This window comes from Xenopus laevis, chromosome 1S, assembly GCF_017654675.1.
Source record: "Xenopus laevis strain J_2021 chromosome 1S, Xenopus_laevis_v10.1, whole genome shotgun sequence".
Taxonomy (NCBI): Eukaryota; Metazoa; Chordata; class Amphibia; order Anura; family Pipidae; genus Xenopus; species Xenopus laevis.
Window position 1 is genome coordinate 132,101,295 of NC_054372.1, and position 72,089 is coordinate 132,173,383.

At 37.2% G+C, this 72,089-nt stretch overlaps 4 protein-coding genes across 4 annotated transcripts; all 4 read left to right on the forward strand.

Moving 5' to 3' along the window:
- Positions 1–21,988: 21,988 nt before the first annotated feature.
- On the forward strand, positions 21,989–22,948 carry or6s1.S (olfactory receptor family 6 subfamily S member 1 S homeolog). Its single transcript, XM_018241749.1, has one exon. It carries the CDS (start codon positions 21,989–21,991, stop codon positions 22,946–22,948), a length of 960 nt encoding a protein of 319 aa, XP_018097238.1.
- A 5,643-nt stretch (positions 22,949–28,591) lies between these two features.
- LOC108705005 (olfactory receptor 6B1) lies at positions 28,592–37,410 on the forward strand. Its single transcript, XM_018241760.2, has 4 exons — positions 28,592–29,895; positions 31,721–31,834; positions 32,673–32,781; positions 37,316–37,410. Exons 1-4 carry the CDS (start codon positions 28,921–28,923, stop codon positions 37,408–37,410), a joined length of 1,293 nt encoding a protein of 430 aa, XP_018097249.2. The 5' UTR covers positions 28,592–28,920.
- A 3,010-nt stretch (positions 37,411–40,420) lies between these two features.
- LOC121399027 (olfactory receptor 6Y1-like) lies at positions 40,421–41,466 on the forward strand. Its single transcript, XM_041578799.1, has one exon. It carries the CDS (start codon positions 40,421–40,423, stop codon positions 41,354–41,356), a length of 936 nt encoding a protein of 311 aa, XP_041434733.1. The 3' UTR covers positions 41,357–41,466.
- Positions 41,467–63,961: 22,495 nt separating this feature from the next.
- LOC108705007 (olfactory receptor 10A7) lies at positions 63,962–64,936 on the forward strand. Its single transcript, XM_018241776.2, has one exon. It carries the CDS (start codon positions 63,962–63,964, stop codon positions 64,901–64,903), a length of 942 nt encoding a protein of 313 aa, XP_018097265.1. The 3' UTR covers positions 64,904–64,936.
- Positions 64,937–72,089: the final 7,153 nt, after the last annotated feature.

Genomic DNA, 72,089 nt, shown 5'->3' on the forward strand with positions numbered 1-72,089 from the left:
AAATATATATATACATTTGTTGACTTTTGACCAAAAATTTTACTATTTTTTCCAAAAACAATTTGGTCTGAATACTCTTACACAGATTTTAACACCCTGACAACATAGATCTCATTATATGTTCCTATTAAATGCTTTTAACTGACCTTTTATGCAAAGCTTATGTAAAGAATAGCTTTAGTAGCATTAGCCTGGCAGGAAGCTCCCCTTCCAAATTATATACTATTGTTTTTTTTTGCAAACTATCACTAATGGGATTCCTTCTCATCTTCATATGAACTTCACATATAGAAGCTCCCAAACGAGATAGTTGAAGCAAAGTTTACATTTTCAAACTTCCCTGTCATTTGGGCCAGGGCATGCACAGCATTGGCTATGCTACTCTTAGCCTGAGTTTTTTTTTTGGCAGGATGAGAGCAGCAGATGAGAGGTGGGTTAACTCCTCTAATAAGCTTATTTCTTTCACAGCTCTGAGCCATTCCTCAAATGACGGTGATTTTTCAGATTTCCAATTCCTAGGAATTAGAGATTTCACGGTCTGGACTAACTGAAAGTTAAGAGGGTCTTCAAGCATAGTTTGTTTGTCTTTATTTATGTTAAATAGTATCAATGTACTATCCCCCCTCTGGATTCTTATACCAGTGATTTTATATATACTTTCCAATATCTGACTCCAGAAGTCATCCAGTAGTGGGCACTATACCCATATATGTATATGATTCCCCACCCCTTCTTTACATCTCCAGCATCTGTCAGATGTTTGTGGGAACATTTTATTAAGTTTACTTGGAGTGTAATGCCATTTTGTTATCAGTTTATATATAGCTTCTTGCGTTTTTGATACCTTAGTCATCCTTTTATTATACTTAAGTATCTTAACCCACTCAAATCTTCCCAAATCTTCCTGTGTGTCTCTGCCCTTATTTCTCCCTGGGCAGCTGTATGTCTCCTTAATAAGTAATGAAACTGCCAACAATGTCATGGCATACAGCAGGCAAGAAAACAAGGGACATAAAAGATAAAATAAAATTTAATTTATCTTTCACCACCCAAGAGCCTTATATCATTACTAATAACATAAACATATTTTGATCTTCAGGTAGGAAGCTCTTGGGACGTAACCAGATCTGGACAAGATTTAAAATAGGCCCTGCTATTCAAGTACACATAGGCTTAACAGCCCCCACAGAACCAATAAATAGTGACTGTCTGTGGCATCTTCCAGCAGCCCCTCTGGCATTTGGCAGAATCTACAAATTGCGAGTTGGGGCCTGGATATCTAAAGATATGATTCCAAACTCACTGATGCTATTGTTCACTGAATTAGGATAGCAATTGCTTTGTGAGACAATGTGACTTGTAGCCTTTAGTCTACAAATTAAGTTTAAGTTGGTCTGATCAAGCCACTATAGTGTACAGTCATGTTGGAAACGAAAAAGCTTCCAGACAGTTTAACTTCTCTAGTTTTACATTAATTAAACAATAAGCATTTAAGACTTTGCTCATGGTAGAAGTTTTGACTTTCTTGCTGTGAAAAAGTAAACAGATTTCTAATCTGCACAAGGTGTTTCTTTGTCTTTAAACGCCTTAGTAAACAGAACTACAGCCTTCACAAATCACCTTCAAAGCCCAGATTAGATTCCCCCACTAGATATGCCTACCTTGAAATGGGCATTGTTTGCGGAGCTGGAGAGGACTCCCAATGGACTTTGTTTGTCCGAATAGAATTCAACAGAACATTCATTTCCAGACATAAGCTAAAAGCATTTAAATTGGTCTTCCCGCCTCTAATCACAGAGCTTACCAATTTCCTTTTACTTTACAACTGCCTATGTTTGAATAATGTTGTGCAGTATTTAGAAAGACATGTTTTTCATGTTATCAAAGTGCTCTTTGTATTAGTTTTGTCTTTAGTGGCCACTAACATATTGGTTGTTTCACTAGCCAACACTTTTAGTTCTCCTTTAATCAGTAAAGTGGAAAACCAGAGAGCACCTGAGCGGAAACAATGCAAGCAGGAATCGCAGAGGGGTAGTGATTTCTCTGCCTGCATTTTTCCACCATCGTCTGGCCCTGGCCTTTGCTTTTAAAGGAAAACTATACCCCCTGAAAATTGTAGGTCTCTATAAAAATAAATTGCATAAAACAGCTCACTTGTAAAACCCTGCTTCATGTAAATAAACCATTTTCATAATAATATACTTGTTTTTACTAGTATGTGCCATTGAATAAGCATAAATCGAAAGTTGCAATTTTAAAAAACAAGGGCCGCCCACTCGGATCCTATGTTTTACTGTGCACACAAACAGACCATACTATACATGTTTGGTCACATGAGCTATGTAATTAACAGACAGTGTTCTGTCTTTTGCTTTCACACTTACATAGTAACATAGTAAGTTAGGTTGGTAAAAGACACACGTCCATCAAGTTCAACCTTTTAACTTTTTTTTTGAACCTGCCTAACTGCTGAAGGCAAATACCCCCATCTGAAGCCTCTCCAATTTGCCTCAGAGGGGGAAAAAATCCTGCCTGACTCCAAAATTCCAATCGAACTAGTCCCTGGATCAACTTGTACTTTGAGCTATCTCCCATAACCCTGTATTCCTTCACTTGCTAAAAAGCAATCCAACCCCTTCTTAAAGCTATCTAATGTATCAGCCTGTACAACTGATTCAGGGAGACAATTCCACATCTTCACAGCTCTCACTGTAAAAAAAATCCCTTCCGAATATTTAGGTGGAGCCTCCTTTCTTCTAATCGGAATGGGTGACCTTGTATCAGCTGGAAAGACCTACTGGTAAATAAAGCATTAGAGAGATTATTATATGATCCCCTTATATATTTATACATAGTTATCATATCACCCCTTAAGCGCCTCTTCTCCAGCGTGAACATCCCCAATTTGGCCAGTCTTTCCTCATAACTAAGATTTTCCATACCTTTCACCAGCTTAGTTGCCCTTCTCTATCCTCTCTCTAATACAATAATGTCCTGTTTGAGTGACGGAGACCAAAACTGTACAGCTTATTCTTGATGGGGCCTTACCAGTGCTCTATACAGTGGAAGAATGACCGCTTCCTGCCGTGAATCAATGCCCCTTTTAATACAGCTCAATATCTTATTTGCCCTTGATGCTGCTGACTGGCATTGCTTGCTACAGCCAAGTTTATCATCTACAAGGACTCCAAGGTCCTTTTCCATAATGGATTTGCCTAGTGCAGTCCCATTAAGGGTATAAGTGGCTTGGATATTTTTACATCCCAGGTGCATGACTTTACATTTATCAACATTGAATCTCATTTGCCACTTAGCTGCCCAGATTGCCAGTTTGTCAAGATCATGTTGCAAGGATGCCACATCCTGGGTGGAATTAATAATTGGGCTGGATAGTTTTGTGACATCTACAAACACTGATACATTACTTACAACACCCTCCCCTAAGTCATTAATGAACAAGTTAAATAAAAGTGGACCCAATACCGAGCCCTGAGGTACCCCACTAAGAACCTTACTCCAAGTAGAGAATGTACCATTAACAACCACCCTCTGTACCTGATCCTGTAGCCAGTTTGCTTTCCATGTGCAAATGACTTCATTAAAGGAACAGTTTAGCGTGAAAATAAAAGCTGACTAAATAGATAGGCTGTGCAAAATACAAAATATTTCTAATCTAGTTAGCTAGGCAAAAATGTAATGTATAAAGGCTGGAGTGACTGGATGTGTAACATAATAGCCAGAACACTGCTTCCTGCTTTTCAGCTCTATAACTCTGAGTCAGTCAGCGACTTGAAAGGGGGCCACATGGTACTTTTCTGTTCAGTGAGTTTGTAATTGATCCTCAGCATTCAGCTCAGATTCAAAAGCAACAGATATGACCCATGTGGCCTCCCCTCAAGTCTCTGATTGATTACTGCCTGGTAACCAGGGTAACCAGTCAGTGTAAACCAAGAGAGCTGAAAAGGAGGAAGTAGGGTTCTGGCTATTAGTCAGCCACTGACTAGATTGAACTGAGCCATCAGTGCAGCTATAAAGTGAGCCTGGGAACTCAGACTCCTCTATTGTATACACTTTGTCCTGTTACAGTTAGAGCTGGAGTATTTCTGGTCAGGTGATCTCTGAGGCAACACAGATACCATAACGAAATGGTGGTTTAAAGCAAGAGATGTAAAATTGCAAAATTTACTTAAATATTTACCAGTTTGGTGAATATTTACCAGTTTGATTCTTTAATATGCCACTTAATTTGATATAAACTATCTGTTGCTTAAGTATTAATATTGGGGCTATAGTTTTCCATTACCAAGATAAAGGGATACTGTGCCACAGTAGTAGATCATTATTAATATGGAAGGTATAAGTATATATCATGCCTGTTAGATTAAATATAAAAGGGGTAGAACTGTAATGATAGGTACTTCATGCTGCGCCAGCTGAATCATAACAACTGAACAGCATATATGGGCCTGACCATGTCCTTTCTGAATGCTGACCCTTACATCACAGGCACAGGTTGCATCTGTTTATGTGTAATGTATTTAACAAAGCATATTTTTGTATGTCTTATACCTGTTGCAAAATTCTGAGCCTGATTGTGGCAGCTGCATTAGTGCTGCCATTCTAGAGAACATGGTAAAAAACATGATGAAATGTGCCACTATTTTAGTACTTTTCACTTCTTTATGCAAATCATTCTCTTAAAGGAACAGTAATGCCATTTTAAAGTAATGAAAATATAATGTAGTGTTGTGCTGCACTGGTACAACTGGTGTATTTGCTTCAGAACCTCTACTATAGTTTATATAAACAAGCTGCTGTGTATCAATAGGGCAGCCATTCAAAGCTGAAAAAGAGAAAAGACACAGGCTACACAGCTCTGTAATATACAATGGGATTCTTCAGAACGTATCTGTTATCTACTATGTATTGTGCTTTAACGGCTGCCCCCATGGCTACACAACAGCTTGTTTATATAAACTATAGTTGGGTTTCTGAAGCAAACACTTCATTTTTACCAGTGCAACTACCTTTTATAATCCTTCTGCTATTGCTGCTATTTGTTCTTTGCCACTGGACTCATAAAGCCCAGGAGTTGGTGTAATCTTTATTTCTGCAGTGATAATGCTAATAATAAAGTACATATCAAAGGCAGTGCTGCATTCAATAGCCATCCTATTCAAAAAGAATTGGAAATGTGTAGTATGTTACTGAAAACACTTTTCCATATTCAGATGACAAATCATTTATGCTAACCGCATGAGTTAACTTAGGAAATCGTATTATTTCCGTTCCTGACTAACTCTTAAATGTAATAGGTTAATTGGGCCAGTGACACCAGCTGCAGGGGAGAAAGATGACATTACATAGAGGCAGAGAAGAATTACACAGGGACTGTATAAAAGAGAGGGAGTTTAAAACATCTGTGTATGCTTTCTAACCTGCACAGCTTTCTGCAAAGAATTTGACACCTAAAAATAAATATAGAAACATACCTCCCAACATTTTGGAAGTAAAAAGAGGGACAAAAAATTTATTTCCGCACGTAGAGCAGCAATTTTTGACCACACCCCTTTCTGTGGCCACACCCCCTAATTACCATGTTTGTTTTACAAAATTTGCCAGGTTATGAAAGTTTGAAAATATTTCTCCTTATCTAAACTGTGTTTTTGTGTCTCAAAATTGTTACAAAGTATCTTATTTGCACCTGTTAGCTGTTCTGGGCCCTCTGCTAAAAGCCAATTAAGTGAGAAACTTTGTTTCTTTTTCTGGCTGTTCAGTGCAGAGAAAAGAGGGACTTTCCAGTACAAATGAGGGACTGCGGGTTGAGCTGTCAAAAGAGGGATTGTCCCTCTGAAAAAGGGACAGTTGGGAGGTATGTAGAAAGGGCCTGCATGTTAGATACTACCTGCAGGTTGGACAACCCTGTGCTTTACATCTGTACTATACTGCTGTGCAGCTTTCTGCCTGCTGCATATACCCCAAGGGGGTGCCCCACACAGTTTGGGAACTACTCAGGACTGACCAGCCCAACAATTTGGGAACATCTGCCTAAAGAACAGAATTTTGTAATAAACTATAGTAATATAAAGGAATTGTAGGAATCACTGCCTGCATATTAATCAATCTGTTGAATTATCATAAACTGACTGACTTTTAGTGCGCACACTTATGTGTTGACTAACGCCTTGAAGAAGTCTTGAACGCCACCCAAAATGTTTTTTAAAGTTTTAAATTACATTTGTCATTGTAATTGAAAGCAGTGTTTGTTTTCCATACTACTGATTCAATGTAACAGAATCCAGATCTCCTCCAGCAAGGCTTTAGTTTGCACAATGTTTGGTTTACATTTTCACAAGTCCTGTTAATCATATATTGTTTCAAGAGTTGGAACACCTGCACAGAGACTAGACTGATACAATATTGCTTTAAATAGCAATTGTATTTTCAAATAAAAACATCCCATGTAAAAATATAAATAAAAGAAAATGCATCTATGTTTCTATTAATGCTTGTAGATTCTGACCATGGAGGCCATTATTGTTCTTTTTCATTGTATGTTCTTCTTCATTCATATCAACCTAGCTTTCAATCTAAATATGCTGTGATAGTTCCGAAAAAATAAAATATCACAGGGTTATGACTATACTAAAGTGATTTTAATTAAATCAGTAAAGTCAAAATAATTGATGCTAATAATAATAATTGTAAGGATACCAACACTGGTATTTTTAAATGTTTAGTTTTACTTTAATAAGAATCTCTAAATCTAACTTTTTTGTTTTCATTTATTTAATCTTGGATTTATCTTTGTCATATACTGTATTTGGTTCTTGTTGCTTTAAGCAACAATGGTTAGGAGGAGTTTCAGCGTGCACCAGTAGCCTTAGTTTATTTGGCCACTGTGTTTATAACATAAACATGTAATAAATACAAGAAAAGGAGAGAAACGTGAATGTACAAAATTAGGACTGCAGTGAATTCAATGGAAAACATAGGAATCGGATTAAAAGTGCTATCAGTTCTTAGCAAAGTATCTGCAAACTCTCCCACTGTTTAACACATAATAGTGAATGTTTCACACATTACTCTTACCTCTCACCAAACATTGCATGTTTTTTATAGATACAAAAGGCTTGTAATGATCCTTTCTGTATCTGAGCTATATCTCCGGAGGGTGGGGGCCTGTCCAGCTGTTTCAGTAAGGGCCAGGACACACAAAGCATTGACTCCTCTGCTCTCAGCCTGCAAAGAAGACCTGCTCCCTTCCCCAGCTCTGTTGATCTGCACTGAAAAGTACAGCTTCCACTTAATAAGAAGCTCAATTAACTTCCAATAAACCGTGCCTCTTTTCAGATATGCATGCTTTATTTTAATATATATAAAAAATCACAAATAACCTATAAGATATTCTTATAAACAGTACCAAGTAAAGGCATTTGTTATGACTTTGCTCATAACTACACCCTTAACAGTAAAAAAAAGCAATATTTCACAATGATACACTTTAATGCCAGAGGTATTTCATTAGCTTATCAGATGGAAGTTGTACAATTTGGCTTCACACGTGGCCAAAACGGATTTATTCAAACTGTAAGTACTTCGTTCAGATCCCAAATAAGAAGCCTGCGCTTATGTATTTGGTTGTTGGCAGATGCATTGTATTCAGTGGTGTAACTAGTTGTTACTGGGCCCCATAGCAAATTCAATTTAGGGCCCCAAAATATTTATAAGTTGGCCTATTTTACCAAGATATATTAAAATTGCTAATTAATTAGGGTCTCACTGGGCCCCCTACACTCCTGGGCCCCCCTGCAACCGCAGGGTCTGCTTCCTCTATAGTTACGCCCCTGATTGTATTTAAAGGGGTACTTCAATTTATATGTGAACTTTGAGTATGTTATAGAATGACCCCATCTAAAAAAACATAAAGTTACAAATTTATTGTTATTGCAAACAATTGCAAATCATCTCAGAATATCTCTGCATCATACTAAACGATAACTCAAAGGTGAACAACCCCTTACACAGTCTTACTTTGGTTAATGTACAGCAGTTTTCTTTTTTAAATCCAGTAATTTAAAGAGATTGTTCACCTTTATGTTTACTTTTAGTATGTTATACAATGGTGAATTCTAACTTTTCTTTTTTTTTTTTAAACTGAAATGTTTTATTGATTTTCCAAAGAAAAGTTTAACACAGCATTGCTTGGATTTTCATAACAAATAAGCATAGATAAGCAAGATGTCATGATAAGTTCAAATTATGGTTTGAATTAGAATAAAATAAAATAAATCAAAGTAAAAAATAAATAAAAAGGTGGTTTGTGGCGGCTGGGCAAAGTACTAAAACAAGTACATACATGTTGGGGCACATTTACTATTGGTCAAATATCGTGGGTTAATTAACCCTCGATATTCGAACCTCGAAGTAAAATCATTCGACTTCGAATATTGAAGTCGAAAGGATTTACCGCATTTCATTCGATCGAAGGAAAAAATCGTTTGATCGAACGATTAAATCCTTCGAATCAAACGTTTTGAAGGATTTTAATCCATTGATCGAACGATTTTCTTTCGATCAAAAAAAGCAAGGAAAGCTTATGGGGACCTTCCCCATAGGCTAACATTGGTGCTCGGTAGGTTTTAGGTTTAGTTCGAATCGTTCGATTTGAAGTCGTAGTCGAAGGTCGAAGTAGCCAATTCGATGCTCGAAGTAGCCAAAAAAAATTTCAAAATTCGAAGTATTTTTTATTCTAATCCTTCTCTCGAGATTAGTAAATGTGCCCCGTGGTGTAGCTAGTTCCAGGACTAAGACTATTCATTTTACCTACCAACAAAGCTGACTAGTTATACATGCAATGCTGAGAAAAGCAAGGGATCATTTTTATAAGCCAGCCAGGGCAACCAAAGAATTCTAACTTTTCAATTGGCATTCATGTTTTATTTTTCATAGTTTTTAAATTATTTGCCTTCTGCTTTTGACTCTTTCAAGCTCTGTAAGACTACAACGTTATTGTTATTGCTTTTTTTATTACTCATCTTACTATCCAGGTGTTACCTTAAGACAAGAGGTAAGGAAGACTTTCCTTTAAACAGATGAAGTTTATTGCTGTGATTCCTTCATAACAGGTAGACAGTGGCACAACCTTTTCTCCTCGCCTCTCCCTAACAAGACTGCTGTCCCTTCCTGTATCACTGCAAGAATGGCCGCCCTATTTCCTTTTTCTGTTTTCTTTTATTCACCCCCTCCCTTTTCCCCAGCAGCCTAACAACAGAACAATGGGAAGGTAACCAGATAACAGCTCACTAACACAAGATAACAGCTCCCTAGTAGATCTAAGAACAACACTCAATAGTAAAAATTCAGGTCCCACTGCAACACATTCAGTTACATTGAGTAGGAGAAACAACAGCCTGCCAGAAAGCAGTTCCATCCTAAAGTGCTGAAGGCACATGACCAGGGAAAATGACCTCAGATGACACACCAATATTACAATTAAAAAAAATACACTTGCTGCTTCAGGAATAAAATTTTATATTGTAGAGTGAATTATCTGCTGTCTAAACAGTGTAATTTAGAAATAAAAACTACACCATAAAAATCATGACAGTATTCCTTTGCCTCCTTACACTGGCCTCTCCTATTCATAGTCTAGCCCATTATTCAAATAAATACATGGTTGCTAGGGTAATTTGGACCTTAGCAACCAGATTGGCAAATTGCAAACTGGAGATCTGCTGAATAAAAAGCCAAATAACTCAAAAACCACAAATAAAAAAAATTAAAACCAATTGCAAATTGTCTCAGAATATCACTCTCTACATCATACTAAAAGTTAACCCAAAGGTGAACAACCCCTTTTTAGTACTCGTTTAAACTGAATTCCCACTGATACATTGTTAAATATCTCACTGGTGTTTTGGGAACATACTGCTCATCAAATTGGACCCAAGAGGGTGAATATGTGATTAAGGAATATTAATGCCCAGAAGTCTGACCTGTTTTCATACAAATCACAGTAATGTGCAATGTTTGTTTGTAGAGTAATATTTTATGCTTGAAACCAATGTGTAATGTTCAATAAAGTAAAGTTTTTTGTAAAATGATTTAATTAATTAATTAGCACAGTGATTAAAACAATGAAGAAAAGCAAGGCACAGAAAACAACTCCATAGGAATTATAACATTTCTTTAATCAAACTGGTTATGTTAAGTAGCAGACCTGTTTTTTATGTTTGATGTATACATTCTTTTTCTGTACAGAGTTGCAATATACTGCATTGCGATTTTATAAACACAGTATCTTATTGATAATAGCAGTAATTCAATGTTCAGTTTATGATATGCTATTAATTGTACTTACACTATATGGAGAATATTACACTGCAGATGCCATTTTAATAAGCCTGGGGAACAGAATGTCCCAGAAGATCCTCAAAAGCCTATAAAACCCTCCAGTGAAACCTGTTTATCAACATAAATCTAAAACACTTAGAAGATCCTGACATCTGCTGGCTGAATGTGTGCACTAGGTACGTCTTCTCTTACAAGACAAAACATCTTCAGACAGGTTTCTCTCTTTTGATGCAAAACACCTTGATGTGCAGTTGTTATTTGTAGTCGTTATTTGTATTGATTTAAGTGCATATATGGACATTTGAAACCACGCTTCTGTACAATTTTTTTGCTGAATATATTTGTTTAAAGGAACAATAACACCAGAGAATGGCATTATTTTAAAGGAATGACAATATAATGTAATGTACTGTTGCCCTGCACTGGTAAAATGGTGCAGAAAACTACTATAGTTTATGTAAACAAGCTGCTGTGTAGCCATAGCGGCAGCCATTCAAGCACAGCATACACTGTATATAACAGATACGTTCTGAGGAATCCCATTGTATACTACAGAGCTTATCTGTTATCTGCTGTGTATTCTGTGACTTTTCTCCTTTTTCAATTTTGAATGGCTGCCCCCATGGCTACACAGCAGCTTTTTTTTTATATATAAACTATAGTAGAGTTTCTGAAGCAAACACACCAACATCAGAAATAACATTTTTGTACAGTTTTCTAGAGCTTTCCAGGTACAGGTAGTGCACCTGTTATACAGAATGCCCTGGACCTGGGTTTTTTGGATAAGGGATCTTTCCATAATTTAAGTCTCCAAAAAAATGTAAAAAAATCATTTAAACGTTAAATAAACCCAATAGAATTGTTTTTTCCCCAATTAGGCTTGATTACATCTTAGTTGGCATAAAGTACAAGGTACTGTTTTAATATTACAGAGAAAAAAGAAAATGATGTAAACATTATTAGCTATTTGATTAAAATGGAGTCTATGGGAGATGGTCTTCCTGTAATTCATGGCTCTCTGGATAATAGGCTTTCTTATAATGGATCTCATACTAATAATACGTTTCTGTATAATAAATTCTTTACCAATACCTATAAATATTACTTCCTTCCTAGCTATGCCTTTTCAAAGTGCTAATTTTATTTTTTGTTCACTTGATGTTTATTTACAATTCCCCCTATCTTTTCATTTATCACCAATCTTAGAGATAATTAACTATTTGAAAAATAGGATAATCCCAAGGACTAAAGGTAAGCCGCTGTAGAGGTTGTATTTGTGTTTGTAGGGCACTGTAAATCAATGCCTGGTGTCTTAAAATAGAAAGTGCAATCGAGCATTACTGTAAATCCATCATTAATAGTATTATATGGAATAATAATGCCATCATATATCAGACTTAAGGACAGAGCTGGACTAAGAGATACTTGTGCATTAGGAAAAGATGCCTGCACATCCAACCTTCCCCCTTGAGTATATCATAATAACACAATGATAGTAATGTCACTATAATAAAAAAAATAACAAAAACACAGTAACTCAATGACTTTATAAATGAAATAATCCTGTTTGTTTCTTGTTGTAGTTTCTTATGTGCCGTGACATTGACCGTTCTATAATATTATTACAATCTGATTTCATCTCAGCGAATGTGTTGTTGGGAACAAAAATGACACATAAAGACACTTTGTGATTAATTCTAAACACTGAGGAGATACGGTTTTTCAAGATGCAACTATATTTGTTTTCTTCTCTCTCTACTACATGACGGAAGGGCAATGCTGGTAAATCAGAGCTTCCTGGCAGACTTTGTTCTGTTAGGATTTTCAGTTTCTGAACAGTTTGAACCCTTTCTTTTTACCTTGTTTCTGTGTATCTACCTTCTTTCCTTAGTCTGCAACTTTCTTATAATGACTGTAGTGTCTAATGACCTAAAGCTCCATAGCCCAATGTACTTGTTTATCAGTGTATTTTCCTTCATAGAAGTCTGCTATACCTCTGTCATCTTCCCTAGACTTCTGCATGACCTGTGCTCAGAGGACAAGAGTATCTCTCTTTCATTTTGTATTGCACAGTTCTACTTCCTCTTTGCCTTTGGTTCCATAGAAAACTTCTTGTTAGCATCCATGGCTTATGACAGATATATGGCTATTTGCAACCCCTTGAGGTATCTAAATATCATGACCCAGAAAATGTGCATGTTCTTAGTTTTAGGGTCTTTCCTAGGTGGCATTTTGGCCCCGCTGGTTCCAGCTGCATATCTCTCAGTGTTATCATTTTGTGGTTCTAACCACATTGATCACTTCTATTGTGACTTCCCACCATTGGTTCACCTTTTCTGTAGACTGGACAAGGTCTTGATAGTTGAATCTTTATTTTTCTTCTTAGCCTGTGTTGTGATACTGGGCAATTTCATCTTCATTGGGATATCCTATGGGCTGGTCATAGCTACAACTGTAAAAATTTCTTCTTCCACAGGAACAATGAAGACACTTTCCACATGCAGCTCCCATCTTACTGTCGTTGGTATATTTTATGGATCTATTATATTCATGTATGTTCGATCAGATATCACATCTCCGACACAGTCAGACAAGCTAGTGTCATTGCTCTACTGTGTTATAACCCCTAGCTTAAACCCTTTAATATATGGTCTCCGAAATGAAGAACTGAAAAAAGCACTAAAAAGAACATGGCAAAGAATACATTTTTCTGAAATCAGAATATGGGTTGGTGATATTGCCAGATGTGATGGTAACTGCTTGAACAGACACACACACAGATACATGTAAATGTATAAACTGGTAAACATGCACATGGCTGCACAATAGCACTGTTGCCTGCAGATAGGGTTGCCACCTTTTCTGGAAAAAAATACTGACCTTACTAAATATATATATATGTTTTTTCCCTATTAATAACATTGGGATCAACCATCATTTTTACCAGCCAGGCCGGTAAAATACCGGGCAGATGGCAACCCTACCTGCAGACCAGTATTTACCTTAATTGTAATATGAAAAGTAGCCTAGTGCTTCTTATATTAATCACCATGGGGGTTATTCATTTTATGTCACGTTAAAAACGTGTGTTTATGGACATATATGCACTTACAGGGAGTAAATTATTGGTAACTAGTGGCAAGTATGCTGATTACTCACATTAACTTTGCAAAGATAAGTAGCACTCAATGTTCCCTCTAATTCCTTTTCGTCTATTTGCGGAAAATGAAATCTTTTGTGCGCACATTTTAAACTTGTGCGCACAGTTTTTAAATCTGTGCACTCAGAATTAATACTACATGTGTTTTTACACAAAATTCTTTGTGCACAAAAAAATTGGTGTGTGCTGGTCTCAAAATTTGTGCTTGCGAGCATACACCTTACATTATATGCACTTTAAGTTTGCATGGTCTCTCTATGGGTACTTTATAAAGTGCAGGGTGCAAAGTGCAAAAATGGACACAACCATCATGATTAACCCTTGCCATTCACTTTTCTGAATTGTTGCAGATCTCTGTGCTGGCAAAATGGAGAGAAGAGACCTGCGTGTGCCCCATGAATACAGTACTGACTACATTTGTCAGTTCTGTATTCATAAGGGGAGAGAAGGGGGAGCCACATAGGCACCCCTATTGCCCTATCTGTCCCTTAATTTGTGTGTCATTCACATTTTCACAGCTATTTATATTACTGAATGTTCATCTCAATGATAAGGATAAACAGAAACACAGTAAAATAAAATAATAATTATTAAAAATTCCTCAGTTCCACTGTGTCTCTGTGGGCTAAGTGTTATTGTACTGCCAGACGTGGATATTTTTTGCCTACATTTAAATCTGCACTACCAAGGACAACAAATCTCTCCCAAATGCTTTCCTACTGGCAATAAAGTACATCTCTGTGTGGGAAAACATACATGGTGCTTTGGATGATGATTTACCTTATTGTTGGTGGGAAAGCATTTTGGGGAGAATAATTGGCTGCTGTAGTACAGATTTAAATTGAAAAAAAACCCATAAGGATAGTATTTTCATGGTCATTTTGGATAATAAATCTATTTTACAAACATTTAAAAGTTTGGTTGACAGAGCAAGAAGCTTAGGCATGAAAAGTAATTACTAAATTAATATGGTGGAGCAATACAATCTAATTAATATACAGCTACATTTTTCATTTCTGCAACCTTAGGCAGAAATAACTTTGTAGGTGTGAGTATATTAAATACCACTAGGTGTCACTATATCCATTTATATATATATTTCATGCAAATACACAGGCAAGAAAAGAATGCAATAATGTTTCCAATTGTAGACTGTGTTTATGGTCAGGGGGTATTTTGATTCATAGGCGGAAGGAGGAGACTTTGTAAATGGCTTAATACCTATAACTACCTATGCCATTATCCTCAGTTATGAGACTGATAATAGTTAATAGTTCTCAAATGAATTAAAATCTAATTTTCTGCACTCCTTGCTCTGGCTCCTGAAACAAAGTAGCAAGACAATTCAGTAAAGCTGATAAACATACCTAGAGGATAGTATTTTCATGGTCATTGTGGATAATAAATCTATTTTACAAAACATTTAAAAGTTTGGTTGACAGAGCAAGAAGCTTAGGCATGAAAAGTAATTACTAAATTAATATGGTGGAGCAATACAATCTAATTAATATACAGCTACATTTTTCATTTCTGCAACCTTAGGCAGAAATAACTTTGTATGTGTGAGTATATTAAATACCACTAGGTGTCACTAGGTGTCACTATATCCATTTATATATATATTTCATGCAAATACACAGGCAAGAAAAGAATGCAATAATGTTTCCAATTGTAGACTGTGTTTATGGTCAGGGGGTATTTTGATTCATAGGCGGAAGGAGGAGACTTTGTAAATGGCTTAATACCTATAACTACCTATGCCATTATCCTCAGTTATGAGACTGATAATAGTTAATAGTTCTCAAATGAATTAAAATCTAATTTTCTGCACTACTTGCTCTGGCTCCTGAAACAAAGTAGCAAGACAATTCAGTAAAGCTGATAAACATACCTAGAGGAGAACTGACTCCTGTAAGGGCAGTGGCTGACAGGGAAATGTGTGCAACAAATCTCCCAGAAATACGTCTCCATTGGAAATAACTGAAATCGCCCGTAGTAAGACCACGCATCAATTCATTCTTCCGAAGTTGCCTCCGGAGGAAACTTAGAGTGACTTTGTAATATATTGGTTTTACAGTAGAGGATTTCAGTTATTTCCAATGGAAACACATTTTCAGGAGATTTATTATCCGCAGTTTTGCATAAATAATCACGGTGGTAAATCTCACGTTCCTCTGGCTCAGCTAACAGATCAGTTAGGCTACTTTCACTTACACACAAATGTTGTGTTGATGGTTGAATGCAAGTTTTTTTTTTTTTTTTTAAACTGCAGTAAAAAGACAGCTACTGTTTTTTGCAATGGGACCAAAATATATCTGCATTATAATTTATATGTATAAGACCTCCCATAAATGGTAGTTAACAGATTCCTTGTGTTTTTTGTGAAAGGAGATCAATAAACATAGTTTAATGTTAAACAACCCAATCATTAGCCCTGATTTCCAGTAATGTGGATGAACTGAACTTTTTCTATAATTTTGATAATAAAAGAATGCTATGAATATTATTTTCAAAATAGTCTGGGCTTTGTCCATGTCAAGTGAAAGATGACTTAGTACTTAACCATGCAGCTTGTGGGCCCATCAGTTAGTAGCTCTTCAGTCAGTCCATGTATGGGACAAATCTCAGATTGTAGTGCATTTATAAGCCAAAAATCCTCCCTGTGTGCTCAGACAGGTAAATTACAACTTTTGCCAATACTTATAAGATGGGGCTGAACAGGGCTGGATTTACATAGGAGGTGCCCCTAGGCCCACTGCTATTTGTAGCCCCTGTCCCCATCCCTTTATTCGTGTAAATTTTCATCGTCGGGACTGGAGCAATGGGGATTTGCACAGAGGAAAGTTAAAAAGAAATGGTATCTCCTGCGCATCACCAGTATTTCTGAACCAATGTGGGTGTGGTTGGGCAGCACGCCGCCCCCTAAAATCCTGCCACCCTAGGCCTGGGCCTTTTTGGCCTTTCCACAAATCCGGGCCTGGGGCTGAATAAGCTGTTTCCCCGCCAGTAGAAAATCATAGGTAAAGAAACAGCTGATGTAACATTAGACTTAGCCTACCCAAACATAAAAATCACCCTCTGCCTATGAGTCTAGGAGCGCAGTTCACTGTGCTTCTGGACCCCTCTGCAACTGATTACGCTTGCTCATTGTGGGGAGGTGGTGATGTTCGGATGGTGGATACCTGGCTGTGAGTCCGGCCCCCAAGCGTGATTGTGGTTGCTGGCAGGCAGTTAATGCTGCCGGCCTCTGGGTACCGGCAGACTAAATCCAGTCCTGTCCCTGTGAAGCGATGAAGTTCAGATCACGTGACAGCCTAGAACATTGTTTATGACTTCTCTGCCCCGTCTGCATTCTATCATGCGCCAAAAAGATAATGCTTGTCAGTAGGATTGCCACCTTTTAAAAAAAACTTACCGGCCAGTGGTGGGCCCCTGAACTAAAGGGGCGGGTCGTGATACAAAAGGGGGCGGAGCCAAATGAGTATGATGCAAACAGGGGAGGAGCCAATGGGGATCCGGTCATCAAAAGGGGCGGGGCCACGTTGTGAGATGCCGAGAGGATGAAGAAATTGTAAGTTTCCACCGAAGGCCAAGGGCTTTTCTTAATGGTATTACAAATTACCGGCAACTACATTGCCGGTAAATTTGTAATACCGGCCCCGGCCTTGGCAGGTGTTTTACCCTACTTGTCAGTTGCCTAGACACACACTTTCAAGCTCCTGTGCTCGCTTTTTTTAAGTGTGTGTGTGGTCTGTACTAATAAAGCATTCATTTTTTGTGAGTGTGGTCAAAAAGCTGTTTGGTCAAATTCTTATGTGTGCTCAGTATCACTACAGTGGTGATGGGGAAGTGACACAGACAACTGAATGTGGCAGCGCCATACTAAGAAACAGCTGGGATTTTGCAAGTAACTGTGCCAGAACGATAAGTTTATAAGGCAAAGATTCAGGAGAGGGAGCTAGGACAAACAAGTCACAGAGGTTTTAATTGTAAAGCTTTCCTTCTCCTTTAAGAGGGATATAAATGAGCTGGAGAGAGTGCAGAGATATGCAACTAAATTGGTTAGAGGGATGGAAGACTTAAATTATGAGGGTAGACTGTCAAGGTTGGGGTTGTTTTCTCTGGAAAAAAGACACCTGAGAGGGGACACGATTACACTTTACAAGTACATTAGAGGACATTATAGACAAATGGCAGGGGACCTTTTTACCCATAAAGTGGATCACCGTACCAGAGGCCACCCCTTTAGACTAGAAGAAAAGAACTTTCATTTGAAGCAACGTAGAGGGTTCTTCACAGTCAGGACAGTGAGGTTGTGGAATGCACTGCCGGGTGATGTTGTGATGGCTGATTCTGTTAATGCTTTTAAGAGCATGATTTGGATGATTTATCAGACAAGCATAATATCCAAGGCTATTGTGATACTAAAATGTACTGTATATAGCTTATGTGAGTGTATGTATGGATGCTAGGTTTCATTTGGAGGGGTTGAACCTGATTTCACTTTATAACCATGCTACATGCTGACTTTTCTCCTGAGTGACCCATCTATCAATACTGATATTATTAGAATTGGTTCTGCTAAAAAGGAAGACTTCATTAGCTGTAGAAAAATAACAGTTTCTGCTCTTTCCTTGCTCTCACCAACAACCCGCCCCTTATAGCTTTTTTAAACTATTTACATATTACTATTTACATATTTTAAAAAATAACATTGAATTAATTTTACTCCTTGCCACAATACCTCCTTTCATATCTATAGTAGCCTGTCCATGCAATTCCTTAAAGTACCAGTAACACCAAAAAAATGAACGGGTTTTAAAGTAATTTAATTTTAATGTACTTTTGCTCTGTACTGGTACAACTGTTGTGTTTGCTTCAGAAACACTCCTAAAGTTTACATAAACAAGCTGCTGTGTAGGGGGGCAGCCAAAACTGAATGAATAAAAGGCACAGGTTACATAGCAGATAGGAGATAAGCTCTGTAGTATATAATGGGATTCTACAGAATTTATCTGTTATATAATATATATTCGGTACTTGAATGGCTGCCCCCATGGCTACAAAGCTTGTTTTATATAAACTATAGTTGTGTTTGTGAAGCAACATACCAGTTTTACCAGTGCAGGGCAACAGTACATTATATTGACATTCTTTTAAAACACTTTTATTTTTAGATGTTACTGTTCCTTTCATCTTAAAGCCTAAATCCCTGAACTCACGCTTTAAGGTCTTCCATCTACCATTCATTTTGGCATTAGTACCATTATGTGCTAAGACAGCTGACTCATGGCCCAGCCCCATTTAACGATGTGTCTATCTGATTTGGTTGTAGGGCTCCAACCAACAAATTACCCTCTCCACTTTCCTATTAACTGAATCCACTATAACCACAATCTGTTTAAGCTGAACTCTGTTATCCTTCCCACCTCTACTAGAGAAACTGTTCTCCCAGCTCCATCTAGAACTGCCAATCCAGAGTTCACACTCCCATCTTCTTCACACAAACCTGCTTATCAAATAATGGAGGAAGGTTTAAAAGCTGCCATTACATTGCCTTACCCAGAAGTGTTTCAGAGTATAGAATCTATCTATGACACTATCCACAGATCATATGACTCTTCATATGATTTACTACCACCATCCCATTCTGAGTCTTCTCTGCCACACATTCTATCTCAGCCCACTTTTCTCATATAACACTTGGATTTTTGTTTTTTTGTTGATGAGTTTGATACACATAAAGCAAGATTAAATGAAGTACATGAAACCCAGAGCTATATGTATTGTTTGTTACTGCGTTATAGTTTCAAATTGTCTACCTACCGTGGCTAGCTATACTCTTGACACTGAAACCTATTTCAGAACCCAATCTGTTTTATATCATCTGTGTAAAAGATGTCTAAGATGACATGTAAATTTGAAAGGTCACAGAAAGGGAACAAAATCACAAAAAAATTTGTTTGGAGGGCACACGCTCACACATTTATATTTGTTTAAAACATTTTATTTATATGGACATTCATTGATTCTTTCATATCATATGAAGCATGTTTTTATAGGTTTCTTATGTTGTTAAAGGAGAAGGAAAGCTCCAAGACAGTTTATTACCAACAGATTAGCCACAATAGTGCAAGCTAGAATGCTATATTTATTCTGCAGAATGCTTTACCATACCCGAGTAAACAGCTGTAGACACTGTCTCTGTTTGTTAAGGATAGAAGCTGCCATATAGGCTTGGTGTGACATCACTTCCTGCCTGAGTCTCTCCCTGCTCACTAACAGCTCTGAGCTCAGATTACAGCAGGGATGGGAGGAGGGAGGGGGAGAGGCGCAAACTGAGCATGCTCAAGCCCTGCCCTGGAGGTTTCAGCTGAAAACAGGAAGTCTGATACAGAAGCCCATGTGTACACAATAAAAGGAAAGAAATGATGTGTTTCTTTTGACAGATGACTCAGAGCAGCATTACTTTGAGGGGTTACTGGTGTATTTATATAGACCTTTCTGATAAAGTTTACTTAATTTTAGCTTTTCCTTCTCCTTTAAAGTTTATATAAAACAGAGTCTGTATCCAGCGCAAGGGCCATATATAGTTAATTTCTGCTGCACAAACAGGATTTGAAAATACAAAATAAACCCAAGAGTAATGTTATCTGTCATTCCCAAGAGTTCGGTTCATCTTATAAATCCCTTTGTCTTTGGCTGACAGATTTCCCATGCAGGAGCATGATGCTGGAAAACACATATGCACAACAGATCTTAAATTTATTATATAATATGATGTAAAAGTTCATAAAAAAGGTGAGATCTGTCAATATCAATATAGACTATGCACTTAGTGGGGTACTAGATAAAAAAAAAAAGAAATGTTTACTGTCACTTCCATTTTAGCAACCAGGTGTAGCTGGGTTTGTGTTTCATCGATTTCTGGAGCATAGCTTGGTTTTGAGCCAGTGGAGTTTATCCGGTGGATAGATGAGGCATGTTTATAATTGGATAGATCATCCAGTGGAATTACACAGCAACATTATTCCATTCAATCTTGAATTGGGTTTCTTTGAGAAGAGGTGCTTAGGGGTTGTATGATCATTATTAAGTAACCTTGTAATCAACCCAAATTTCAACATGAAGGTCATATTATATATAGTAATCCTACTACTATAGGGCTCATGTATAAGCACAAGTGCAAGTAGTCTACTGCTAAAAGGGATACATAATTGAGCAGACATTGATGTCATTCACAAAGGTACTTCAAGTATACATGCTCCATGCACCTACTGCTGCAGCAAAGTACTGCAGTAAAGTGCAGTTTTATATATAATGGGTGAATATCAATGCTAACAAACTCTGATGTTACTGCCATTCCAAATATGACATTAATTATAGGGCTTTACTATTAAGTTGCATCCATAGCATGTGCCCATTGAATAGGATGCTAATATAAATAATAATGGTGCATGTCATTAATGATGCAACTGCTTTGTATGTTTCATCTTTGCACACTGTTTGGGAGTTTTTATTGACCCACTTTCTAAGTAACTATGTTCCAGGCTGCTCATCTTAGTTGGATTTTATATTTTTGAACAGGTTTCATTAATAGTCCAAGTTTTCATAACAAACAGGAGGGGTTGGAGAAAGAGCATTAGATACAGTGATATAAAATACAATGGCAGTTAAGAACATTCTATCATATTCAATATCATTCAAGGTTTTCAGATGTTTTAGGGAAGTAGTTTCATAAACATACAGTCACTAAGCTTTAGAAAATGTATGATCAAAGCCCTCTGATCAATTAAAAGGTTGTAGCAATCCAAATATATATATATATATTAAAAAAAAAACCTTGGTCGTAACTACCAAGCATCAGCAAATTATGTTATGATGGGCAAATTTTCTAGAATAATGGCAGGCTAGTACAGGTTTAAAACAGCTGGACACAACCTCCATGGATCACTGTAATTACCCTACAATCCTGCTCCTCCATTTTGATGAATGAAAGAAAATATTTCCTCTGGATTTACATTGAAAGATGCCCCTTTTGGTAAACCTTTAATGTTAGATTAGTAATGTTTATAATTTATAGCGCTTAAATGTTATCATGATAAAGTATCATTGCTGGGTTTGCTGAAACTAATAACATGACAAATACTTTTTCATACTGACCTACCTAACATTCTTAATATATGGATGCTGAAAACCCCTCCTAATATTATATGTCATTATAGAATGGAAATTAAGAAATACAGTGAAAAGAAGAAGCCAAGTTTGTTGTAAAGAAACACATCAGAACCAGATACAGTATACAGTACATTTACACTCATTAACCAGTAACATACTTTAAAGTGCCAAGGCAACTATTTATCTTCTATCACTACACTATTTCTTCTAAATGGACTTGCAAAATTTCTAGGGAAATAAACCTGGCATGGTCTGCACCCATACTGATTCCATGATGTCTGCAGGCAGAATAAAATGGAAAATAAGAGCAGTGTGACTTATTTTTTCCTTGCTGGATTCTCAGTTTCCTTGGAAGTACAATTGTTTCTTTTTGTGGTTTTCCTTGCTATTTATCTCCTTACTGTGACAGCAAATGTTGCCATAATAAGTTTAGTCAGGTCGGACTCAAGGCTTCACACTCCTATGTATTTCTTGCTTAGCCAATTGTCTTTCCTGGAGATCTGGTACACATCAACCATTGTCCCTAAACTCTTGACCAATTTGGCAGGGTGGAAATATATTTCTCTGTCTGGTTGTCTGTGTCAGACGTACTTCTACTTCTCATTGGGTTCCACTGAATTTTTTCTGCTGGCAGTAATGGCTGTAGATCGTTACCTGGCTATCTGCAACCCTTTGCGTTATACCGCCATTATGAATGGTCAGATGTGTGTATTGGCAGCTTCATCTTGCTGGTCAATTGCCTTTTTCTCTGTGTTTTTCTTGGTGATGTTAATATCCCAGCTTAAGTTCTGCCAGCCCACCATCATTAACCATTTTTTCTGTGATATTCCCCCTCTTCTCAGACTGTCTTGCACAGAAACCTTTTTAGAGGATATTATGGTCTTCTTTTTTGCTTGTATTATTATTCTCACCTCTCTACTTCTTACAGTTGTATCCTATGTTCTCATCATTTCTACCATTTTTAAAATCCCCTCCAACAAAGGGCGGAAAAAGGCGTTTTCCACGTGTGCTTCACATTTTAGTGTTGTCTCAATTTTATATGGGACAGTCATTTTTATCTATGTAAGGCCCAGTGTTTCATGTTCAATGGATGCCAACAAGGTTCTGGGTATTTTCAACACCATTGTGACACCCCTGCTCAACCCTGTTATTTATTGTCTTAGAAATAAAGAAGTGAAAATGTCTCTAAGGAAAGTAATGAAAACAAAGTCAGAACTGGCAATTGCTAAGATATACAATTTTAAAGGACATTGACTCTTGTTGCTGCTGTAAACCAGGCAGATCACTGTTTATTTTTAAATGATATAAAGACTAAGACTATAAGACTATAAATTAATTATTATTTAACCCTATTCTTACAGTATATAGCAAAACAGTAAATTTCGCGAAACACTGATTTTATCCAATGGTGCCAAGAAACGAGTTGGATTTGGCACTGTATAAGCCTTCCTATGGCAAAAGTCACCATGGTAAATCTGATGGAAATATAAAAGTATACTGTACATGTTGTATGCCTCAGTCACAGAGATACATGAAACAGAACCTCATAAATCTCAAAATGATTAATTAAAAAAATTGTGGTGGGATTTGGTGAATGTTCTTGGTGCTAGAACAAATTAACAAAAATGTCACTGAAAAACTTTTTTTTCTACAAAATGTATCAGTTCACTAAAATCTGTTTTTCGAAAGAGCAATCAGATTTTTTATATTTAGTTTTAAAATTAAGGCAGACATGTTCTTAGTTTCCCTGGTGCTTTCAGCCATGTGACTTACGCTTTGATGAACTTCAGTCACTCTTTGTAGCTGTGCTGCAAGTTGGAGAGATATAACCCCCTCACTTTGTTCCCCAGCAGCACAAGAACAGAATAATGGGAAGGTAACAAGATAACAGCTCCCTGACACCTGCATTGCTAAAAATGCTCCCTAGTGGTAGATATGAGAATTACACTTAAAAGTAAAGCCAACCTGACCACAACTCCTCCAGTTACATTGAGTAGGAGAAACAAAAGCTTATCTGAAAACAGCTGCATTGTGAAGTGCTGGCTGGCTCTTTCTGAAAGCACATGACCTGAGATGGCTGCCTACACACCAATATTAATTTAAAAATGATTGGTTTAATATTTGCAATGTGTACAGTGCAATTTAGTAATAAAAATCATGACAGAGCCCTTTAAATAAACTGAATAACATTTTTGCCACCTAAATGAATGAATAATTTCTTAGTTGAAACCAAGTACAAGATAATTTAAACATTATAACTATTTGCTTAGTTGGAGGCTATGGTACTTTTTGAGTTTTCCAGATATTGGGTTTTCATATGACAACCCAATATCTAGTAGTAATAAATATTTCTGTATTCAATTCAGCTGTGATGAACATGTCAGTGGGCAGTTCTACAGTTTATGAAGGAAATTCTCAATATATGTACAAACTTGTTCCATCTTTGTTGATGCAGGAAGGGTTTTTGAGAGATGTACCACAAAGCCTCCAATAGGAAATTTGTAAACAGAGTAAATATTTAGGTTATAGGTAAAACACTGACCATTGGACAATTTAAAATATAGCCAAACTTCACCTTTACTTTTTACACACTATACTTTTATGGGGGAATGTCACTAACGCAAAAATAATTTGCAATGCGAATAAATGTTCACAAAGTGAAAAAATGTTGCCTTTGCATACACTATAAATATTTTCTTCTTCCTCACCACTATTTTGCATTTGCCCATTCATCATCCAAGCTGTTCCCTGCATGACAGCTTTTGAACTCTGTCTCTCATCATTCATCATTTCATGGGGGCAATGTTGTCACAGCTGAGGGCACATAAACACATGCACGATGGTCGCTCAAAAACTAAGGGTATCTTTCTGACACATTCCTTCTCCAAAATTACATTAAAAGAACAACTCAAGGGGATTGATAATCAGAATTCTTAGCCAGTTCCCATGGCAAAACACCATCAGGACCTCAATGCACCTTTGCCCTTGATGTAGATGTAGATCTACTTTTATTCCACCTTGGAATCAGGCAGCCTCAGTGTTGCCGATCACCATAGCAACATGACAGTTGCAAAACATTCCAAGAACTCTTCAAGCTGGCTGTCACAGAGTCAGGGCTGGGGGGTTCTGGGCCCACCAGGGCTCCTACATCAGGTCCCCTTCCCTCCAAGGGCCACCCTCCCCAGTAGCAACCTTCACCCCCACCAGCACATACCTAGAGGTTCAAAGCAGCGTCGGTGTGGAGCGGGTATGGGCTGTTGGGAAAAAACCCAGTGGGCCCTAGCCCTGCCAGGCCAGACCCACTCCAGACAGTCCGACGCTGCACGGAGATCGTATGAGGGCCACTTTCCCATAATTACTTCCTCAAAAATGAAAAATTGGCGGAAGAAGTGGGATTAGCTGTAGAGGTTGGCGGTAGAGGTGGGATTGTGTTTTGGATCACCGTCAAGATGAAAGATAAGCAGTTTTAAGTGGATATTAAATAAACATATATATTTTTCTTACTTAAACCAATTCCACATTGAATATGAGTTTTGGGTTCCAGTGCTTTAAAATATTATTTCAAAATATTGTTTATTAAAATTAGACAATTCTTCAAGGGTTTAAATACTTGTGCAAGGTATTATATCAGCATATCTGCCTTTGTTTTTCAATTTGAGTGCATAGTGCATAGTTCATCCCCACTGCTACATAAGTGTAGCAGTGGGGATGAATTTTTAAATTCTCAATGTCATTTCCTTGGGGTGCTCCAGTGGGAGTCTGCCAGTTAGTCTCATTAGTGTTATTAAGGGAGGATAAATAGCATCTCCAAGATAATCTTGGATTTCCCTTTGCAAAGCCAACCAATTCCTATTACTTAACAGACCAAAATATATGACAAGTTCTGTAAAATTAGGACTATTTGTGTAATTAGAATTATTCCTGATGGCACAATTTTATTTCAGACAGTTTATCATTTTATATTTGTTAAAAAAAAGCCAAGATCCTCTCTGCTTATCGCTAGTATATTTGTGTATTGCAACTAAGTTTTGTACAGTTCCTACAAACAGGTTCATATCTACAGATTCTCCTTTGAAATCTCATTAATGTAAAAAAGCATTCACTGTGTTGGTGTTATGTGTCCTTCAAGAACAAACGGGATGTTTTATTTTATTTTAACAGCTATTATTCTAGAACCAAACAAACAAAACAGTACAATTTAACATCTTCAAGGTAAGTAAATACAGATAACTAAAAGGGCAATTAGACTTCTCACTAAATAAGCCATTTAAAAAAAAAACTTTTAGACGCTATAATAATAATATCTATTATTATTATAATTTTGTTTCTTTAAAACACTCACTCTTCTCATCTTTTACACAGCTTAATATGAATCCTCTTTTCTTCTAAACTCAAGTCCTGCCCCATGTCCTGGAAAGATCTCACTTAAGCATTCCCACTTGCCCATCCTAATCTTTATCAGCTTAGTCATTGCTCAGTGGACATCTCAGTAAAGTCCCTTTTGAGAACCTTTTGCTCTTGATATTCTAAATGGTGTCCTGTATCAATACTTTTTACATTACAAATATATGTACAGTATACAAGTCATATGAAATGGTTTGGGAACCCTTCTTAATTCTTTAATTCTTACTTCTGTAAGTAGCAACTTCCTTTTAATATATAAAATGCCTTATGGAAACAGTAGTATTTCAACAGTGACATAAAGTTTTTTTGATTGAAGGAAAATATGCAATATGCATCATAACAAAAATAGAGAGGTACAGAAATGTGGGCACCCCAACAGAGATATTACATTAATATTTAGTTGAGCCTCTAGATGAGTCTTTGATGAGTGTCTGGATTCTGGATGGCTGTATTTTTGACCATTCGTCCATACAAAATCACTCCAGTTCAGTTAAATGTGATGGCTGCCGAGCATAGACAGCCTGCTTCAAATCATCCCATAGATTTTCCATGATATTCAAATTGGGGGACTGTGACAGCCATTCCAGAATAGTTATATTATATATATATATATATATATATATATATATATATATATATATATATATATATATATATATACACACATATAATATAGTGCCATTTAGTCATAACATATGTTTGACCTTGACCTGCTACCTTCTTGACTCTCGAGCAGTGGCTATGTTACTTCCTATAGCTCTTGTTCTTTTGACAGAGAAAATCACTGAACAAAAGGAACAGACAAAAGTACTTAAGGAAAAAATAAGGAATGTCAATGAATAAGCAATGCATAATCCTTTTCATTTCACAAACTGATACACTGTATACATCTAATGTAATATGCATAATTCTACCAATGTATGAGTGGCATTGTATTTTATTATTATAACTTGGTTTCCTTAAGTAAAAATTTTCTTACTAAAGTAGATTTTAGTGTAAACATTTAGGGGCATATTTATCAAAGGTCGAAGTTAAAAAAAACTTCTAACTTCGAATTCAAAAAGACCAATCGAATGGAGGTCGAAGTTTTTTTTGGGGTCGAAGTAGGCCGAATCGTACGATTGTACTTCGATTCAAAGTTTTTTAACATCGACCTTCGATCTCCCAAACTCCCCCAATTGCCTCCAAACAGGTTGTAGGAGGTCCCCCATAGGCTAAAACAGCACTTCAGCAGCTTTTAGGTGGTGAATAGTCGAAGTCGAAGTTTTAAAGAGACAGTACTTCAAAAAAACTCGACCTTCGAATTTTGACGTTTTTTCAAATTCGAATCGAAGTATGACTATTCCCTAGTCAAAGTACACAAAAAATAGCTCCAAATTCAAAGTTTTTCACTTCTAAAATTCACGTCGACCTTTGATAAATCTGCCCCTTAGAATACTTAATATGATACTGACACACTCTTATAAAAAAGCCAAAAAAATGTTTCAGCATGAGTTTTTTTAATTTACCCCCCAAATCACCTCCAATCAAGAGGTTCTCACTCTGACAATCAAGAGGTTCTCACGGGCTTCTGTTACCTTTCAGAATCAAATTCAAATTAATGACACTGACTTTCAAAGCACTTCATAACTCTGCCCCACCCTTCATCTCTGAACTCATCTCTATATACTCACCCAACTGCCTACTACGCTCCTCTACTGACCTGCTACTCAGCTCTTCTCTCATTACCTCCTCACATGCTCGCATTCAAGACTTTGCAAGGGCTGCACCCCTCCTCTGGAACGCTCTCCCACGGTCTGTCCGATTTTCTCCCAACCTTTCTGCTTTCAAGAAATCTCTTAAAACAAACTTCTTTCAAGAAGCCTACCCTCACTCTGCTTAACTACCAAACGCAACACCACATACAGTACCACATTTCTCACTCACTTAATTCGATCTTGCCCACTCCCACACCTTGTGTATTACTCCCTTCCCTTTAGACTGTATGCCTATGCATAGGGCCTCACCTTTTTGTACCTGTATTGATTGTGATGTATGTTACTCCATATGTTCTATGTATATAATTCATGTGATTTATTTGTATAATCACATTTACTATAAAGTGCTACGCAATATGTTGGCGCTATATAAATACATGTTAATAATAATAATAATAATTAATGTCCCCAATAGGAGAGAGCTAAATGTGTCAATCACTATTGGCTAGAGCAGTGATCCCCAACGAGTAGCTTGTGAGCAACATGTTGCTCAGCAACCCATTGGATGTTGCTCCCAGTGGCCTCAAACCAAGTGCTTTTTTTTAACTTCAGCTTTTAATGTAAGTTTTAGTTGCATGTACTGCCAAACAAAGTTTACTGTAGGCTGGTATTCCAATTAGGGGCCTTCAAACATGGCCCTTACTTTGCAACCTAGGAACATTTTTCATGCTTGCGTTGTTCCCCAGATCTTTTTATATTTGAATATAGCTCACGGGTAAAAAAGTATGGGGGCCCCTGGGCTACAGTTTCTGCAATCCATCAATTGCCTAGAGCACTGTTTTTATTTGTAGTTGAGCTTTTTGAAGGATTGCCCTGACTCTGAGCCTGGAATTAATAAATAAGCACCCGCTGTGAAGCCAACATCCAAGAGGTTGGTCAAGAGCTGGTTGGGGATCACTGTTCTAACAGGTACTGCTGAACTAGGGCAGCTTAGGGATAACGTTTCTGGGGGAAAATGTGCCACAGGTTATTTTCTAACAAAGCTGACACATTCTTATGGATTTTTAATGTCTCATTCAAAATTAAAAGAGTGTTTTATCCCCAAAGCAGGATTTGAAGCTGGTTATGGAAGATAATGCGAATATGACGAGAGGCTCTTTTATTTTATTAGGATTCCCTTCCTCTAGACCGTTACAAATACTGCTCTTCTTCATCTTCTTATTAGCCTATATTTTTACTATTATGGAAAACCTTTTAGTCATAGTCATCCTCTGGACTAATTCTAAACTTCATAAACCAATGTACTTTTTTCTGGGACACTTGTCTTTCCTGGAAATGTGGTATATTACAGCAACTGTTCCGAAATTGCTGTCTGTTCTCCTGGTGGAAAATAGGGAAATTTCATTACCTGCTTGCATGTCACAGCTATACTTCTTCATATCCCTGGCTTGCACAGAATGTGTCCTGTTGGCTGTAATGGCTTTTGACCGTTTTGTGGCTATCTGCAAGCCAATGCATTACATCACTATAATGAGGTGGCACCTATGTTTTATTTTGGCTTTGGGATCTTGGCTTATTGGCTTCCTTACATCTTTTGTTAAGATTTCCTACATTGCTAGTCTCAAACTTTGCCATACAGGAGCCATAAATCACTTCTTTTGTGATATTTCTCCTTTACTGAACATGTCCTGCACAGACATAAAGAATGCTGAGCTTGTGGATTTTATTCTTGCCCTGATCATCCTCCTTCTCCCATTATTTCTTACTTTCATTTCCTATATTTGCATTCTAATTACCATCATACAAATCCCAACCTCAAGTGGGCGCCACAAGGCCTTTTCTACATGTGCATCACATATGACTGTGGTTATCATATTTTATACAGCCGCACTGTTTATGTATGCAAGACCCAGTAGGGCACAATCCTTTAACTATAACAAGTTTGTATCTGTCATGTACACAGTCATAACTCCTTTTCTTAATCCTATTATCTACTGTCTTAGAAATAAGGAAGTAAAACATGCAATACTCAAATTGTTACAGTCAAATAATAATATGGGTAATGGGAAAATTATTCTAGGCTTCGAAATGTTTAACAATGTTTAAATTTTTTTTTATAATCAATAAATGATGCTTAATTTATAATATCAATTCATGATTTTACGCAAATGGACCAATTCTATGGAACTTGCCTCAAAAGCTCCTGCTCTTCTTTGGGGCGCCTAATCTCCCCGAACGGCTTCCCCCTGTCTTCCACCGGCTACAGTGAAAAATCACCTGCAGCATGGCACACACGGCGCTTCGTATTCCGAAGTCACCTGAAGTTTCCTCGTAGGCAACTTCTGGCGACTTCGGAATACGAAGCACTGCGTGTGCCATGCTGCAGGCGATTTTTCATCATAGCCAGCGGAAGACAGGGGGAAGCCGCTCGGGGAGATTAGTGGCCCCAAAGAAGAGGTGATTAGTTGCCAGGAGACTAAATCTCCCCAAATCGCCAGGTGTGCCCTTACCCTAATACTGCATAGGAAATCTGGTGTGACCAAGCATAAAAACAGTGCAGAATTCTTAAATAAACTTCCATAGTTTTCTAAATTATTTTACTTTTACACATAGCAATGCCATGTTACATTTTAGTTTAAGGACTGATCATCATTTACATGAGTCCCCTTACAATCTAAGGACTCTGACATACATTTGCATTATGTTTGATATTTTATCAGTAGCCAATTCAACTGCCTGTATGGTTTTAAGTGTTTGAGGAAGATTATGTGAACCTATACATTTCATTCATTAGTTGGAATAACACCAAGGATTTTAAGACTACAAGGTGCCAATGATAAACATGGCATAAGTACTATCATGTACTATCAAGAATTTGAAACTGTGTTGCCAACTGTTCTTTTATTCAGGTGCTGAACCCTCTGGAACATTCCAGTGTTCTGATTTATTTTATGAACTACTTAAGAGTTAAAGCAATGTTGTGACTATTATAATATTATGACATAATGGCACAAAAAAAGTTATACAACACATATCCTTTGTAATGTATTTTGATTTTCTTCTATCCAAGTCAAACACTGTGGGGCTTATTTATTAAAGTCCAAATGTCACAAACTCGAAAAATGTTATTCTTTTTAACTGCAAAATCAGAATTTTTAGTGGAAAAAAAATTGAATTTTTCGAGATTTATTATACCCCAAGGATGGAAAAAGTCTGAATCTGAAAATCCTGCATTTCAGACCTACCAAGGATTTATATAATCAATGGGAGAGGTCCCTTTCCTATTTGGAATTTTCTGTGGTCTGCTCTGGAATTAGCCTTTCTGGCAAAAATCCAAAAAATTTGGGCAGGAAAAAAAATTGTACGATTCGGGATTTTTGCAGAATTTTATAGAGGTTTTTCCCTGATCTGATTAAATCAGCTTTTTAAATAATAAATAAGGTCAAATCCTGGATTATAGTTTGGTTTAATTTTTTTATTTTTTTTAAATGGATTAAATTATTGGGATATTAACTATTTTTTAGACTGACATCCTCCTCCATGTATGCAGCACTGATTAAGCCTAGGGGCCCAACAAGCAAATATGCTGCAAGAAGCAAAGAGTAAAAACCATAGCATTCTATACCTGTTCTATACCTGTTTTTTTTTGTACCATTCTCCATTTATTCAAATAGAACATGGGTGGTTCTAATTTCATAGCACCTTTTAACGTTTGATCTGTTGAACTGTGTCAAGAGCACCATGGAATAAAGCGTGGGATCACCCCGTTTGTTGCATAAAAAGGTAACGGCTTTTCGTTCATTGTTGAAGTTATTTTGAATGACATTTTCTTTCTTTATGAAGAAGTTCTTTTGGGTGTAGAGTGACATTAGGCTATTTTTTTTTATTATTGGTCAACATCTTTAACATTTATTTCCAACAACAGAATAAAAATTCCTCCAGTACTATCTCATTAAGTGATATTATTGAGTTAAGTGAGGAGAAACATGAGAGAGAAGAGGAGTATGAAGATCAACCCAACAAGAATCTCTTCAATAATGTAAGTACTTTGACACATTATTTCTCTTTATTAAAGGAGAACTATCCCCCCAGTGTGGCCAAAAAACCCCAATGCCATCCTCCATTGGCGCACCTTCCCCCTGCACATTGCCACACCAGAACAAGTGTCCCCTCTAGCAACACTGACCCGCACATGTAGAACAGTGCAGCAGAGCACAGGGGCGCCATGTTCGCCAGTCTCAGCATCTTTGTTAAGTGAGCACCTACATTCCAGCTTTTGACGCATTCATAGCTGGAGCTGGAAAGCTCCATAGATTACAGAAAAGAAAGAAGAGGATCTAGAAGATACCGAAGCTAATGATACCCTAAGCTCCGCTGTGCTCTTCTGCATATACAGGTCAGTGTCCAGAGGGGGCACCCATTCCAGTACAAGGGGGGCAGTGGAGGGTGGCTAATGGGGGCCCCAGCTGCAGGGGGTTTGGTTCTCTTTTAAATCATTGCTTAAATTAAATATTTCTAATATGTTTTTATGGAGATTATATTTTCTGCCTAGTTTGTTATATTCTAATAGATTAGAATATTAGAATAGAAGTGCAGATATCCATGAGAAAAGGTCTGTAGTACAGATAAAGAGGTGTATTAAAAAAAAAAAAAACGTTATAGATTTATATGTTATGATTTGAGATGTCTGTTAAACAGCAGATCTAAGGTTTATTTTAAAATATTAACTTAAACATGCAGTTTAATGAGGTCAGATGTGATGGGTCTTCTAGCCATTGTTAAAAGTGGTTAAGACCCCAAAACCTATAATTATTACTATTGTTTGTCTCGATAACATTTATATTTTATTTAATTAAAAATATGAATTCTATTTGTAGGATGTTAACAACGGTGACAAGGCAAACTTAGGGCAAGAAGAAGAACCAGAAAAGTCATTTCAAAATAAGAACAATAATGATATAGAGATAAAAGATGAGATCTGCCCAGGTACAGTAGTTAAAGAACCAATGTCTAATTTGCCCTTTCATCTATACCTTCAGAAAAGAAAGTGTGAAGAGGAGGTGGTAGGAATTTCCCCAGTTATCTTACTCTGAGCTTAAACCTTTATGCACCACATGAATCCCAGATACATTATTTACATAATCATGTTTATTACACAGCTCCCAGTGGACATCCCAGTTTTCTTTTTTCTTATAGAGTTTAATGCTCCATGTATTCTATAATCTACCCTAAATAATGTACCCTACTCTCTATAGCAGCTGTCCCCAACCTTTTTTACATGTAGACAAATACAAGAGTCCTCTGCACTCAACCCATTATCAATATATTTAAGACATTGACATTTTGTGCATACTGCTACTGAAAAATGCCTTACCCTTTAAACAAAACAGAGATTGTTTGTCCATATATTGAAATATATTTAACCTGGCCAACTACGTCAAAGTCATCCCATATCTGGCTAGTCCTATGCTCAATTTCCATCTGATTCATTAAGAATTCTATTGCTTCATTATACATTTTACAAAGGGACTAAGTTTTACCTGCAACTTACTTGCTGCTTTCAAAGTAAAACTCCCAAACCTGTCTGCCCTTTTATTAGACACCAGTGGGATCACCTGACTATAGCTGGGAAGAGTGGGAGCTACAACATGGAGCTGGTCACTGCTCCTGTATAACTATAACAAACAAGGAAAAGTTGTGCTCACCACTAATTTTTAAAACCATTAGGCGGGGGTGCAATGAGGCTGTGACCACAAAATACATATAGTCAAATACAAGAGTCCTCTGCACTCAACCCATTATCAATATATTTAAGACATCGACATTTTGTGCATACTGCTACTGAAAAATGCCTTACCCTTTAAACAAAACAGGGATTGTTTGTCCATATATTGCAATATATTTAAGCTGGCTAACTACGTCAAAGTCATCCCATATCTGTCTTAAATATATTGATAATGGGTTGAGTGCAGAGGATTCTTGTATTTGACTATATGTATTTTGTGGTCACAACCTCATTGCACCCCCGCCTAATGGTTTTAAAAATTAGTGGTGAACACAACTTTCCCTTGCGTGCCCAACCTTTTTTATCCATGAACTGTATTCAAATGTTAAAATAGTTGGGGAGCAACACAAACATGAATAAAGCCCAAATGAGGGCTCTGATTGGCTATTTGGTAGCCCATATGTGGACTTGCAGCCTACAGGAGGTTCTGTTGTGGCATTATACCTGTTTTTTATGCAATTTAAACTCAATAATAATAACAGAGTTATGGGAAACGCATATCTAAGAATCTTTGGATTATGAGACATCTCCCATACAGTCCACAAGTGGTCACAGAGTGAATATTTAAGAATATTTAATTTTGTTATGCAACAAAAGTTAAGTTATGTGAAGACCTTCTGTGGCAGAGGTTGTTTTCTGGGTATGGAAAAACTCGCGGCTTTATACAGCAAAGTTAATTTTCTCGTGTGGTAATTATAAACCAAAGAAGCCAAAAAGCTCTGCCGGTAATTAGGTTGGTAATTAGGTTGACTTGGGTGCAATGCAATGCAAAGAGGTTGTTTTCTACATATTCTTTTGCAATAGGCCCATTTAATTAATATTTTTATATCCCCCCAGGTGTAACCCTATCCATCTGAACCAGTTTCTACCAATAGATATTTGGATCATGATTGCCTTAACAAGATCCTTTATTTTACAATAAAATGAAGATTTTATGCAAGGAAAATTCCAGAATGAAAACAGCACAGTCGATGATGGATTTATCCTTTTAGTGACAGCGCCATTTTTGCAGAATTTTTTTTTCGTGTTGTTTGCTACCACCTACATAATGACAGTCTCTGGCAATATTGTGATTATTACCATAACCCGTCTGGACAATCGCCTTAATACCCCCAAGTACACATTTTTGCTAAAATTAGCACTGATAGAAATGCTGTATACTACAGCTATTATTCCAAATACCTGAAGAATTTACTGGATAAAGAAAAGAAAATCTCATTTGCTGGTTGCTTTATTCAGATATTTACTTTCATTACCTTGGGTGGAAAGTTAAAGTTTAGTATGGACGTCTATATTAGAGATGTTGGTGCAAATGCTTGAAGTGGCCACTTTTTATTACAAATGTCCAAGGAACCTTAATAAAGACAAAAGAGTTCATGTAATGCCCTAGACATGAGCCCACTGTATAATGAATGTTCCATGGCCCTCAAATGTCTTGGGAAAAATGTTAACCCAAAAAGGTTTAAGTTAAGACTTTTTCAGGCAATTCCGCTTAAAAAAAGGTAAAGTCACCAGTAGTGATGGGCGAATTTGTCGCGCTTTGCTTCGCCAAAAAATTCGAAACACTGCCGGCGTCTCATTTTTGATGCCAATGTCCGTTTTTGGACGCGGCACACATTCGCTGGCAAAAATGCGCCAGCATTCAAAAAACCGGACGCCGGGCAGTTTCATAAATTTGCGTCTGGCGAATAAATTCACCCATCACTAGTCACCAGAGTTTTTTCAACTTTAATGCATTTTACAGCAGACAGTGTAAGTGATGTAAGATTGAGGAAGATCTAGCTTTATTTTAGCAATTCACCTGGTCTGAGGTGGTGAAGTCAACTCTGGTGAAAGAGATAACGGTCAGTGAAATCTGCACTTTAGTGAATTTGTGGAGCAAAAAGTCGCCTGGCGATAGAGTGCGACTGAACGATAGTGATGGTCTCTTTCGTTAGCAAATTGTCATCTGCGCCTATTGTCATCTGCGCCTGTTGTCATCTGCACCAGTTAGTGAATTGGCGATGTCCCTGCGAATTTGATTTCTGCCAAAAAGTCGCTCACGTTAGCCACTTCGCCCTTTAGTTAAGTTTGACCTCAAAGACTTCCAAATCCTCGCAAAGTTTGATACCAAATTTCTTTTGCAAACATTTGCAGTGTATTTAATAGAATTTCACAATCGCAAACCATTTTTTTGCGACAAAATATTTAACTAAACTCCAGGGCAGGTGCTAAAGGTTCGCAATGCGCAATTAAGATTCTCATTTCAATAAAAGCCTAACAAAGAGTATTACATTGTAACAGGCACATTTTTATTTGCAAAGTTTTGCTCTTTAGGAATTTTATTACATTTCCCTCTAAAGCTTTACTCAAATGTTTATCTTTATGGCACTGGGAAGCTCAGAAAGGGGGCTACTTTCTGTAATGGTTTATTATAGGTAGGTTATTTGTTCGTGAACACAAAATAATCATGTTTTTCTGGTAATAATCTGAAAAATTCAGAGTTTTCATGCGTCAAATCCTAAAAAAATTGTAGATTTAGATTTTTTGACGATTTTGAGTCTTTTCCCGCATTAGATTTTTCCCAGTCAATTTATTGATAGATAAGGTTATAAATGTGCACAGGAGTTTGGTTGAAGTGGTTTTAATTAAATAATGAGAAAAATTTGGACATTAGTAAATAACCCCCTATGATTTGTGTCCCTTTAAAAGAACTGTAGATAAAGGACTATTAACCTAATACCTGTACTTAACTGCTCCATTAAGGTATATATTTTTAGTTACTTTGCAATTTTATAAATTGTCATTTTTGTCACCCTGTCTGTACTTAAGTATAGCCAGTATAGTATCCAGTAGTGCTATATAAATAAAATGTGCAATTAGAAATCTTGTGCCAGGTGGGGGAAAGATATTATACTGGTCAAGACTGCACACCTTCAATCCCCAAGGCCCTATTGGGGATAAATGCCCAAATACAAAAATAAATAGAAGGTGGATTGCAAAAACCAATATATTTAAAAATACAATTTATTATACAATCACTAAAACACTGGCCGGCCAGGAAAAAAATACATCATTTATGAATAAATAGTAGTAAAATCAGTAATAAATACAATCCAGGTGGGCAATCACTTTATCTGTAGGGAAAAAATTCAATTAACTAATCCTTGGTGTTGGTATATGCTTGTAATTTAACAGGACAAGAGAAAAGTTGTGAGTTGTAGTTCAACAAGGTAAGGGAGTTGTTTCCCAGAATTAAGAGCCGGAATTCCTCCAATATGGTGAAGCAGTGGAGTGTGCAGAGTACTTAGCTAAATATATCAAGCAGGCAAACTGATGGCTGAATCTAGAGAGCAGAATATCAAAAGGCGTATATTGGGGCGTCCCCCACTCCCTTCTCCTTGCCAGCTGTAAAGGCCCCCCAAAAAGAATTTGGAATAATCCCACCAGATGCAAAGTTCTGGAATTTCTCAAGGGCACAGTCGGATTTGAAGTTTTAGCAGCCTGAAGCCTGTTTCACAAATTTGCTTCTCTGCAGATGTCTTTTTTCACGATGATCCAAGATGGCGCACCATTTGTTTCAGTGCGTGCGCTCCACATCGGAACGCAACCTCCAATTCCTTTTTCACGATCTGCCACTGCTTCACCGATTTCACGAACTAGGTAGCAGCTAGGCTGGGGGGGAGGAAGGAGGGTGTCTATGTAGGGTAGGGGGGTAGGTTTTTTTTTAATCTGGGGCTGAATTCTCCTTTAAAGTCACTCCAGATGTGCTGGACATCCCAGAGCCTGATATGGATTTGGAACCTTCTCGTCAGCCTGCACCTCAGCCTCTCCATTATGTTCCTTTTTAGCTGCTGGATACCGGGGGTCCCTAGAGGGATGCTATTGTACCCCTCCTGGTGCAGAAACATAATGAAGAATTTATTTGCTGAGGGTTAAGAGCACCAGGTCCTGCTGCCATCTGCTCTAAAAAGGTTTTCCACTCCTGAAGGTGTAAAGGCAGGGCATTGGGTATATATACCGGTAATGCCCATTTTTGCACGCATATAACAAATTTCACGTGCAAGCTGCAAAGACGAGCGAGCCACAAATTTGTTAATGGCACTCACATCCATTATGGTTTTTTTTTGGTTGAACAGTACACATAATGCAAGCCATAACCCAACACTAGCATTAGCTGAAGACTTTGAAGAGATTGTTATTTGTATGATGATGATGAGGCAGCAGGACTTTTGGCAACACTCGTTTCAGAGACCTAATATGTACAGGCCACACATGGAAGAGTAATTTTGACAACACTTGTTTCAGAGACCCCCTTTGTGTGATTGCAGATGTCTCTGGAGAGCGCACTTAGTGGCAGCACTCAGCAGCAGGACTTTGGGTAATAGTGTGGTAGCACGCCACAAACAAAAGCTTAGAAAAGTAATTTTGGCAGCACTCGTTTCAGAGACCTCATTTGTGTGTGACAGACACCAACCATGCGGCAGTAGTACAGACCCCACACCAGAAGAAATGTGCCAACCATGGGGCAGTAGTAGAAGCGACAATATTATTAGCCTTGATAGGCCTACAAGAAAATAAAAATTGTTCCCTTTTTAATGATTGGTAGTAACAAAGCTCCAACAGGGTCCTGAGAATTTGCTGCATGCTGGGAAATTTGCATGCTAGGTTATTTATGGCAGATAACAGAGTTGATCATGTAACCTCATTTAAATGGTTGTCAAAATGTATTTGTTAGATTTTTAATCTTTACTAACACTTATAAAAGTCATAATTTATATAACTGGGGGTATGTTGAAAGATCAGCCATCAATTTCATTTGTTAGGTTTGTTACAAAATATATTTTATATAAGAGGGGTGTGTTCAAAGATTAGCCATCAATTTAATATAGAGAATTAATTGCAATTCCCAATTTCTTATGGTTGCTACACAATGGGGCAGATTTACTACGTTTTGAATGGTAAATTCAAAAGAAATTTGGAATTTTCAAAACTCACAATTTCAAATTTTAAAAATACAAACTCACATTTGATTTTGAATGTGAGACTTATCACAGCTCAACCCTGGAAACAATTCTAATTTGATACTTTGCCACCTAAAACCTGCCCAGTTAATGTAGAAGTCAATGGCAGAGGTTCAGTTGAACCATTTGAATATGTTAATAAGCCTTCCTGACATTTGAGTCTTTTTTCGGAGGAAAACTCGATTCGATTCAAATTTTCATGTCATTCCTAGTCAATAGAATGTTATATGTTCATGTTTTTCATAAATAACCTCCCATTCGAGTTGTGAATATATTTCAATTTATTAGAGTAAAAAAAAATTCACATAACTCTAAAATTCTACCTTTGATAAATAACCCCAATGTGTGAAATTTTTTGGAATCTAGAAAAATACTCTTGAACAGCCTATTTTTTTCTGGTCTTGATACTGATGCAATATTCTATAGGAGGATATGTTATTTATTTTAGATTATTTATTCTATCTCTGTTTGCTTTGCATATGATATATATATAGGACTATATAGGGCATATAAAGGACTAATTGCCATTATTCTCTATCTTCCTAATTCCTTTTGCAGTGTCTGCAACACCACCAGAAATGATTGATTACAGAATTGTGCTACAATTTTAATTCTCTTCTTAATTGCTGCTGATATTTTTTTAATGTAATGACTTGCTTTATAGCAAATATTGAATATATGTTCAATATTTGCCTATTTACCGCACAAGAGCCCTAATTCCAGTCCCAATGATATGCAAGTCAAATTTCACTTTTAATTTTCAACTACTAAAAATTGCAAACACTGCATTTCGTTGGGGTTAAGGTCAATAAAAGTATAAACATATTTTGCATTGTAACCTAGACTGTCAAATTGACTGCTAAATTTAATGACTTCTTTGAAAGTTCTTCTTAAACTCTGCTCTTCTTTGTTGACAAATGTCAATTTGCTAGCAAAATCAGTCGTTAGCGGTTAAAGGTGTTTTAAGAAAAGTAAATCAACCCAATACAGAGACCAAAAGAAAAAAGAATTACCAAATTTCTTTTTTTTATTATATGCAAATGTAGATGGTTGTCTCTTAAGTATGAGAAACTGGCATACTATACAGACTCATGTTTATCTTGCTGGTACATATAATGCATTGTTTCTTTAATATTGTTCTCATTCTGTTTACCCTTTATTTCGTTCTTTATTTTTCATTCTTAAACTTAGGAACCTATACAGTAGTTCTCTTATAGTCTTTAAAGTAATACATTCATGTAATGACATATTGTCCTTATGTCTGGTAATAAAAAACCCTAACAACAGTTTTAACCAAAAACCTCAGATGAATCTCTCCAACTGACAAACCAACCCTCCCCTGGGTCTAATATCACATGCATAAGAAACATGCATAATTGATCCCTTTTGGCCACAACACTTTTATATAGTATTGTGACTTGGATTGTCAATTGCCATTATGTAGACTTTCTATGACCAATGCAATTCTTGACTTTTTGCATATGAGTAGCCCTTTCTGTATATTCACTTGCCATTCCTAGGTAAATCCTGGTTATATAATGACAATGTCACTACTTTATTTCACTATTCACTATATAATTGGCACATACACGATTGGGTGAAATATGTACAGGACAGGGCATTGCTGTGGGTCCAACAAGCATGATATGACCACAGTTTGTTTGCTGTTCATGAATTCACAAGATAGTGATGGTGATTGTACTGTACATCTGAATACAAAACACCATTGTATTAAGTAAGCATAAAAGCACTTCTGCAGTATATTATGTAACACAATAACCAAACTATTCTCTCGGAGACAATCTTCATATTTAAACTGAAAAATGAAGAGAAAACCATGAGAAACAAGACTGAAAGGACTGGGTTTCTACTCCTGGGATTTGAAACTAGTGAACAGTTACGTTTCCTCCTTTTTATCATTTTTCTATCCTTCTATGTCCTTACCATTACAACCAATATGTTCATCATCGGAATCATAAGAATAGACCTTAATCTGCAGAAGAAACCTATGTATATCTTTCTAAGCCACTTTTCCTTCCTTGAGATATGCTATACCACTGTTACTCTTCCCAAAATGCTGGTTGATTTTATAGAGGATAACAATACATTATCCTATCATGGCTGCCTTACCCAGATTTACTTCTTCTTTGCATTGGGGCTCACTGAGCTATCCTTCCTCACAGTGATGTCATACGACAGGTATTTTGCTGTATGTCACCCACTGCGTTACTATGCTATCATGACGAACAAACTTTGCAGTAAAATGGCAATATGTTCATGGTCTTGTGGTTTTCTTTTCAGCTTCTTTTTAATTATTCCCAGTTCAAGATTCTTATTCTGCGGTCCAACTAATATAAACCATTTCTTTTGTGACTTTATACCACTGCTGCACATCTCATGTAATAAAACTCTTATAACAGATAGGATTTTCTATACACTGGCTTGGATTATTATACTATATTCTTTTGCTGTGACCTTATCCTCATATGTCTATATTATCAAGACAATCTGCAGTGTGCTCTCCAGAGCTGGAAGGAGGAATGCCTTTTCAACCTGTGCCTCTCATCTCACTGTTGTTTTGACTTTTTATGTCACCATCATCTTTATGTATATTCGCCCATCAGCACAATACTCTTTCAATGTGGATAAGGTGATTTCTTTGTTCTATGCAGTGGTGGTCCCATTGTTAAATCCGCTGGTGTACACTCTACGTAATGCAGAGGTGCAAGAGGCTTTCAGGAAAGTGTTAGTAAAAACAATTACTTTTATCTAACATGCCCCTTTTGGCTTAATTATGTGTTCTATGCATGGAAATTTCACATCCTATTCAAAATGCAAGTCTCTCCATGCATGAAAGGCACCTATATAAACAGCATCTCAACACTTTCAGTGTAAGCACAATCCTTACTATACATTTTTGTAATGCTAAATGGCCCACGGACAATCTACTTTGTTGCTCCAGTTCTTAACACACTATATTCCTGATCCGTTGCTCTTCCTAGAGCTTCCTTTTAACTATTCCACATTCTATAAGTGACCTCTCCCAAGTGTTTGTTCTTGCTCTGTGCCTCTAGAACTTCTATAGATATATGTCAATATGTCACAATATTTAAGAAATAGTGCCAAGATTTTTTAGCAAGGTGTCTACATAACTTTTTTTTAAGTGTTTTCTTTCAGTGAGACTGTAAATTAATTTTAATAAAAATAGTTCTCCCTGAACATTGTATTCCCTTAATCATGTGCAGCTTTTTTTACTGTTTGCTTTTATAAACTATATTTTTTCAGTAAAGCTCTTCATATCTATATTCATTAAGGGGCTGGTATTTTTGATAATTCTGGAATTCCTATGCTGGCACCTATTCATGGTGTCTCTTTTTTAAGGATGTTTGGTAGTCCACATTGACACACCCTTGCTTTCCAGGAAGTGAATATCTGGTGCATAGCACTGGAGGGATCAACACCCTCCCAGGGAATGTAAAAGTAGCATCCCAGTAGTTGGTTTATGAGACTATGCCATCATTCTTCTCTGAAAAATGTAGACCAGCAGTCATTCTTCTCTACAAAGATCACAGTTTAGGATACTTGCAGGTGATGCTCTTGATGCCTGTCTCTAAATGCAAAATCAAGTAAATGTTCTAGGGGAAGACATTTCCATCATTAAAACCTTTACCAAACAAAAAGCAGAAGGGGCAAGGAATAAGGCTGCATCTATATTAGCGGGGATGGAAACAAACCAATAAATGAGAACATAGAGGGGGGGTTAAGAAACCATCTGCACCTACTGTATATCTAATTTGTTGAAAATGACTGTTTAAAGGAGAAGGAAAGCTATGGAAGCATTTTATTGCCAATAGATTAGCTGCAATAGTGCAAGCTAGAATGCTATATTTATTCTGTAGAATGCTTTACCATACCTGAGTAAAAAGCTCTAGAAACTCTCTGTTTGTTTAGGATAGGAGCTGCAGTATTAACATGGTGTGACATCACTTCCTGCCTGAGTCTCTCCCTGCTCTGGGCTCAGATTACAGTAGAGAAGGGAGGGGGGGGGAAGAGGAGCAAACTGAGCATGCTCTTGCCCAGGGCAATGAGGTTTAAGCTGAAGGCAGGAAGTCTGATACAGAAGCCCATGTGCACACAATAGAAGGAAAGAAATGCAGTGTTTCTTTTGACAGGGGACTCAGAGCAGCACTTCTTTGGGGGTTTACTTCTATATTTAGATGGGCCTTTCTGATAAGGCTTACTTAGTTTTAACCTTTCCTTCTCCTTTAACATCCTCAAACCTTACAAGAGCACAGATGAGAGATAGTCACAATGTGAGTGTCCACAATGTTCTACAGGCCAGTAGCTGTGATTCAAAAATGGAGATCATTTGCCCTCCTTCTATCCTTTACATAAGCTTTGATTAGATTTTCCACATAATATACAGCACACAGAGTACATACTACCAAAATAATAATGCTTTCTTCCAGGTATGGGATGAACAAGAGGGGTACGCAATTACACATGTTACAAGCAGGTGCCAGCGAATCCGTTGTAGTTACTTACATGTTCAAAAGTCTCACAAATATTGCCTTTTGTGCAAAATACATGACCCTCTTTACCTCTTGTATCACTTTTCGGGTTATATTGTTGTATGTAATCTCTATGTTCAACTACTGTGGTGTGAATGCTCTCATACAATGGCAGCCTTAGGGCAAAATCACTTGCAAGCTTCCTATACAGATTGCACTTGAATCTATTTCTTCTTGTACCTTGCATTGTTATATTTGTGCAGCTCATTTACAAGGCAAGTGTAAAGTGCACTAATCTGATGTTTTTATACAAAACTAACCATTTTTCTCAGAATTCATCATAATTGCTAGCATCCAGTAAGCAGCACCACAACTTTCATGTTATTCACCAGTAAAGCATTTCATTTATTATTATAATGACTCAGTTTCTTCCATTAATTTATTGTTCTGCTGTACACTGCTGCATTCTCAAGCAGAGCTATATAAATAAAAATATACAGACATGCAATACAGGGAATAGAGTCACTTTTGGAGGACTACTTATTAAAGGTCTTTATAGAGGTTTTTCAAACCATGCTTAAACTTTATTTCTCTAAAACCACGAACGCCATAAAAGTTATTAAAAGATCCGAATATAAAAGGTACGAGCGGGAAAAAATGCTGAACGATTTGTGCTAAAAAATAAGAAAACCTGTAAAAATATGAGTTTTTCAGATATTACTAGCTACAAAAAATATCAGAAAACCTCTAAAAGTCCAAAAAGTTTAAAAATGTCTAATCGGATCAGCGTAGCGCCCGCTGACTTCTATGGGACCTCAACAGCTTTTACTTGGTACAGTTTTGCATTAGAGTTTCTCAAGGTTTTTACAGTAAATATCAAATTTTAAGAGTTTTAAAGTAATTTAAAAAAACATGAATTTTTAGAGATTCGTGAAAAATTCTAAATAAATAGGCCCCTGAAGTGTTTCACTGTGTGTAGTGCCAAGTTCTAGGCTGGTGATAATGTGACGTTTCTTTGCACAAAAAACTATGATACCCCTCTGATGCAACTGTGAACAAGAGCCTAAAATAAGACCGCTGTTGATATATTTTGCCCATTCTCTTTTCCTAAATTTTCCTTTTTTGTCCATAAATTGTGAAAATATTGACCACATAAACCCTGAAATCCTTAAATACTCAAAATTACTTATGTGAAATTAAAGTCATTACATTCTCATTACATAGCCCTCTTTTGTCCATAAATTATGAAAAATATTGTAATAATTTGCACAAAAAAACACAAATCCTATTATGCCAGAAGAAAAAAACCTTGAAAACTTGTGATTTTTTTTTTACTTTTGCCTAAAACACAGGGCTCTACATTGTTTTGTCCCTAAACTGAGAAAAGTGTGGCCTTTGTTTGCACAAAAAAAAACACTGGGACCCTCTGATGACTCCATTAATAAAGCTTTAAAACTAAAGACTACTGAAAATTAGCTCATATCTTGTTCCTAAATTGTGAAAAATACGGCCCTAATAACCAGAAGTCTGTTTATGGGTGTCCATCGGTAAAAGGTCTAATTCCTCTGTGAAACAGGAAAAAAACCCTGCCAGCAGCAATCTTCCCCAATGCTTTTATGAGGCCTGGAACACTCTACTACAGATCTGACAAGGAACCTACACAATTTTGCGCATTGCTTTTGGTGAATTTTACCTATTGTCTTCTAAATTAGCCATTGTGTGCAAAATCTGGCCCTCGTTTGCACAATAAAAACTGCTACCCTCCAACACCACCATTAAAATAAAAGTGTAAGAACCAAATATTACAGTTGTTTGTTTCTACCCATTGTCCTAAATTAGTTCCTTTGTTGGAGTAATTTTGTCTTAAAGACTAGCCATTGTTTTGTCCCTAAATTGTAAAAATTCTGGCACTTACCAACAAACATACACTTAGTACCATCTGATAATGTTAAAAAAAAAATGTAAAACTTAAAATTACTGTTGGAATATTTCAGCCATTAGATTGGCCTTAATTAGCAAGTAATTCTATTGATTGTCGGGTGGTCCCTCACTCCAAAGGCATCAGGGCTCTATCCGACAGAGTCAGTGGCACAGTCCAAGCCACACAATATCCAAGGTAAAAGCAAAGTTCACTCTGGAGAGCTAAATTAGATTCAGTGTACTTTATTCAAACACAACATGTTTCGGACAGACATGTCCTTCCCTTAGCACCTGATGAAGGACATGTCTGTCCGAAACATGTTGTGTTTGAATAAAGTACACTGAATCTAATTTAGCTCTCCAGAGTGAACTTTGCTTTTACCTTGGCCTTAATTAGCCCATATGTTGTCCCTAACTAGTGAAAAATATTGTCCTAGTTTACACATAAACTCAAAATAACTGAAAGTCTGTTTATGGAAAACCATGGATGACAGCTGGTGCGGGTTAACTTGTCCATGAAACTGTCACGATCGGCACCCTAAATCCAGAGCCAGTGCTAGGCTCCCTGATCTTGGCTCTTGCTTCTGCCTTTCACTTCGGGAGGAGCCCTCATCTTATAGGATGCTGCCAGGTCTTAATAAGAGAAGAGCCAAGCAAAGGTTCTGGAAAAACAAAGGGTCACGGTCGTTAGCAAGGTTTTGGACAGAAGGTACAGTTCAAAGAGCAGACAATAGCGTAGTCGGACAGGCCGGGGTCAGTGCGGGCAGAATACAAGCAAGGTCAATCAGGCTGGGGTCGATACAGGCAGCGTTCATGGATAGTCAGACAGGCAAGGGTCAATACCGGTAGAAACAGAATAGTCAGGCAGGCACAGGTTAGGATAATCAGAGTTCAGAGTAGTCAGGCAGGCAGTGGTCAGATTTGGCAGAGTTCAGAATAGTCAGGCAGGCAGGGGTCAAACAGGAATCAAAACAGGAATCAAACAGACCCAGGATACTAGCAAGTAGACCTAACAACAGGCAATGCGTTAGAACAGAAAGCACCTTTAAATATTTAAAATTTGCGCCAACCTGTTGATGCTCGCAACATGTCAGAACCCGGAAGTGCGCTCCACTTCATGAATAGGGGAACCCCTGCCAGCCCTTCACTGACATCCTTTTGGGGCCCCAGAAATTTCTTGGGTGGAACTTACAGAGAGCCTTCACACTTCAGAGCTGGTACCACAGTAAAGAGTACCTTGTCACCGGCACCATCTAAAAAACCTTTAAGTGCCCACCCTTAAACAAACGTGGCATGCCCCTCAAATTAGTTTTAAAAAATTCATCACACATAAATCTTTAATATTTCGGAACTGTTGAAGGAAATCCCGCTTTAAAAAAAGAAAAGTCGCCATCGTTTTTTACAACTTTAATGCATTTCTGGCATACAAAATATGATTTTACTGACATAAGATTGAGGAAGATGTAGCTTTGTTTTATCAGTTTGCCTGGTCTAAGGTGGTGAAGTAAACTCTGGTGAAAGGGGTAACGTTCAGTAAAATTTACCTTATTGATTTTGCAGAGTTACAACAATTCGCCAGAGCAAAAAGTCGCTTGGCGATAGGGAGCGAATGAACGCTAGCGACACTCTACGCCTGTTAGTGAATCGGCGATGTCCCTGCAGATAAGATTCCTGGCAAACTGTCACTTGCGACAGCCACTGCACACTTTAGTGAATCTGCCCCAAAGTTTCTAACTTAATTGGCTTTTGGCAGAAAGCCCAGAATACATGGCAGGTGCACTTCGCTACTTTTGTAACAATTTAAGATAAGAAAATAAACAATTGTAACAATTTAAGATAAACAGGTCTCTTGGGAAATGGTGACTTGCAGCTTAAAGGGCAAATTCTCCTTCTTTAGCAAAACTGTAATAACACATAAAAACCACAGGAATGTGGTCAAACTTTTATAAATTTTTTTTTTGTAAAATGAACATGGTAATTAAGGGGTGTGGTCACAAGAATAGGCGTGGTCAACAAAAATTTACAGCGCAAGCACATACATGTGCATTATACATATGTACATATATACTGTACCTACTCTCTGAGCTGGAGTATTTTATTTTACCAATTGTAATTATTTTTGCCAATAGCTAGAGGCAAAGGTTTTTGAGAACAAAATACATGAACCTCTCACAGGTATTTATTATTAATTGTTGGCCAGAATGCTGGGCCTTAGTAGTTGAGAAATGTCAGAACCAAAACATACTCATTTCTAGTTTTGGTCCCTGGTTTTCGTTTTGTTTCTGTATAACCTGGCTCAAGACATCTGTCATCTATCAGAACATGTTCAGCAATACTATTCTGTATAATTCTGAATTCACACCTCATTGACATGTAGGGTTCACAACTTCATACAGTTGATAGTTACTGCTTTATCAAATTAACTAGAAACTCATTAACATCAGTAACATCATTTACTCTACTGCACAGCTAATAATCCCAATGCAACAGCAAATTCCCCAAGTGCAATTAGTTGGCATCTTAGGAACAATGCTGGATTCTAAAAGCATTATATTAATTAGAATCAACAAAATCTCTAATTATTCTTGTGGCGATGCATCCCCAGAAGGATACTGATGATGGCAATTTCTATTGTGTACACAAGTATACGCTTGGCATTTCTGTAGAATGAACATATTTCCTATGGCTTACACTGTCATACTGTATCATGGCCAATGATTAATGATAAGAATAATGTATATAGTAGGAATAAATAGCATCAAGTGTTTCATTAATTAGCAGTGTCAAAACTACACGTTTCGGGTAAAACCTATTCCCATACACTTGAGAAAGGGTTTTACCCGAAACATGTAGGGGCAAATTTACTAAAGGTCAAATATCGAGGGTTAATTAACCCTCGATATTCGACTTCGAATATCGAAGTCAAAGGATTTAGCGCTATTCGTTCGATCGAACGAAAAATCTAACGATTTTTCTTCGACCAAAAAAGCTACCAAAGCCTATGGGGACCTTCCCCATAGGCTAACATTGACTTCGGTAGCTTTTAGGTTGCGAACTAGGGGGTCGAAGTTTTTTCTTAAAGAGACAGTACTTTGACTATGGAATGGTTGAATAGTCGAACGATTTTTAGTCAAAGTCGAAGGTCGAAGTCGAAGGTCGAAGTAGCCCATTCGATGGTCGAAGTAGCCAAAAAAAACATTTGAAATTCAAAGTTTTTTTCCTCTATTCCTTCACTCGAGCTAAGTAAATGGGCCCCGTAGTGTTGACACTGCGAATAAATGAAACACTTGCAGTTTGAAAATACTGCCTTGATGCTGTTTATTCCTACTATATACATTATTCTGATTACTTTGGGGAGTGGGACACAGGTTCCTTGGAATCTACAGTAATATAACTTTTGGAATTACACGCTGAGACCAGCAACTTGCCTTACAATGATTAATGATATATAGTCCCAAAGTAGGAGCCTGGGCGCTGGTAACAAATAGTCCCGCAAAGTACAGCACTCTTATACAGCAGTTCTTGTGCAAACAAAGATACTTTTCTTTTATTTAATTTCCATCCATGTGCTTTTGATCGATTGGTAATGGCTTAGTCGTAAAAATGCTTCTATTGAGAGACATCCATATATAGCTTGATTTGTGCTTTTTTGTGAAACAAGAGTCAAGCTGCAATTCTTGTGTCCCCTCTGCATAATTGTTTTTATTGACACAGCACTGTACAATAGAAGGGGGCACATTGCACTTATATATTAAATTAAAGAGGGCCCTACTAAATAGCAAACAGATATATGGATTGCACACCAATCTATATAAAAAATCAAAAACTTATTGTATCAAAAACGTACATATTGGCAAATAGCCCTAAAGTATTATTTGATACAATACATTTCTCCCTTTTTATATAGACTGAGTGTGCAATCCATATATCTGTTTGGTATTATATTCACTAGGACTCTTTATTTGGGCAGTTTCCATAGGGTTCGCACCTCAGCATTTGTTTTATTGGGTGTGCGCTTTCCAAATTATGGCCCTACTAAATAGAGCTTACAATCTAAAAGATGAAGCCTCTAAATGATAAACACCAGTGTACCAAACATTACAGTATACCAAATGTTAAGCAGATGAACCCCACAGTTATAATATCCATCCTCAAACGACGGGCTTGTGGGTGGACACTTTAGTTAAAGAGGTGTCCAAATAGATGGACTAAATATAAAGCGATAGATACAGGTCTGATGGACAGCATATCGATATTTTTCATTCTAATGATAAATATGAATGTTACTAATTTGAAACTCATGTTATTAGTTAATCATTTTTATTTTTAAAATGACAGATGCATACACTATCTGTTTCTAAATTAACTTTCATTTGTTTGCTTTGCACTTTTTTAATCGTGAGTGGAGCTGTCTTTTAACCACTTTGTCTATTGCCTAGTCTACTGCTGGCTGGGAGCATTTTCAAGAGCTTATATAAACAGCAATTTCATCCTGCTATGAATCTTACCAAAATACAATTGAAGGCACAGTATTCATAATGTCATTTATTTAATATATTCATATTTTATCAAATGACAGTTTTTTTCTTTAACAAGGCTTACTTTTTTGTTAATCCATCACAATAAAATGCTGTTCACAGGACATCTTTCTTCCACCAAAGTTATCTACGTTGCCTGAATCTGTCTTCTGCACATGTACACATGCCCTGCATTCACTTGTATACTGTGGTCATCACCATCTCTGTAGTACATTTGCCACATGAGGGGTGGGTGGGGAGGCACGTAGGTGGGCTTTTGTGCCCATCGGTGTCCCTGTTTCTAGTAAATTATCCATGAAGTCTTGGAAAACAGTGGGAGTCATTTATAAAGTTTGTGCAGCGCACATTTATTCGCAAATGGTTGTATTGCCCATACTTTTTCCTGAAAGCTAAAATATTGCACTGCTGTGTCTGTCTTTCTGGTTCTTGCAAATAAATTTTCACAAATGACGCGCAAATGTGATGTGTGTTTGTTCTACGGGAGGTTGCCACCTACCAACAGCCTGCAAATCTGCCCTAATGCTACATCCTCCTACATGTTTGTTTCAAATTTCATCCATAAAGTCAGGGCTGGATATATGGCTAAGAAATCCTTTGCAGACAATACTAAACCTCACTTTATGTAGCACTTTAGTAAATATGGTTGTTTTAAAAGAGTCCAGGACACAATACACAACTTCCATTCTGCCAATGTCACCTTCTCTTTGAAGATATCAGGGAAGGCTATGCATTGGTTAATCATGACATCAGATCCCTGATAATTCAGGATAGTTCCAAGCAATATTAGTCAGTTTGCTGAGATTTTACAACAGAACAGTAAAAGGGTCCTGGTCTCCAATATGCTTAATATGCTCTCTATGCTTAAGGCCCCCATACACGGGCTGATAAAAGCTGCTGACAGACCAACCTAGGCTACACTGAGATGCCTCTACCTTCTTATTTTAATAACGTAGCATCATGGCATGCTTGACATAACGCGACATTCATAAAACAACTACTAGGTGTGTGCTGTTCTCCCATCAGCTGTTGCTGGGTGGTTCCCATAGAACAAAGAAGTGTTTGCAGGTATCTATAACCTGCAAACAACATTTGTTCAAGGGATAAGATTGCCACCTAGCAACAGCACCCTTGTCCAGCCCTTAAATTACAACATGCAATTCCTTCTGGAATTCCTAGTAGTTGTGATTATTTAGTGAATTTTTCTTCCTTTCCCTTTTGTCATAAAACAAAATCTTGGGAAGAAGCTGGATTATTAATCCAAAATCAAAGAGGACTAGAAAGGATGTTACTTTCATTACTCTGGATGTACCTAATGTGTCTTTATCCAAATTAATTGGGTTAATTTCATAGTGAATGTTATAATACAGGTTGCTAGATGTTATAAATGATTTAGTTCTAGAAACTATAGCCGTATTGCCTTGAGACGATGTATTCTTTTCTCAACGACATTTATTTGTTACAATTTTTATTTTGTAAGACAACTGAAGCTGGCCATAGATGTAAAGGTTTTTAAAAGATCTTTTTGTTATCGTTAGACCAAGCTTATCTTGAAACTATAGATTAAATGTACGATTTTCCTTGAAGTCCATACAGCAGCACATGGGTTAAATATCCTTTACTTCTGATAGGACAGAAAAGAGCCAATAAATGATTAAGAGCCCATGAGTTACTCCCCTATAACCCCTAGATTGTGTTGTAATAAGAGTACCGAGAAAATGCTTCAATATATATTTATTAGGGTGGGAATCAGATGTGCTGCTGTATGGACTTCAAGGGAAAAGAAATTACGGTAATTAAATTTCCTCTTTCCTTGACGTCCTAAAAAGCAGCACACATGGGACATAGCAAGTAACAGGGTGGGATCACTGCTTCCTGAACACCGACTGGAGAACCGTTCTACCGAAGGCTGCCTTCTAGGAAGCCTTGATATCCAATCTGTAGTGTATAGAAAATGTGTGGAGATTAGACCAAGTGGCCACTCTGCAAATCTGATCAGGTGGAACCAACAATCGTTCTGCCCAGGATGTCGCCATTACATGAGTTGAATGTGTTTTCAGGAGAGGCATAGGTATGCGGTTGGCTGATATATAGCAAGCCTGAATTGAGTCTTTTATCCACTGAGCCAAGGTTAGTCTGGAAGCAGCCTTACCTTTATTTTTCCCGAAAAAAGTTAGAAAAAGGTTCTCCGATCTTCTAAAACCTTCAGTTTTAGATAAATATTCCTGAAGAATGCGGCACAAATCCAAGGAATGATATCTTTTCTCCTCCTCAGATTGTGAATCTGGACAAAAAATAGGTGAAATAATCTCCTGGTTAATGTTGGCTCTAGAAGCAACCTTAGGTCTGAAATCTGGCATGGTTCTTAAGACGACTTGATTATGAAAAAACTGAAGATAAGGTTCTCAACGCGCTAAAGCTTGAATCTCGATTACCCTTTTTGCCGAAGTAATGGCAACAAGAAAAACAGCTTTGAAAGATTGATGTTTCATATCCACTTTTTCCAGCAGTTCGAAAGGAGGATCACATAACACTTCCAATACAAGATTAAGATCCCACTGAGATATCTGGTTCGTAACAGTAGGGTTAAGTACTTGTGCAGCTTTTACAAACCTCTGAATAAGAGGGATAGTGGATAAGCGAATTCCTAAGAAGACAGAAATAGCAGAAATCTGAAGTTTAAGAGTGCCAGGTCTTAAGTTCTTGTCTAGACCTTGCTGTAAAAAATCCAGTATGTTCTCGATAGAAGGAGAATTTGCCTCCACTTCTTGTTCTGTACACCAACGCTTAAACGTTCTCAAAATCCTAGAGCAGGCTCTTGAAGTCGAAGACTTTCTAGAATGGAGCAGTGTAGAAATGACTTTATCCGAAAGACCAGAAGTGGTTAATAGGGGCCTGTCAACTTCCAGGCAGTGAGTCTCAAGTGTTCCGAAGTCCAGGCAATGAGATTCTGAGAGATTAAGTCCCTGATTTTTGGAAGAATCTAATAATTCCATTGGGTCATCTGCATCACCTGTGAGAACCATATTCTCTTTGGCCAGAAGGGGAGAATCACTATGGCTGACGCTTGGTCTTGACGCAATTTCTTGACAACTTTGCAAATCATTGGGATCGGTGGAAATATATATTCTAGATTGCAATTCCATGTGATCAACATTGCATCCAGTGCCCATGGGTGATCGTTCTTGTGGAGAGAACAAAACCTCGGAACTTTGGCATTGATCTTTGTCACCATCAGGTCTATTTCTGGTCTTCCCCATTTCTGAACTAGTTCCTGGAAGATAGATGTTTTCAGAGACCACTCCTTGGGGTCTATTATGGACCTGCTTAATTGATCCGCTAGCACATTGTCCAGACCTTTGATGTGAACTGCAGATATAGCCAACAGATTCTTCTCGCTCCACAACAGGATTTGTGGAGGTGATCTTGTTCCCCCTTGTCGATTTATGTATGAGACAACGTTGACATTGTCCGACTGGATCTTTACTGCTTTCCATGTGATAAATGCCTGAAAAGCAACCAAAGCATTTAAGACAGCTCGCATTTCCCTGAAATTGGAAGAGTGGATTTCTCCATTGCATTCCATGGGCCCTGAGCAGTCTGATCTTTGTAATGTGCTCCCCACCCAATGGCATAGGCATCCGTAGTAACCAGGAGCCAGTCTGGTTCCAGAATTGGCCTGCTCACCATCAGCCTGTCTGGGTGCAACCACCAATGTAGAGTTGACCTTGTTTCTTTGGAAATTAACCGTGTCACCTCCAGTGACTCCACCCTTCTGTCCCATAGAGACAGGATTTCTTGCTGGAGGGGACGCATATGAAATCTCGCCCACGGAAGTGCCTCTATGGAAGAAACCATGAGTCCTTAGACTCTCATCATCTGTCTCAGGGGGGCTGGTAGTGGATTCATCAAGCGAAATACGCCATTACGCAACGTCCCCGTAAATGTTTACGCGTCTGCTCGCTCCAGCCCGATAACCCTTTTACTTGCCGTCTGCTGCCAGCCTGAGGGGTTTTCCCCTCCAGGGTAGCTAGTACATAAGTGACTCCCTGAGCGGCCATCGGAGGCTCTGCTCCCCGGAATCTTCAGGATGCCGAGCTGCACCCAAAAAAGGAAACCATCTTGTCTTCCTACCAAGAGGTAGGACAGAAAAAAACACAATCTAGGTGTTATAGGGGAGTAATTTATAAGCTCTTAATCATTTATTGGCTCTTGTCTGTCCTATCAGAAGTAAAGGATATTTAACCCATGTGTGCTGCTGTTTAGGATGTCAAGGAATACATCATTGTCACTATATTTCTTATTATCTCTGCTTTTATCAAAGAGCATTCCCTTATGCTTAGGATTGTCATCTAGCAGACTCCCGATAAAAAAAATCCTGTTCAGCTAATCCCCCTGTAATGTCACACTGCTCCACACTGTCCAATCAGCACTGAGCAAACCTGTGCTTGCTCCCACATCTTAAAGGCACAAGCACATCAGAAGTAAAATGCTGAAACGTGGATGTAGTGGTAAAATACATTTTTCCAGCGTATCTTCGGGAGGCTGACGCTTAACCCATAAGCTGTTGTTAGGAGGCAATCTTATCCCTTGAACAAATGTTGTATGCAGGTCAAAGATTCCTGCAAGCACTTCTTTGTGTGAGTGCGCCTACTTTGCGATTTTTGACATATTTAAAAAACTCTTATCGACATTTGCAGTGTAAAAAAAATTCACAATTCTGTTTGCACACTCTTATTCAGCTTTATAAATATAACAATGCGCAAGGCAAAATCCCTATGCAAACCAATCTCATTTATAAATGAGCCCCAGTGTCTTTAATTTAGAGCAATAGGGGAAATCATGGACACTGAAATTAGTAAGAGAATATGCAGTACAGCACCTTCAATGTGCCCTGTTTGGTGTCCAGAAATTATTAGCAGGATTTCCTCGTCCTTTAAAGGAGAACTAAACCCTAAAAATGAATGTGGCTAAAAATGCCATGTTTTATATACTGAATTTATTGCACCAACCTAAAGTTTCAGCTTCTCAATAGCAGCAATGATCCAGGACAATAAACTTGTCACAGGGGGTCACCATCTTGGAAAGTGTCTGTGACACTCACATGCTCAGTGGACTCTGAGCAGCTGTTGAGAAGCTAAGCTTAGGGGTTGTTGCAAAATATCAAGGAGAAAATGAGGTTTGTCTGTAATATAAGCTGATGCCACAGGGCTGATAATTAAATTCTGCAATGCTAGTTGCACTGGATTCTGTGTTGCCATGTATTCAATATCCATATTCATTAGCCTTATACAATGACATTTATATTCTATGTGTACTGTATATTTTGAATCGGTCTCTAAATTCAGTAACTGACAGCTCCATAGAGCATGTGCAGTGAATCAGCAGAAAAGAAGATGAGGAGCTACTGGGACTTTTTTGGAGACATAGATCGTTCATAAAGGGCTCTGGTTGCCTGGGGCTGGTACAGAAGCTCAAAACATAATGTACAACATTTCTATCCTACTTTTTTAGTTTAACATTCCTTGTCCTTTAACCATTATAATACAGAAGTTATAAGTAACATAAGTTTACTATACCATTGAAAACATATCAAAGGCACATACAGTGCCGATATGAACATTTTATACTTGCCAAAAATTGTGTACATATACTACAATGTTGATCATTACTATATGCTATATATTGGCAGTGACAGTCTTGTCAGGCTGCACAGATAATCAAATAAAGGGCAACAACCTTTATGGTAAAGGTCCAAATAGTATCTTATGTATAAATAATATAAAAAAAACATTGGGTTATTTATGTCCACAAAAAAGTTAGGTCTGCAAATTGACTACAGTCAGTTGCATGATAAATCCAGTAAAGGTACTTGCATCAAAATGCAGTCCTTGAACTTCCATATAGTTGTATCGGGTGCCACTTCCTTCCTCCTGTCCCCAGTTCCATATTAAACATGGTTGCATCTATTAATGCAGGAGAACCCTGGCATTGCCACCACCTCCAAACGAGACAAATGCTCCAGTGTTCTCAAAGTGGCCCCCATCAATCAACACAGCACCAAGTACTGGACTGAAACTATTTTCAGCACTATTGTGGATTTACAAGTGCAAGTGAAACTTGTCCATGTTGATGCTTTACCTGCAATTGCATTAGCAGCAGCTTCCCCTGGCAACTACAATTAATCTGTAATTATTGGACAAAACTCTGTGTTGTGGATAAAAACCATGGAGATTGTTTCTTTTCATACTCACTCACAGTAATAAATGACCCCTCACTTCTTTTGTAACAAGGCCTAGATTTTGGGTGTTCTTTAAAAATTGTTTTTCTAACTTCATTCTAGTCCAAAAAAATGTAAGGGTTGTACCTGCAAATAAACCGATTAACAAGATATTTTTATTATTAAAATTCTGTTATGGATCATGAGCAAAATGGGTATTTTAAAAAAGTGTCAGCAAAACCTTTGGTTGTAATACAATACCTCTAATGCCAAAACAAGGGTGAAACATATCTAATCATTATGCTGTTAGTATAATATGGTAACTGGGGTGCAGAAGCTTTACAATGCCGCTAAGTGGGTGATCAGGGTTATAATTGGTGAAGAAGGAAGTATGTCAGCAAGTGATGCATTGTGTATTCAGTACCATTCACAGTTTCACAGCCCTGATTTGTAATGATGTTCAGTTAAGGACACTGTAAATGTATCACATTCAGGCACCTTTTATTACTTTTACTTAGTGGGGAGTTTTAGGTCAGATCTGATTGTGGTAACAGATGACAAATGTATGTACACTAGGGGGCAGATGTATCAATGGTCGAATTTTGAGGGGTTAAATCCCTCGAAAATCCCTCGAAATTCGACTGGGGAATAGAATCGAATAGGCAATTCCGGCAAATGTACGCGCGGGTGAATAGTCGAATGGGCGAATATTCGATCAAAGGATTTTCATTCGATCGAATGATCAATCGAATGCCTTTTTATTCTATCAAAAACTTAGAAAACAAGCCTATGGGACTTTCCCATAGGCTTTTAAGGCAATTCGGTAGGTTTTAGGTGGCGAAGTAGGCAGTCGACGTATTTTTAAAAGAGACGGTACTTCGACTATCGAATGGGCAAATAGTCGAAGCGTTTTTGCTCTCGATCTATTTGAATCATTCTACTCAAGGGGAATTTACGCCAATTCGATAGTCGAGGAGCACAAAAAACGACTCGAAATTCAAGTATTTTTCCCTCTATTCCTTCACTCGAACTTAGTGAATGGGCCCCTAGGTCTGGGTCATTCTGCTAAATTCATTCCTTAAGGTTCCACCTGCCCTAACAACTCAATGTTAAAGCTATATGTATTTAGCATATTGTCTCTCAATGACCTTTATGCTACATAAAGACTACAGTAATCACATTGTAGTCAGTAACATTAATGATTACATTGTACAAATGAAAGGTAACTTTCGTTCAGATGAAAGGTTAATAATCCCAGTGCACTAACAGTTTTCAAGAGTTTAATTAGCTTTGGCACTACACTGGGACTACTCTTAAAACTTCCTCCTAATAAAGATAAGCAATAATAATAATCATGTATCCTAAAGAGAGGAACTCTCAGGTGGGTGCTGCTGAGTATTATCTCTCAGGGGGCTGCTTTGGCTCATCTACTGTGCTGTACAAAGTGATAAACATTGCAAGTAATTACATCAGGGTGGAAACAGCCAGGCACAGAGCCACCATCCAAGCCTATGAGTTCTTATTCTATGTACAATAGCATTCATTTTATATTATCCATGTTTTATATCTATAAGTTTCTTACAGGTTACTACAGTGGTGTTTTTTTAAATCCACTAATAAAATGATAACACCTTTATGAAGAACATTCAAAAGTGCACACTAGTTTTGAATATTTTATTAATCAAATACATATGATTGCCATTTTAATCAAATTAAAATCACCATTTAATCAAATACATTTGGTTACCATATTAAAAATCTGTTACTTTACCTAACTTGACACTATAACAGAAATCCACCCCAGTCAAGCAGCTATGAGAACACATGTCCATCCTCATCATTCTGCCAGACTCCAACCTTTTCCCCTTTAGTCTCTCTTGAACTCTGCTAGAATCATCATGCCTTTACCTAGTAGAAAACCTGTTACTTGGCTGTTAAAGTCTTTATTATGTTACCTTGTTAAGCAAAATCCATTTTATTATTAAGGGGGATGTAATAAAAGTCACAAAGAGAAAAACTATTTGCACAAATATGGATACAAAATTAGCATTTATTTTTTAGACTGAACAGTAGAACCCCTCATTTTACGTTTTTCAGGGGACCAGGAAAAAATTATGTAAAATCCAGAAATATTTAAATTCATGGAAATGTGTTAAAGTAACTTTTTCTTCAAGTACTGAAAGGATATAAGCACAGGAGTCCTTTTTACTTTGAAATACATTATTTACTGTGTTAATAACAAGGGTTAAGCATTGCAGCGTTAATGTTACACTATGGGGGGCATGTGCAAGGCCTATCTGTCAGTCACATACCTAACCTAAAGCAACAAGTGATTGGTGCAGGACTGTATAAGGGGCAGACTAATAGGAATTGACTAATCACAGACAGAACTATGGCAAAATATATATCGGGTTAGTATTTTAAACCTCTTTATTTCACAAATAACATTGATAGAGGGGGGAAAAAATCAGGACAAAATTTGGAAAAATCAGGACAAAATTTGGATGTAAAATCCAGGAAAACGACTTAAAATCAGGGAAATGCACCCATTGAAATGCATTATAAATTGGTGGGACCATAAATAAAATGTGAGAAAACTTAAAATAAGGGGACTTAAAATTGAGGTTTCACTGTAATTTAATTTCGAATTTTAATTGCACGTTGGCCACTCTTAGGAAGTGCTTGAAGATGGAGTAATCTTCTGAAACAAACACAACCTTTTCATTAAGTTTTATTAAATACACTAAGCACTGGAGTAAACTATGAAATTTGCAAACAGTTTCTGGGTTTGCAAAAGCTATATTGCCTAAGGAAATACATTTATAAATGATGCTATCTCAAAACAGCATCTTTTGTTTTAGCTGAAATCACAATATACATGTTAATATAATACTTTTGAAGTGCTAAAGTTAGATTTCATAAAATTTAGAGTCTAGTACTAGTACTTGTACATTTGTACACTAGCGTTCACTAGATCCAAACTGGCATCATATTATTGGAATGTTCAAATTTTAGGTTGGTAATTGAATTTACTGTATAATTTTATCCCATGATCCAAATGCAAGGAAAAGTCTAAGAAAAAGAGTAATAGAAGAACAGGTAGCTGTCTAGGGCGCAATTTGTTGGGGGCGCAATTAAAAAAATCAAAACTGAAAACTATACACTCTTGCTCCTGTACTGGCATATTAGTTCCTAAAAGCTGGTAAGCGATTGAACGTCTTAGCCCAAATCTGGGATTATGTAATAGAAGGTGCTATGTTTGCTATAGGTTAAATTGCAGACCATTGAGCAGGTTGCATTTACTAGTCACCTGTTTAAAAGCAAACATTTAAATGATTCATTTGGTTCCTATGGGCTATTGCACTCTTTTAGAGAGATTTAAAACCATAAAGGACCACTGTATGTGGCTTAACTCAGGTTCAAAGAAGTTTTAATTAATATTTGGAAAATTACAAATCATAGGGGAAAATGCTTCTCTTAAGATTTGTATATGTAGGTGTTGTAAAGCAGAATCCAGAAAGAAAAATAAGTCACTGTTTAAATGTAATGGCAATTTTTTTAAACGTATAATAATAGTAAAACAATGCAGGCTGATACTGTGGCTCCACTAGTGTATTATAACCAACAAAATCACTAAGCACCATTTTTAAGGGATATCAGGGCTCTTGTGTACATTATTATTGGATAGGGTTTGACGCATTAAACTCAGTTATGTTTGTGCAGGAAAGTGAATTCTTGTTTTATTACCTAAACTTTCTTTAGAACTGTAAACAGTTACATACTGTACTGTTCTTAAAGGAATCCTGTCATCGGAAAACATGTTTTTTTCAAAACGAACCAGTTAATAGTGCTGCTCCAGCAGAATTCTGCACTGAAATCCATTTCTCAAAAGAGCCAACAAATTTTTTATATTCAATTTTGAAATCTGACATGGGGCTAGACATTTTGTCAATTTCCCAGCTGCCCCTGGCAGGACCGCCATCAGAAATCGCAGGGCCCCATACGACAAAATTTCCTGGGCCCCCTGGGCTGCGCCCACTTCAAGCCCCACCTACAGGTCAGCCCTACCCACTCCACAGGTCCGCCCCCACCACACAGTAAAAAAACAAAAAAAAATATTGGCGGCTAGGGTTCCCACATGTTAATAAAAAATAAAAAGATATTGGTGGTCTGGGCCCCCCATAAACAAACATTTGTGGCCAGGGCCCCCCATTAAAAAATATTGGTGACTAGGACCCCACATGAGAAAAAAAATTGGTGACCAAAATTGGTGGCCAGGCCCCCCCCCCCACATTATAAGAAAATTAGTGGCCTGGGTCCCTTAAACGTCCATGCCTTCCCGAAGTCGCCAGCTCTCACAAAGATGGGGAGCCCATCTAATCAAGTAAGTGTGGCGTGGCGGGGCCCCCTACAACTCTCCCCCTGTCCCCCCCGATGGCTGCCCTGGCCCCTGGTCATGTGACTTGTGCCTGCAGAAAGAGAAATGCTTTCTGACAGGCTGCTGTTTTTCCTTCTCAATGTAACTGAAGGAGTATCGGTGGGACATGGGTTTTTACTATTGAATGTCGTTCTTAGATCTACCAGGCAGCTGTTATCTTGTGTTAGGGAGCTGTTATCTGGTTACCTTCCCATTGTTCTTAGTTTGGCTGCTGGGGGGGGGGAAGGGGAGGGGGTGATATCACTCCAACTTGCAGTACAGTAAAGAGTGATTGAAGTTTATCAGAGCACAAGTCACATGACTTGGGGCAGCTGGGAAATTGACAATATGTCTAGCCCCATGTCAGATTTCAAAATTGAATATAAAAAAATCTGTTTGCTCTTTAGAGAAATGAATTTCAGTGCAAAATTCTGCTGGAGTAGCACTATTAACTGATTCATTTTGAAAAAAATGTTTTCCCCATGACAGTATCCCTTTAAGGGGTTATTTATTAAACTCTGTATGCAAAAATCATGAAAAATTTGTAATTTATTTTTTTATAAAATCGGACTTTTAAAAAAATCACAAATCAGAAAATTCGCCATCTCAGACCTTTGCATATAAGTCAATGGGAGAAGAACCAATGATTTTTTGATGTGTGCTGGATTTCGTGCAATACCCCGAAGTTTTTGGAGTTTTCGGCAAAAATCATCTGAGTTTTCAGGGGAAAAATTTGAAAAAATCATGAAAATCAGATGAAAAATCTGGAAAAATCTCGAAAATCTGATTTTTTTCCCCAGGAAAATGTAATAATAAATAAGCATAAAAAACCCAAGCGGATTTGATCGGATTTTGTAGCAAAAAATATTGAGATAAATTCAGCCTTAGATAAATAAACCCCTTAATTTCTTTCCTTTTGGGAAAAATAGGCCTCAAGGAATTACTGCCTATAGGGATTAATATTGTATGTAACTGGTTATTTAAGCGATGGTGCCATATATCAGGAAAATGTTGTTTATACATTCAACAATAACGTTGTGGGTATCAAAGTGAATTTATTTTTATTATCTTCAGTAGTGAAAGAGTTCTGTTCTCATCCAGCAGGTATGTTTCTTTACACCGTAGTGATGTAGGATTTTAGGTAATGCTATGTAATTTTTCTTTTTCTATGCAATCCTGGTAAGTACCAATTTCTGTTTGTATGACACTGAGAAATTATGCAGTCTATCTATCTATCTATCTATCTATCTATCTATCTATCTATCTATATATCATCTATCTATCTATCTATCTATCTATCTATCTATCTATCTATCTATCTATCATCTATCTATTTATTGCATGTACAATACAGATTCTGACAAATTCAAAATAAGGCTTTCTACTCTAAACTAAGAAAACTTCAAATGTTGACAAAACATTGCATTCTTTATAAAATTTCATTAAATCCTCTTTTTTATACCCTGAACAGTTTGATAACCAATATTCACAGCATTAAAAGGGGTATTTAGCTTGTAGAAACTATAAGTAAAATAGATACAGATTTTCACAGCTGACTACAAAAACCATGCACTTTCTGTGTTCTCTGTGTATGTGATTGTGTTTTTAGGCCCCTAATATTACATTGATCCCAGAAAACTATTTTGTATATTTGTTGTAAGTACACATTTTAAAATATTCTAAACAACTAAAGATGTCTTTCTATACTCCAACCAACCAAATGTGACCACTGCTGATTTTTTTAATTAGATTCCTTAAAATCACCTCAAAGTCTCTAGGTACAAATATAAACCATCATATATTAATGCCAGGGTTCTTCTGAACAGTTTGATGCACAATATGCATAGGATCACCAAAGTATGTGACATGCAGAGACCCCAAAACAAAAAAAATGCAAACGATTTTCATGGCTGACACTATAGCTAATGCAGGCAAAGCACACTGCCATGTAACAGTAAGTTGGCCCCAGAATATGATATATTTTTGGAAAGTACACATTCTAACTAATTCAGATTGTGTAACAATGTCTTTATACAGCAAACAACCACATTGAAAAAGTCCTTCAATACAAACAAAGTTCATTCAACACTTAAACGGTGAAGTCTTCAATTGGTATTAGGTTTCTTGATTGTAGCTGCCTTTTACTGGTCCACTCAGCTGGACTTTCCAATACAAAACAAACAAACAAACAAACAAACAAACAAAAGCGAAAAATGGATACTATGGTGCAGTACCCTTAATTATGTATATTAAAGTGCCAAGTGCAACACACTGTGCTGTGAAAAAAATGTAATAGTGCAGATGTATTTATTTAAAAATAATGAGCCCCAACAACTGGGTATCCTCTGACAATAACAGCAAACTGAGTAGGTTGTTCAAGTAAAAATCCTTAACACGTTTCACATGGAGCGCCACGCTTCTTAAGAAGGAAGTTTTGCATTCCCACTCTCACTCTAGCTTTACAAAAATGTTGGTTTAATATACTTATGGTGAAACCAAATATAATAAACCAAACATTTTCTAAAGCTAGAGTGAGAGTGGGGATGAAAATATTCCTTCTGAAGAAGAGTGGCGCTCCATGTGAAACACGTTAAGGATTAGGAGCACTGGCAATGGACCTGTTTTAATTGTACAATGTTCAACGTTGGGGCACATTATTTTTAAGTAAATACATCTGCACTATTATATATTTTTTCATTTCATGAATATTGTGTGAAGACTTGAGGACACCATGGACTCAGCATGAGGTTGCTTTTGATATGTACTTACTTTGGAAGTCTGGTGAGTAGGTAATTTTACCATAGGGTTGCTGACTTATCATCCTTGGTCTAACTCACCTAAAGGGTCTACAGCAGATGGCATTTTTTAAACAAGTTTCACAAAGTCAACACAGCACATCGTGTTGCACTTGGCACTATATTATACATAATTAGGTGCACAAAAGTATCCATTTTGCACTTCCCTACAGAGATATGTTTTAAACACACTGAAAAGCTTAGCTACAAATTAAATTAATTTAATTTCTGAAACTTTCCTCAAAGTTTATTTTTCACGTTAATATTAAAAAATAAAACATAAATATGAGAAAGAGGGGTTTGCTGGACAGTTTAATGGCCAACATGCATAGGGTTATCCAGCTATCTAGCATGTAGAGATTCCAAAATTTGACTTGTGCATATAAATTTTCATGCCTAACATTTTAGCTCCTGCTTACAAAATACTCTGCTTTTTTATTGTCATAGAAGCCCCAGAGGATTACCAAAGTTTTCTAAGTATGTTCAGTGACACGAAAATCCCAAGCAATAACAGTTTGTTTATCAATGAAGTCAGTGCATTGTGCATTGGCAGAAGATTAATCTGGCCCCTTATACAGTATTCATTTGTATTGTTTTCTCAATAGTTCTTCTGAATTTCTCTGTACAGGATTGATTGTTGGGATTCAGCGGCTGGGCACTGCCAAGCATAGGGTAGATGAAAGGGTGGGGGTAAAAAAAATGAAAAGAAAGGGTGGTATGTGTTTGTAATGCCTGGAGTTATGCAGCCAGAGAGTGGGGAGTCGTTGAAAGACATATGGAAAAGGTGAGCGTGAATGTCTGGCCTAATTGCCACCCTCAATAGAAATTATGGGAATATTTCTAGCTAGGAATGGGTTATATTACCTGTAAAGGGTCAGAATGTTAGTAATTGGTTCGAAAAACTATTAATGTTGCAGCTTGAGGGAAAGTTATGTTTTGATGAATTAAATAGACTCTGGTTTCTCTTTTTTCATAGTACAATGCAAGAAAACCAGACTGTGATTCAAGAGCTCTTCATTATGGGATTTCAAGTATCTCACGGATACAAAATTCTACTTTTTGTATTGTTCCTATCGGTATACGTCATCACAATAGCCGGCAACCTCTTAATAATCTCGTTGGTAGCTACGTGCAGCCAACTTTTTTACCCTATGTACTTCTACCTCAGCAATTTATCTGTATGTGAAATCCTTCTTACAACAAACATTTCACCCTACATGATACATTTATTATTGGTGGATAAAAGTCCTGTGTCTGTTGCCAGATGTTTTCTGCAATTCTATTTTTTTGGTACTTCGGCAACTACTGAGTGTTTTCTGCTTGCAGTGATGTCCTATGACCGATACCTGGCCATCTGCAACCCATTGCGATATTCTTCTATCATGGATGAAAAAAGATGTCATGACTTGGCATTATGTGTTTGGGTGATAGGACTAAGCGCAACTGTAGGAACCATTGTTTTACTGTGCAAACTAGAATTCTGTGGTCCCAATGTTATCGACCATTTCTTTTGTGATCGCGAACCTATTCTTAAACTCTCCTGCTCTGATACAATAATGGTAAGAGCCCAAGCCCTTGTATTTTCATTCATCATAACACTCTTTCCATTTGCAGTCATTTTGTGGTCTTACGCATCTATCATCCTTACTATCTTGAGGATGCCAACAGCAGTAGTGAGGAAAAAAGCTTTTTCCACGTGTAGCTCTCATTTGATGGTTGTGTCTATGTATTATGGAACATTAATCATAATGTATGTGGTACCTACTAATGGGCAAAGATTTAATGCTAACAAGCTGCTATCGTTGCTTTATACAGTGGTTACACCTTTACTTAATCCTATTATATACAGTTTCAGAAATCAAGAAATAAAAGGGTCTCTGAATGAGGCATTACGAAGGATATTTTGTCCTGAAAAATATTAGTTTTAAAGGGGTGGTTCCAGAATGGCCAATTCTAAGCAACTTTTCAGTTGGTCTTCATTATTTATTTTTTCTTCTGACTCTTTCCAGCTTTCAAATGGGTGTTACTGACCCCATCTAAAAACATATTCTGTAATTTATTGTTATTGCCACTTTGTATTGCTCATCTTCATAATAAGGCCCTCTCCTATTCATATTCCAGTCTCTTCTGTAAAAATGCCAACTGGAGAGCTGCTAAATAAAAAAGCTAAATACATTTAAAAAACCCCCACAAATTATAAAAATTAAAACCAATTGCAATTTGTCTCAGAATATCACTCTCTACATCATACTTAAAGTTTACTCAAATGTGAACCACCCCTTCAATCTCGCACGACTTCTGTCATATCTTAGGACTTAGGGCAATGTAATAAAAGGTGTAACATTTGCAGAAGGTCCAGTAACCTGCAGTAAGTAATCAGACAGTGACCAATATATGTTCTGTTGGTTACAAGTCAACAGGGGCAGCAAAAAAAAGCCTCTACTGGTAACTTTAAGAGCCAAAACTTTATTTGGGAGCTGTTATCTAGAATGCTCTGGGCCTGAGGTTTTCCAGATAAGGGATCTTTCTGTGATTTGGATCTAGTCTATTAAAAAAAGTTTAAAGGAGAACTTAACCCCCCCCCCATCATAAGCTTCCAGGCATTGCCACCCTCCCCTCTCCCTCCCTGCTATGTGTTTAGTGTAAAAAAAAAACCTTTAAAAATTCTCACCCTTAAATGCAGCGAATCTTGCAAATCTTTGTGTAGTCTTTGTGTCTCAACACTGCTTTGAGCAGCTGAAGCTGATTTGGCCTAAATGTGCATGCGTGAGGGGGGCAATGCCTGGAAGCTTAGAGGGGCTTATGTTCACCTTTGAACATGAATTAAACCCAATAGGTTCGTTTTGCCTCCAATAAGGATTATGGATATCTTGATTAGGATTAAGTATAATGTACATTTCATTATTACAGAAAAAATGAAATCATTGTTAAAAAAAATTGAATTATTTAACCAAAATGGAGTCTACGGGAGATGGCCTACCCTTAATTCGGATCTTTCTGAATAATGGGTTTCCAGATAACAAATCCCATACATGTACATATAACTCACGTTCTTTTCTGCTATCAAAACATTTTCAGGGACAAAATATTCTTGGGACAACAAATCAGTTGTTTCCCAATCTTTTGCTGATGCTGATGACAATATTTGGTGATGAAGGTGAAGAGGGTGTATAAGTCAAAATGGCTTGTACGTACGCATAAGGTCAAAAACAAACAAAGTAAGGGTTTGAGGTAAGAACAGAGTTAAGGATAAAATGCTAGAAGGATTACAATATCTATATTACTTTCAGTAATGATAAACATAATGCTATATATTCCATAATGCCAACAGTACCTGGATGTGTTTAATCAGTGTTGTCAAACTTCTGTGTTACCGAGGACAGGCATTCTTAAACTACACCCACTTTAAACCACATCCATGTTATCACATTAAGGCTAGAACCACACCATACAGATCTTGGCCTGTGGAAAAATGCAAGCCAAGAATCCTCTTTCCCACAACCGGAGAACATTAACTCCACTCCGGTGCAGGCAAATGTGATGAATATCGTCACGAAACACAAGATTTTGCACACATAGACAGAGCAGAGTATGGCAAGCAGAATATGGTACACACAGTCAACATAAGGCAGGCAGAGTACGGCACAAACAGGCAGCGTAGGGCAGGCAGAATATGGCACACAGGCAGAGTAAAGAGGGAAACCTATTAGGACAATGAAAGTAATTGATCTCTCTAAGATAAGCAGTATGTACTGTACAATGTACAGGGGCACAGTACTGCTCCTACAGTTTGTCTGAGGTGTGAACAATACAGGATCTTACATGTGTGACCAATGCAAGTCCTTACAGTTGTGAAAAATGTATGGTCTTTATAGTCTCTAATGGCCTTTACAGTCTCTGAATAATGTAGGGGTCAGTTAATGTCAGTCTTGATACCTTTTAAAGCTTACACAAGGTAAGATAGAGAGCCATACAAGGAGGAGCTGTTGGCCGCCAGGTGGGGAGCACTGTATTAAATAAATGGCAACTATAAACCTACAAAAACATTCTTACATCAGCTAACCTGTTTTACTTTTCATAAAATGATGACATTTTTCTTTATGAAATAAAAATCCCCAACATTATTTTTAGAAATTTCAACCGACACATAAAACCCCAGCATTGGTGCTTGGACCATACCTATTTGAAATTGTTATCTGTTCTATGTGCCTGAGAGGCCTATTTATCAAAATTCTAATTTGTGTAATTTTAGGGGCCTATTTACTAGCATTCGAATTTCTATTTTTTTCACAAAACCTTAAAAATGTAAGTCTTTTTAATTTCTATAAAACCCTAAATATATAAGATTAATTATATACAAAAACCATGAAAGACTCTAATTCAAAACTCCGACCAAGTAAAGCTGTTGAGGTCCTATAGAAGTCAATGGGAGCTGTGCTGATCCTAAAGGACAATTCTTTTTTTTTATTATTCGAAGTTTTTATTGTTTTTCAACATGACAGGTAAAAAAGATGCAACAAATTATAACATATTCACAGCTGCAGGTCTGTTTATGGCCACATATATTAAGCAATTCTTCACAGAATGATTTCAATGTTCGACCACAGCCCGTGATCTAACAGGCGTAGGTCCGGATAATAGCATTGGCCGTCGGGGTTAATGGACCATTCTTAATCAATTTGGACTTTTAGAGGTTTTATGATTTTTCTTTGCTAGTAATTGTCAGAAAAATTTTAATTTTTAGAGGTTTACTGATTTTTTTGCTAGTAATTGTCTGAATTGTATTTGTGTTTTTTTTAGATTGTTCAGAGCTTTGTGCTTTTTAATTTTGGATGTTTCAATAAATTACTCTGCATTCATGGTTTCAGAGAAAGTTTATTCGTGGTTTCAAAAACCTCTAAAATCACTAAAATGAAAATGTTGATAAATATGGCCTTAAGAGTCATTTTCAACCTCAAGTAAACTCACATTTGAAAAAAGGACAAATGTCTACTTATTTATCAAAAGCACAAATAAAAATGTGGAACAAATTTGAATAAGAATACGAAAACCTCTAAATCCTAATTCAATAAAGGTAGTTTCCCCGCTCTGCAGCTCTTAGTGTTGGAGTACTCCCGCTCCAAGTATATAGAAATCTGTAGTAAAAGAAATAAAAGCGCAAAGAGACAAAGGATCTTTTCTAAGTGCATTATTTAGTTGTAGTTCAACATATCCCTGCATAAAAAGTTACACTCACGGGATAAAAAATGTCAATATCGAGCTCGAGATCCCAACCATAGAAAGATTATTTGCCGGCACAGGACCAATTCCAAGCACTGGACACACACAGAGTGGGACTGAGAAGGACACATACGGACAGATAAGAAATTTATATGCGATATTGACATTTTTTATCCTGTGAGTGTAACTTTTTATGCAGGGATATGTTGAACTACAACTAAATACTGCACTTAGAAAAGATCCTTTGTCTCTTTGTGCTTTTATTTATTTTACTACAGTTTATTAATTTACAAGCAAAACAAGCTTTGAAGAATTCTTAAACCTCGTAGTAACTAAATATTTTACTAAACTAAACTAAAATTTGCTAAGGACAGATCCTATTGACTTCTAAATGACCTTGGCAGCTTTTTTTTTGTCCACTGTATGCTTTTACATTAGAGTTTTTTGTGTATTCTACGCTTAATATATTTCCCATGCACAAAAAGTTTGACTTGTGAAAAAAACCTTTAGGGGCCCATTTACTTAGCTCGAGTGAAGGAATAGAGGAAAAAAACTTTGAATTTCGATTGTTTTTTTTTGGCTACTTCGACCATCGAATGTGCTACTTCGACCTTCGACTACGAATCGAACGGTTCGAACTATCGTTCGAACTATCGTTCGACTATTCGATAGTCGAAGTACTGTCTCTTTAAGAAAAAACTTCGACCCCCTAGTTCGAAGGTCCCCATAGGCTTTCTAAGCTTTTTTTGGTCGAACAAAAATCGTTTGATCAAACGAATAGCGCTAAATCCTTCGACTTCGTTATTCGAAGTCGAAGGATTTAACTTTGATGGTCGAATACCAACCCTATGTAAATCTGCCCCTTAATAAATCGGCCCCTTAGTATACCCTTAGTATATGTTATAAATGTAAATATAGTGAAAACAAAATCCCCACAGTCAGTGTGCAAAAATCGTCAAAGGAGAACTAAACCCTAAAAATGAACATGGCTAAAAATTTCACATTTTATATAGTGAACTTGTTGCACCAGCCTAAAGTTTCAGCTTGTCAATAGCAGCAATGATCCAGGACTTCAAACTTGTCACAATTTCTTGAAGTAATCCATTTTCAAGATATTTTTCTTAGAGATTATTTATCCGTGACTGAGAAAATTATTGTGGAGAAGGCTTTCAGTGGACAGATTGCCATTGGGCAGTTTAATCATTATCACCATGCTAGAAATAGGATGTATGCGTCAATAGTCATGACATCCAGCAACATAGAATGTGCTACTTTATTGTTGCCGTAAATGCTTGCAGTATATCAATTGTTGCTTTTAAATTTCAATTTACACCCCTTAATGCCAAATTGATGTAGTTTACTATTCAGTTGCAGCAGATGCATCTGGATTCTAATAGTGATAACAAAGTCACAGAAATCTGAGGAAGAAATGGGGAGTCATAATGTGCATTTTTAGCCAGAATGTTAGTGCTGCTTTTGATAAATTAGACCTTACTGTAAATCTCCTGTTGAGGTGGGTGCTAAAGGCTACTTGGGCAGATAAGGATCAATGTGGGTCTTGGTTAGTTCAGAATGTCCAAGCAGAAAGCAGTCAGAAAGCCAGTAACATTACTAAATACTGTATTGCAATGTGAGATTCTAGCTTGCAGGGTCAGTATAGCTATACCCTGAAAACTATGTGCATTAGGATGCTATGAGGAGCACCCAACATGGCAGGGCATGTACATGGATTTCATGTGTGCAGTACACTCTGTTTTATTCCTAAAAATAGCACATGCAGCCACAGGCAATGGAGCCATGTACGTTGGACCTGTTCAATGACAGTATAAATGACAGGGCTTCTTTGCACCTCATGGCTTTATTACAATCAAGTTTGCATAGACTTTCAAATGTAATGCTTGCCCTTATATTAGTAAATACAGATTTCCTGAACTGATGCCATGGATGAAAAAATACAAAAGATTGTCATTTTGGTGCCCGTTTCTTGATTTTTGTTTATCTACAATTTTCAGTTAACGATATTAATGTGGGTGTTATACCAACAATATAAAGGTACATTATCTGCTGTTGGGACAAGGAGTAAGGTGTAAAAACCAGGTGCTAAATGGCATAGTTTTTGAATTACACCTGCACTCAAGCTCCCTTACACCTACCATTACTGAGCTTTGGTCTTTGCACTGAATTTTCATTCCACCACATCGAGTAGAGCAAATGATTTGCAATGGGTAGAGCATAAGTGCTTTCAGTTTAGTTTCTGAGGGATGCTATTTTACACTCAATGCCGTAACTAGAGGGGGGGCGGGCCCTGGTGCGTGACGCCAGCAGGGCCCCCCCTCCGTACATGATGGCTTTCACTGGCGAGTGGGCTGCTGGGGGGCCCAGAGGGAGTGCGGGCCCTGGTCTGCTTGCACCCCCTGCTCCCCCGGTAGTTCCGTCACTGTTTACACTTGCTCCAGCTGCCATACTGAATAATCTGTAGTTGGAGAAGGAAGTTTTCCTCAGTTTTGTTCAAACTCTTCAAGTAGAATAGTTTATTACCATCAAACCACAGCCTGTACATTTTATTTTCCATTAAGAGTGAGCGTATACTTTTTTTTTAATTCTGAAAAACCTTTACAATCTAACAAAAACATCAGCCGTGTAAGTTTCATGCCGCCAGGGGAAACTTAATCATAAGCAAATAACTAACTCTTGACAAACACTATTTAAATGAATGCTGGCCAATCACATTGTAGTTACAAACTTTATTGACATAAAAGGTTGAAATTGATGGATGTGCCTTTTCTCTACCCAACCTACTGTTACTATGTAACTTAAAGGACAAGAAAACCCATCTACATTAATTTTAAGTATATTGGTCAGTACCCCCTGCTGTACCAGATTGCTAGCTTTTTTTTTTTTTATATATAAAAGACTCCTATTTTCCCCTGCAGTCGCATCTTGTTTGTTCAAATTAGACTGCTCAGATGTGGGCTCCATTTTCGTTTCCCTGATGTCATACAGATGGTACAGTTATGTCTGCAGGATGACTTAAAGGAAAACTATAACCCCCAAACAATGTAGGTCTCTATTAAAAGATACTGAGTAAAACAGCTCATGTGTAAAACCCTGCTTCATGTAAATAAACCATTATCATAATAATATACTATTCTAGTAGTATGTGCCATTGGGTAATCATAAATAGAAAATTGCCATTTTAAAAAATATGGGCCGCCCCCTGAGATCGTAAGATTCACTGTGCACACATACAAACCACATGTAAGGTCACATGAGCCAATTAACAGACAGAGTTCTGCCTTTTGCTTCCTCACTTCTTCCTGTTACAGTTAGTGTTGTAGTATTTCTGGTCAGGTGATCTCTGAGGCAGCACAGATAGAGTCACGAAATGGTGGCTCAAGGCAAGAGATGTAAAAGGGCAATATTTATGTAAATATATATTCCAGTTTGGTAAGATTCTTTAATATGTCATTCAATTTGATATAAACTATCTGTTGCTTAAGTATTCATTTTGGGGTTATAGTTTTCCTTTAATATAATTTAGAGGCTTTCCTTGTCATTTATAATCAGATGGTCATTCAATATATCAGAAACCAAATGTATTTCACACTGCAAGGAGTTTTGCTATCTTGAGATTTGGCATATATCCAATATTTAGGATGTGCTCTGTAATTCTTTATTTTTTATTTAAAGGAGAAGCAAACCATAAAGTTTAAAAAAACCCTACCCCACAACCCTACATAGACCCCCCCCCCAGCCTAGCCGCTACCCCGGGAAAATGCCCCTAACTCTTTACTTACCCCTCGGTGCAGATTGTGTCCAGTGGAGTTCACGGGCATTAATCTTTGGGTCTTTCCCTGGCGATTCTGCAATTTCCATAAGTTTCAGCAC

Excerpts from the sequence above, each read along its gene's own strand:
- or6s1.S (XM_018241749.1), top strand. The coding sequence starts at position 21,989 with ATGGAAAATAAGAGCAGTGTGACTTATTTTTTCCTTGCTGGATTCTCA.
- LOC108705007 (XM_018241776.2), top strand. The coding sequence starts at position 63,962 with ATGCAAGAAAACCAGACTGTGATTCAAGAGCTCTTCATTATGGGATTT.
- LOC108705005 (XM_018241760.2), top strand. The coding sequence starts at position 28,921 with ATGGAAGATAATGCGAATATGACGAGAGGCTCTTTTATTTTATTAGGA. Across the intron at positions 29,896-31,720 it reads GCTTCGAAATGTTTAACAAT|AATAAAAATTCCTCCAGTAC; the intron begins GTTTAAATTTTT and ends TTCCAACAACAG. Across the intron at positions 31,835-32,672 it reads ACAAGAATCTCTTCAATAAT|GATGTTAACAACGGTGACAA; the intron begins GTAAGTACTTTG and ends TTCTATTTGTAG.
- LOC121399027 (XM_041578799.1), top strand. The coding sequence starts at position 40,421 with ATGAGAAACAAGACTGAAAGGACTGGGTTTCTACTCCTGGGATTTGAA.